Source organism: Carassius auratus, chromosome 22 (assembly GCF_003368295.1).
Source record: "Carassius auratus strain Wakin chromosome 22, ASM336829v1, whole genome shotgun sequence".
NCBI classification, from domain to species: domain Eukaryota; kingdom Metazoa; phylum Chordata; class Actinopteri; order Cypriniformes; family Cyprinidae; genus Carassius; species Carassius auratus.
This window is the reverse complement of record NC_039264.1, coordinates 2,675,183-2,747,271: the sequence shown is the minus strand read 5'-3', so window position 1 is coordinate 2,747,271 and position 72,089 is coordinate 2,675,183. Positions and strand designations below refer to the sequence as shown.

Below are 72,089 nucleotides of genomic sequence, written 5' to 3'. Positions count from 1 at the left end.
AAGAAATGTCTTGCTTGTTTTCTCAGCTTACAACAAACTTTTTAGTTTTGAGATAATGTACTATTTTTACATTTTGGAATCAGGTTTGAAGGCTGGATGAGATCTCAAAACTATTAACTCTTTGTGACCTATTTCATCATTTTTTTCATTTAAGTTGTTTTATTTTGTTTTATTTTAAAAATAAATAACTTTTATCTTTTATGTATTTGTTTTTCTTTTTATATTTAATTTCTGTTATTCTTTATGTATTTAATGTTTTGTATTCTGGTTGTGCATCTATTTTATTGCTTTGATTGTATCCTCTATGAATGTTATATCTTATATATATATATATAAACAAAAAAAACTCTTATAGGACAGACTGTGCCCAAACATTCTTTACACGCCCTGTTTTAATCCCAAACTAAATCTAGTAGTTTTTCATGTGCTGTTGACTGAAGTGTAATTCAAGACTTTTTCAGAGTTTGTGATCTACTGTACTGTACTGTATCTACTGTAAGTTCAACAGAAACCAGACAATTGTGGTGCATTACAAGGGCAAGAAGCTAAAACATCTCTTGGATGAGCAGCTACCTAAACACAGTTTGTGTTATTTTGAAGTCCATGGGAGATATGCATTTGTTGTTGGCAGACACAGATATTTGTGTTGAGGCTACAGGACTGGTGCAACCCAGCAAACAAAAAACTTCAAAAATACAGATTTACTCTAAGCCATTAAATTTGTAAATGTGATTAAAGGGCAAATAAAATTGAATCCGTTTGCACAGATTCCATTAAAATAAAACATTTTATTAGAGGCAGGCAAGGCTCGTCTGTAAGGGCAAAATATTCATCCAAAACATAGAACTGCATTAGGGCTGTAGCTATCGAATATTTTAGTAATCGAGTATTCTACCAAAAATTCCATCGATTAATCGAGTAATCGGACAAAATGTGTTTTTGCTTAATTAAAGTGCAATATTAATTATGCAAGAGAAAATAAGACTCCTGGGTCTCTTAAAATGAACAAATAAGTTTCCTTTTTTAGATTTTTTTTTTTTTCATTTTAAATGCATAAAATGCAATGCATACATCAAAAATAAACCTTTACAGTTCTGTGTGTGATGTGACGCTAGTTTTACTCAAATCAAATGGTCAAATGCTCATGCAAAAGTGTGTATGTGCCAGGGGAAGAAAGCTGGATCAAATGCCATATAAGTTCAATGCATTCTGTCAGACATTTTTTTTTTGGGGGGGGGGGGGGGGTGTTTAGTGTTGAGACAGTCAGTCTATATAATTTAATTAAACAATATTTGTTTTTTTTCTGTGACCATTTTGTCCTACTTTGTAAAAATAACACAGTTGAGAGAAATAATGTAGCAATGTGGCTTTCTAGAAAGCAGGATCACTACAGGCGGATGGCAGGAGGGTAACTTAAGGCCGGTGACACACTGGCTGCTAGGCGTCTCTGCTGCGTGCCAGAAGCGTGGTGGCTGCTTCGCGTTTTCTGTGTCTTTACACACCAGAAGCGTGCCTGCACGAGCGCTTGGTGCGCTGCTGCGGCTGTAGGTGACATAGAGGGAGGCCGCCAAAAAACCAGGCTCTTGTCTTCTATCAACTTTTTTTTTTTTTTTACAAACCTACTGATAGGACACCGTCAACAGTATTGATGGCAAAATAGAGTATGTTTGACAGGTGCAATATTTGACAATCGATCATTATTAATTTATTTTTTAAATTACATTTATATCTGCATTTATGTCAACCTATAGACTTTCAAATATCCAAATGTCATGAATTAATATGTATTTGTGTACAAAATGACATATAAACATATTTTCCTAGTATATTTTGCCTGGAAACGCTTCCAACATGCACGCGTGTCACGTGAAAAATAGACGTCGGTTCTATTTCTAGCATGCACGGGTTTTCCGCTCGTCTCACGCAGGCAGTCTGCAAGATCTAACCCGTTAACATGGGAGCCGAATTAAAAACAGACACGCCACGCATTGTGTTGCTGGCCTAACGTCTCACGTCAAAAGAAAATCACCAGTCATTGGATGTCTCAATCATACATCAATTTAAATAAACATTAACATACAGTAATAATCATGAAATATTTTGATTGGGACTCGAGTGGACTCGGGCATAAGTCCGATTCCTAATATATTCGAGTCCGAGTCAATACCGAGTCAAAATGCTCACGAGTCCATGACAAGACCGAGACCATTAAAATACGCTCTCGAGACCGAGTCCAAGACCGAGTCCGAGTCTCGAGTACTCAACACTGATAATCCAGACGCCAGAAACAAATGAGTGAACATCACATTAGCATATTGTGCAACAGTTTCTCACTCACTTTATTCAAGCTGCTAAACAGTGTGACTTCAGAGTGTTCACTGTGTTTAGTAAGCTTGATCTGAAATGGGTTTCCATTAACTAGAGCTTACAGCACAGTCCAGAGGAATCACAACATCTGCTGTACATAATGGCACATATAAATACGAGAGAGTGTCGGCACTTAGCACTCGCAGGTATTGAGGGAGGGGAGATTATTGCCATGGCTATGCTACGGTGCTGGAACATGGAGCAAGGAACAAGGAGACCAGCAGTACAAACTAGGGTCTAGGGATGGGCATTTTGGGAAATTTCTCATTTCGATCAACGATAGGTTTCAAAAACGATTAATCGATTAACTGGGGGTGGGGCTTAATGCGGGGGGGGGGGGGGGGTGCATGGCCATAATGTATATAATGAAAAAATCTTACGTCTTTTGAGGCATCAAGTGGGAAGCTAACCAATCAATGATCAGGGCCCCGCCCAACGTGCTGCCATAACCAATAAAAAATAATAATTTCGATCATCATTTACGTGATCGATCATCGCTGTCGCGGTCGAGTACTCGAGTACTCGATCACTGTTGCACATCCCTAGTACAAACCACGGAATTTATCTTTACACAAGGAAATTACACGTAGCTCAGGGTGTAGTTTTTAACAGGCTGGCGCCGATACAGGATGGCTGCCTCCGTGACGAGCTCTGCATATGTTTTTGTGTTTTTGTTAGTTTGTCTTGTCTTTAGTTATATTCCTGCCATCAGTTTCACCAGGGAAGAACTGCTGAACATTCGGCAGAACGCACCACAAGATGTTTTTCCGGATTTCAATTATTCAGATGTTTTACTGAACTTTATTATCGGAGGAGCGGCGGCTCTGATCAAGCGCTTCAGGACGCGCAGACGGGGGAAGCGAGCGGGAGCGCTCGTCAGACTCAGGAAGCGAGGATTTCGAACGCCGTTGCCTAGCATCCATCTGGCAAATCTCCGCTCTCTACCCAACAAAACGGACGAACTCCTTCTGCTTTCTCGGACAAATAAGGATTTCACACACTCTGCTGCTCTGTGTTTCACGGAAACCTGGCTGAATGACAACATACCGGACAGCGCGCTCCATCTGCCGGACTTTCAGCTGTTTAGAGCGGATCGCGAATCAGAATCTACTGGGAAATCGCGCGGTGGCGGGACATGCTTTTACATCAATGAACGGTGGTGTACAGATGTAACTGTGTTAAAGAAGACGTGCTGCTCAAATCTCGAAACACTCTTCATTAACTGCAAGCCGTTCTATTCGCCACGGGAGTTTCATTCGTTCATTCTGGTCAGTGTTTACATCCCTCCGCAAGCGCATGTGAGCTCAGCTTTACAGAAACTCACTGATCAGATCACAGAGACAACAACACCCGGACTCTGTTTTAATCATTCTCGGGGACTAATAAAGCCAATCTGTCCCGTGAACTGCCAAAATACAGACAGCATGTTACTTGTCCCACAAGAGACAGTAATATATTGGATCACTGTTACACCACAATAAAGGATGCATTTCACTCTGTTCCACAAGCAGCTTTGGGACGTTCTGATCACCTTCTGGTTCATCTTATAACGTCCTACAGGCAGAAACTAAAATCATCTAAACCTGTATCAAGGACTGTAAAAAGATGGACTAATGAAGCAGAGCAGGATTTACAATCTTGTTTTGACCTCACTGATTGGAGTGTTTTTGAAGCTGCTGCCACCGATCTGGATGAACTCACAGAGACCGTAACATCATATATCAGTTTCTGTGAGGATATGTGTATTCCTACAAAGACTCAACTAATTTACAATAATGACAAACCGTGGTTCACTGCAAAACTCAGACAGCTCCGTCAGGCCAAAGAAGATGCTTACGTGAAGGGGGACAATGTCTTGTATAAACAGGCTAAATACACATTGGAAAAGGAGATCAAAGTGGCAAAGAGGAATTATTCTGAAAAAATAAGGACTCAGTTCACTTCCAACGACTCCGCATCAGTGTGGAAAAGTCTAAAGAAGATCACCAATTACAAGACACCACCCCCCAGCACTGTAGAGAATCAACGACTGGCAGACGATCTGAACGAGTTTTACTGCAGGTTTGAAAGAACACCCATCACCTGCCCTGAACGCCTCCCCACAAAACCATTCACACCCTTCACAACTCCTGCAACCAGCCCTGAATGCCTCTCCAAACTACCGTTCACACCATTAACAGCTCCTGCAACCCATCCTGAACACCTCTCCAATCAAGCTCTCTCACCATTCACACCTCCTGCATCCCCCCTCTCAGGTGGGGCACCTGCAATTCAGATCAGCGAGGATGCGGTGCGCCAGGTCTTCCAGAAGCAGAAAAGGAAAAAAGCACCAGGCCCAGATTGTGTTACACCAGCCTGTCTGAAATCCTGTGCTGACCAGCTGGCCCCCATCTTCACACAGATCTTCAACAGATCGCTGGAGCTGTGCGAAGTCCCTTCATGCCTCAAACGTTCCACCATCATTCCCATCCCTAAGAAACACAAAATTACAGGACTAAATGACTACAGGCCTGTGGCTCTAACGTCTGTACTCATGAAGTCATTTGAAAAACTGGTGCTGGCCCACCTGAAGGACATCACTGGGCCCTTGCTGGATCCTCTTCAGTTTGCCTACAGAGCAAACAGGTCTGTGGACGATGCAGTAAACATTGGACTCCATTATGTTCTGCAACACCTAGACAGACCGGGGACTTATGTGAGGATCCTGTTTGTGGACTTCAGCTCGGCCTTCAACACGATCATCCCAAACCTCCTCCTGCCCAAACTAAATCAGCTCTCCGTGCCCACCTCCGTCTGTCAGTGGATCAACAGCTTCCTGACAGACAGGCAGCAGCTAGTGAGGCTGGGAAAATACACATCCAGCACCCGTACAATCAGCACCGGAGCTCCCCAGGGCTGCGTTCTCTCCCCACTGCTCTTCTCCCTGTACACCAACGATTGCACATCTAAGGACCCCTCTGTCAAGCTCCTGAAGTTTGCAGACGACACCACACTCATCGGCCTCATTCAGGACGGTGACGAGTCTGCTTACAGACAGGAGGTAAAAGAGCTGGCTGTCTGGTGCAGTCTCAACAACCTGGAGCTTAACACGCTCAAAACAGTGGAGATGATCGTGGACTTCAGGAGAAACCCCCCTGCACTCCCCCCACTCACCATCATGAACAGCACTGTGACTGCAGTGGAGTCATTCAGGTTCCTGGGAACCACTATCTCTATCTCTCAGGACCTGAAGTGGGACATTCACATTGACTCCATTGTGAAAAAGGCCCAGCAAAGGTTGTACTTCCTCCGCCAGCTGAGGAAGTTTAACCTGCCACAGGAGCTGCTGAAACAGTTCTACTCCACCATCATTGAATCCATCCTCTGCACTTCAGTAACTGTCTGGTTCAGCTCAGCTTCTAAATCTGACCTCAGAAGACTACAGAGAGTAGTCCGGACTGCTGAGCGAATCATCGGTTCAACTCTCCCATCTATTCAAGAACTGTACTTATCCAGAGTGAGAAAAAGGGCTGTCAAAATCACTCTGGACCCCTCACATCCAGCACACTCCCTCTTTGAACTGTTGCCATCTGGTCGATGCTACAGAGCACTGAGCACTAGAACGACCAGACACAGGACCAGTTTCTTCCCTCAGGCAATCCATCTTATGAACAGCTGATAATAACGGCGAACAGACTACACTTTATATTTATATACACACACACTTTATTTATCTAACACACATACTTAGTATACACTTAAATTTTGCACACAATATATATGTACATACATAACTTCATTTTGTAATATACCTGCCTACAATTGTCATTTGTATATTGTCATTCACTATCTACTTATTTGTATTTTTATTCTTTTATTATGTGTTTTATGTTCTGTCGCTGTCATTCTGTTGTACTGCGGAGCTTCTGTCACGAAAACAAATTCCTCGTATGTGTAAACATACCTGGCAATAAAGCTCATTCTGATTCTGATTCTGATTCTGACATAAACAATACTGGACAACACATGACAGGAGGAGGTGATGACGAGACACACCTGGGAGCATGGAAACCACATAGGAAACACCTGGGACAAATTAACTAAATACACGGGAGACAGAAACTGGGTCACAGAGCACAATACATGGGAAAGAGTCTGACATAACGCCCCCCTCTGGAAGGAATATCCTCAAGGCATATAACATCAAATGGAGAAGGGGGGGTGGTCACATTGGAGGTCCTTCAGGACAGGCATAGGACAGGACTGGGCCTCCAGAGTGGTACCAGTTCGGGGCGCCATTGTGGGTAAGGAGACTCGGGAGGCCATGGCAGATCAGGAGACTCGGGATGCCATGGTGGATCAGGAGACCCGGGAGGCCATGGCAGAGCTGGAGAATTGGGAGGCCATGGCAGAGTAGGTAGTTTAGGAGGCCATGGCAAAGCAGCATCCAAGCCCCGCTGCCCCCACCTCGGCCTCTATGGCTGGATACCTAATCCCCCCCCCCAAGTTCTTGGGGGAATTTACGGGTCTGAACTTGGGGCCTGGAATCCTCCCTAGACTCAGCAGGGATCAGGAGCCCTTCCTGGGCTGGACTGGGGATCGGGAGCCCTCCATTGCTATGCTGGGGAATGGGAGCCCTTCCTGGGCTAAGCTGAGGTTCGGGGATGCGCTTATGTGGTGCTGTTACTGGAGGATGTTCTGGAGGAGCAGCTACAGCAAAATGCTTTCAAGGCGCTGGCACTGGATTGAATTTTGGGAATGGAGCCAACATAGGAGCCAACTCTAGAGCCAACACTGGGGCAAGCTATGGGGCTGGAGCCAGCACTGGGGCAAGCACTGGGGCTGGAGCCGACCCTTGAGGGCACCCTAGAAGGCGCTTACGAGGAGCAGGCACAGGGGCCACAGGACTGCTTAACAGGCTTGCAATAGTTATGTCCGTTCGTCTTGCCATATTAACGGCCGGTGAACTGGATTGAGCCACGGATGGCAGTGGGCCTAGGTGAGCCACAGATGGCAGCGGGCCTAGGTGAGCCATGGATGGCAGCATGCTTGAATGAGCCGCAGAAGGCCGACATGACTGACCAGTCGGCGGAGGGGTTCCGAATCCGGATTGGAGACCGCACAGGATGACTGTCTCCTTCCAGTCGAGGTTGGTGGTGTCTGGGAGCTCCCTGGGATGATGGAATGTCTTCCCAATCCCGAACAGCATTGCGAGGGTTTCCTCCTCGAGGGAGCTTTTGACAGGAAGTGGCACAAACGCCCTCACAAAGATGATGGGGTTTGGGCTTGCCTCATTCCTCCATTTTAACACAGCAGAATGAGCAGAAAAAAACTAAAACTTCTAAAAAAATTGAAAATAAACATTTTAAATATTTTAAAATTCGGTGGTATGTTTTTTCAATATCCAGATGCCCAGAAAAAATCGTGGTCATGAGCCAGAGCTGAGATTCCTAATCTCAGTGAGGTTCTCTCCTGGTTAAATAAAGGCAAATAATAATAGATAGAGTACAGTCAGTCTGTAACAAGCAGGAATGACAATCTGGCTTGACATATTCCATTCAGAGTTATTTGAATTGTCAGGACACCAAATACAGTACACATCAACACTCCATTCTCCATGCAAAAGGCAGTTTTTTGCTCCTGTGCCACCTCTGGAGAAACAACAGAACAAAAACATTCATGCAGAGTAAAGTCATCTTTCTGAGCAGCAATAAGGTTATCACGTATCACATGTAGAGCTGAAACAACGAATCGATTTTTATCGATTAAAATCAATTATTAAAATAGTTGTCAACTAATTTACTCATCGATTCGTTGTTAAATAACTTGTATTTGCCGTAAGCGGCTCATTTCGTGCATATTTCAAATCTGCGCTGATCAAAGTGTGGCAGTCATGAGCCACCGGAGGTTTTACTCAGCCAGTACAGCAGGAGAAGTAGCGAATAGCCAATAGCTGGCCTCGTTTTATGTCACGTGCTTCCCGAACAGCGTCTCTGCAGCATTCAGCGTGATGTCGGAGTACTTTACTTTGAGCCTTCAAAAAAGAAGAGTAACCTGTAAACTCTGCACTACTAAACTGTTTAAGGGGACGTTCACATATTGCGTCTTTTGTGCGCTCAAGTTCATTATTTCCAACACCGCACCGAGTTAAAAACATTTCAACTTTTCAGAATGCCGCAAGCGCAGCGCGGGTCATGTGACAAGAACTAACCAATCAGCTTCATCCTTTCCCGTAACAACGTTAAAAGCTTAGCCAAGATGAAAGGAACAGCTGATCATAGTTGTAACTTATATGGATTTCCATTTTGAAATAAATTTAGTAGCAGAGCTACTGCAAGCGATTTTTTGAGCTGCAAATCCATTTATCCTTTGCTGAAATTTCCGCGTCTTCATGGAGAGAGCATGTCATGGTTGCTTAGCCTCAGGGGCGCTTCTGCCCCGAGCTCTTTGGAAAGAAGGAGAAAGTGGTGCGCCTAGAGTCTCCAACTCGTTTTTAGGCGCGATTTGTGACTTTTAAGACTTTTATTTGTGCAGATTCTCCAGTACAATGTTGTTTGCAAATGTTTAGTCGTAAAAGCTGATAACATTGCTTTTTAACAGTTAACATTTAAAGCTTTACAAACATGTTCTGTGATCAGTTTGTCGTTTACCAGTTCATAATTCAGACATGCAGCCTAATTATGACTGAATAAGAGAGGAAAATGTTTAAAGATATTTGAAATGCACTGAAATGTGAATTTGTATTCACTGCTCTTTTTCACACAGCAGGTTTTTTGTGTGTGTCCAATTTTTTTTCTGGACAACCTTCTGATGGATTTTACTTTAAATTGTGAGTTCCATTCAGGTTTCATGCCATTGGCACTTTTTTTCGAAGGATTGTTTACAATTTCACAGCATAAGCTATAAAGCTGTTTCCCAGTAAATAATAACATACTGCACTGCAATTTTATTCTGTTTTATCCTTATTCTTCGTGAAAATATGTTCTGAAAGATTCTTTAATAAGCTTTGTTCAGGATAAACTACTTTAGGAGCTCTAAGGACTGCCATGGTGAAAACATTATTTGAAATCTCCTTGTGAAATTTGCTAGAGTATGGGTCAGTGTTCTGATTGCAGAAGAGTTCGACAAAGGATTACTAACACAATAGTAATTACGTGTATAAGTACGTGAACCGATTAATCGATTAATCGTAAAAATAATCGACAGATTAATCGATTATCAAAATAATCGTTAGTTGCAGCCCTAATCAGATGCAATTTCAAATTGGGTTAATTTGAAATTAAAGATTTTCTTTCAGTTTTATCATTATCAACCATTAAAATATTGTTCACAAATATAGGGGTCATGAAAGTTGAAAGTAAATCATCTGCATCAGCAAATTTACTAGTTTGAGCATGCGTACCGGCACAAACAGAAAAAACTTCAGGGAACTTTTCTGAAACTTTATCCATTGATGAAGACAAGTCAGGTTTATCTCAAACCTCCAACAAAGGCATAACTCTCCCACCAGCTATGTCATTGCCAAGAATGAAGTTCATGCTTCACACAAATAAATCGTCTTGCATCCCAACCTTCACAACACCAGTGAACAAGTCTGATTTCAAATAAATCTGATGCAGATAAACTTTTACCATACCCATTTCAATACTTCGGACCAACACATGACTACCGCAGAAAGTTTGCTCAGGAAAAGTTCTAGTTTCTCTAGCTCTAGTTTTTGTAGTGTTACTTTTTAAGCTGACTGACTGGACTTTTGAAGTAGACAAAACAGGCAAAACTTTCTCAGTAACTTTTGTTAATTGAGGGAAACCACGATGTGCTCAGGGATACAACTCTTAAATTCCTCCAAAAGGATTAATTTGCGCAATGCCTAGAAATCTGAAACTTTATTCAATGTGCACCACTTGTTGAACAATATACATTTTCTCTTCACTTTGAAGTCTTGCAAAATGTAGTTTCAGGCTTACATCAAACCTCTGCCGCAGCAGCTCCACTCAAGCATCGTGAGATGAACTCTCACCCAATGCCAACACACCTTGTTCCCCTAAATACTGCATAACAGCATTCTTAATATCTTCTAAGAACTGAAATTTGGAAATGCTCAGCAACCCTCAACAAATCACCATTTCTGCATGAATCTAATTGTTCTAATTGATGCACAAACAAAACTTTCCAAGTCAAAGTCAGTTATACCAATTACTTTTTACACATTTACTAAATAGCCTTGAACTTAGCATTCAAACTAAACACTGTTAAAAATCGCTGTAAAAGAACGGCCAAATTTCGACAGTAACATACAGTTTTTCATCAAAACAGTGCATTCTGGCTAATATTCATCATTTTCGAGAAGGTAGCCTGCTGCTATATATCGTAAATTAACAATGTTCAAAGTCGACACTCAGCGGCTGTGTTTCAAATTACACCCTACACCCTCATTCACTATTCCTTACATGAGTTTACTTATATAGTCCACCTGACAGAGACAATGAAAACTAATGAGTGAATTCAGACACTGATCAACAGCTGCTGTTAATGAGCAAAATCACTGAAGAAAACAAAACAAGACAAACACATGAAATACAACTGACTTCAGCCACAGCCTTAGATGAAATCAACTGAAGATTTAAACAATCAACAAACAGCTTTACCAACTTCACTCATTACTAACCAGACTGACTTTATTTCTATCAGATCAGAGATCTCTAAAAGATCTTATTGAGAATTACAGAGATTTAGATGATAATGTTACTGTTTAGTCACCATTATGTAGATCAGTGTTTGCTTTAGTTGGGCTCCTGACTAGGGCTGGGATAAACTATTATTTTTTAAACGATTAATCTAGCGATTATTTTTTCGATGCATCGATTCATCTAATGATTTTTTTTTTTAGACCGATTCGATTTCGATTATCTCCCCATTAATTGACTACTAACATTTATACATGTTGATTTACATATCTGAATGAAAAAAACATGAATTCCTTAACATTGCAATATATGTTTATTGCTCTAAAAATTAAAAATAAAAGACTGACTAAAAATGCATTACTTTGCACTTGTATAGAGATGACATTCAATAAAACCTTGAAGCCTTGAAAACACATAGCTTACTAAAACAAGCTTACTGAACACATAGGGCCTAGCTTACTGAAAAAAGTTTTTCTTTCAGATGAAAATAACAACAACTTGATGTCTAGCATTCAATAAAAAAGTTCACCCGAAATACTTGTTTAGAGCAATTGAAAGAATACAGTAACCAATGTAAACTTGAGGGCTTTAAGCTAATACAGAGAGTGCTTTTACAAAAAATAAATAAATACAAATTAACAGTGGTAGCCAGCAGCCTGTCATGGAGAGAAAAAAAATCTCTGAATGCTCCACGTGAAACTTTGGTGTTCCTCCCTTTTCTATTGTGTCTAATGATTTTGGTTAATATGCACGAGGGAGAGAGAGAGAGAGCAAGACAGCGCTTGTGTAGTTTGAAGACTGTGAGTGCGTGAGCGCGCGTGAAACTTTGGTGTTTTGCCCTTTTTCTATCGTGTTTAATGATTTTGATTAATATGCACAAGGGAGAGAGAGAGCAAGAAGCGCTCATGTTGTTTGAAGACTGTGAGTGCGCACGTAGCCGGGGCTCTCTCTCGTACGCGCCCTGTCATACTATTCTATATCACTCACCGATCAAATAAGGCTTTGACAGCCGCCAAAAAAAAGATCAATGCAGAAAAACCCCTGGATTGGTTATATAACGTTGGACAGAATGTTGATCCGGCCATCGCGTATATTCAGCGCACATAAGGTAAATGTTTTGCAAATGTATTTAGAGAAATAAAAACAGGTCGACGAATCTATGCGCATATTTTGCGTCGACGTAATTTTTTCCGTCGACATTGTCCCAGCCCTACTCCTGACCCTTGACTTTTGTACTTTTGACTTTAAATTCTGTTTCATTGCTGTATTTGTATCTTTATGGTACAATAAATCTGTATCTTTATCTTTATCTGTCACTGCAATAATAATATTGATAGTTAAGTGATTATGGCTGTTTCTGTCAGGCTTTATCTACTAGACTGACTTAAAGTGTTGCTGTAGTAATCAAATATTAATTTGGTTGAAATATGCGAGTGAATTACAAAATTTTTTATTTCTTCAATTTTATAAGATTGAACAGTAATGTGATAACCAGAACATATGGACTTAACGACAGCTTGAGTTTTAAATATTTTGGGCAGCGTTATCCACAACACTCAAAGAGAGACATCAACAATCAGCATATGAATCTCAACAATGATGACAATCAAAAGGTTCATGATGCAATGTATGCTGGGTACCAGCACAGGATAAAACTCATCCATGACTCCAAGCATGCATTGCGGCATGAATAAATTATGCCCCTGAATTGTTCACTTATTTTTTTGAATTCTTATGTGCTTATAATTTTGCTTATGTCTTAAATTTTAGTAGCATGTTTTGTGAAGTTCAGAACTTATCTGTTTATTTATTTGTGGATTGTCACCATTGCTGTGATTCATACGCTGATTCTTTATGTTTTTTTCTAAATTTCAGTAAAGTTTTTTTTTAATGAGTTACATTTTCTTAACAGTCTTTCATAACTTAAGGCTCGGTAGTGTTCATTATTTTGATGTAGTATCAATAAGAGAAGGGACACAGGATTGAATCAGAAATAATAGAGTGTTTGTTTTTGTCAAGCTATAAACAATAATACCAGATTTATTTCTTCTGTTTACTTTTTTTTATTTGCTATAACAAGTTCCAAAGATGCATTGTTACAGCATGTAAAAAAAAAAACTTAGTTGTTGAAAAGTCACTTCAAGAGCCCAATTAAAGTAAACACTGATCTCCATCATGGTAGTGAAAAAAAAACACCTAAATCTATTTAACTCTCAATAAGATTTTCTGTAGACATCTGACAGAAATAAAGTCAGTCTGGTTAGTAATGTGAATCTGGTGAAGCTGTTTTAGGAGTTGTTTAATCAGATCTTGAGAGATTTGATGAATACAAGGCTGTGGCTGAAGTCATTTGTAGTTCTTGTGTTTCTCTTTTCTTTAGTGATTCTGTTTTTAAATAGCAGGTGTTCATCAGTAATGCTCAATCATCAATTAATAACAGAATTATCTCATTAACTTCGCTGATTCAGTGTTACTCAAACACACTGTGGTGTGTACACATTATAAGTGTTCATTTAAAAATTTTGTTGTGGGGTTTAAAGGGTTAAAGATTTAAGATGAAGAAAAAACAGCATGAAACATAATTTAACAGTAATAAACTGTAATTAATTTACAGGAAACAAACTCTCTGCTGCCAGTAAATAACTGTTTTTCTACAGTTTGTTTGCGTAAATTAATGGTTGCCAGCAACAACAAAAAAAAACGTGTTTTTCTACAGTTTGTTGCTGTTAAGTCAAGGAAAAACAGTAATATACAGTAAAATGTAAATGTGAGATTTACCAAATGAAAAAAAAAGTTAATTTAACTAAAATATTTGTGAACATCCATTAAAAAAAAAGCATGCAAAGTCATACACTGATAATGAGAGTAAATACTGAACTCAACTATATTAATGTGTGTTTGCACAAGAGAGATATGTTAGTTTAATGTAGTTTTGTTGTTCACCATTGTGCTGGAGAGTAGAGCCTGTGCTTCACCCAATGATGAGCCACAAATTCTGATCTTTTGTTGCTTTATATAAAGACAGTAAATTTGGATTCTCCTGATACAGTGGTGATCTATTTGTTAAGTATTTCAGCACATACGTGTGAGCTGCAGTAATTTGAGTGTAAGTTAAAGTGTTTGCAGTTTTATATTAAGAAATATTCCTTCTCAGTGGACTCAAATGAAAGAAGTTCATAGTACTAACATCGTAGGAATGCTAGTTTTTAAATTCGAACTGTTTGAGGCAGTGGGAGTGGAGTTAATTTCCATGGTACAGTTTACGGTAAAATACTGTAAAAAAAAAAATTAAGACTGGTAAATTAATGATTGAGAGCTGTAAATTAACAGTACTTTACTGGCACCCCAGCTGCCAGTAAATTACTGTTATTTAACGGCACAATTTTTTTACAGTGTACTCTGTTCAGGGTTGTAGTTACTAGGTGTGGAACAGATAAAAGATTAAAGTGTAGTGTTCCTGTAGCTCAAGTGATAGAGCATTGCATTAGCAAGTGCAAGGTTGGGGGTTTGAATCCCAGGGGACTTATGATAGGAGTCATGTTATTTCATGTCAGACATGGTATTTCAATTTCATTACAATTTACTCGAGTTGTGTAGAAATGTAAAAATAATTATAAAATGAAAAAGAATATGAAATTAAGTACAAAAAAACTGAAATAAAGTTGACAGTAACTTACAGTTCATGCTAACTTTAATGTTTAAATCTCCAATCGATTGTTATTGTTGAGTGTCTTAATATTTGTGCTGTGAAACAATGACCTGGACCAGTATTGCCACCTTGTGGACATACTAATTAGTGCAAAAACAGTAAAAACTCTTCCCCTGGTCGAGATGATTGGTCGGCCACCGATTGAATAGTAGGGTTGTCACAGGTGAGAAAATGTTCCCACTGGTTAATCGGTGTATGACAAATTTGTTTGATTTTAAATAGTGCTGTGCGCATTTTACATTCACTTTTTAAATATGGCTTTTGTAGTAGGCTATGTAGTAGCAACTTTACATGGCCGCTCAATATAATGTTATCCTAGAGAAATTTGTGTTATTCAAGTATCTGTGTGGAGTATGAAAGCTCAACAGCAGCTCTCACTGCAGGACAGACGGAGGTTACGGTGCAGTCACTTGCTCCTAAAATACTCCGTCATTTTCGGTCATTCAGATATGTGTAATACATCTTTTGAATTTGCGAAGACACTTCATTTATTTGTGTCCACTCACAATAACGACGAAACGTTGTGCTTCTTTAAAATAATGAATACAAACAGGATGTGCTTTCAGACGTCTCAGTCTCTGTGAACTTGAGCGCAAAACTCCAAAACTCTGTGTATATTTGCCTTAAAGACATGAAAAATATCTATATCCATAGAAAGTGAAATGTCTACTTTTACATAATACAATTCAAATAGAAAAAAAATATTCTCACATGATGTAATTACTATGAAACATGTATACAGATGCATCACTACTGAGGAGAAGACGAGTCTCTTAAGCTGAGTCTCATCTCTTAAACTAAAAACAAAGCAAGCAAGCTTTTGGCAAGCTTTTTCCCCCTTGTATTTTGTTGTCCACTACAGTGCTTATTAGGCTATAAGGGCAATTAAAGGTTCATTATATAATTTATATGGTTTATTAATAAACATAGTCTACTAATGCTAAAATGAATGCATGCTACTTGTCCAGAAATATCTTTAGTTGAGGACAGTCCTAAATAGGACTTTTATTAAAAAAAAAATAAATAAATAAAAAAAATACACCATACTAAATGCCTAATATAAAATAAGTTAAGTTTAAATAGGAAGCCAAAACTAAAAATAAATGAGAAACCAAATAAATAGGAAATGTAGAATGTTTATTAGCAAAAGGAATATGATTGCTCGGAGACACACCTATGGAATTATATTCTGGACTTTATTCAAAAGGAATTGCAAATTGTATTTCCAATTGCGTTTTCAATTTGTGGACGCATAAAATTTGACATAATCCAAATGCAAATCGCACATTGCCGTTTGCATTTTCGTTTAAGCGAATTAACAGTGTCTGCCAAATTAAAAATGGAAATGCAAAGTCCGTTTGCAATTGTGTTTCCCATATCTTACAGTCGACGGTAATAAAAGAGGCAATTGATATAATATTTAGTTTCATTTGTAATGACTGTATATATACACCTTTCCCTGAACAAAGTACATTTCTGCTGCTATTATTATGTTTAAATGAAAAATGAAAGGAGGCAGTGGTATTTCATATCCTTTTTTGTTTTATTGTAAATATACAGTGAGGAAAATTGCAGTAGTCAAGGCGAGCTGACTGAAGTTATCAAGTATGCTGCTGTTTGCTGCTGCGTCCTCGCAGACATCACACTCCCGAGTCGAATGCACAAAGTCTGAACTACCAAGGATGCAAGTCCGAAATCAGTGCACTTTGTATTGAGAAATGCGCGCAGACCTACGTCACCAGTCTATTTGCCTAATCTTCCCGGTGTTACAGTTTAACTGGTTACCGTGTTATCTGGTGACCAACTTCCTGGTTCAGGTCTCTGCTGCAGATGTGCTGTAACGACGGCAGCAGACTCAGCGATTCTGAAAGCACAAACTGACGCGATATTAAGTGTTTAATAAACGCAGACTTGCTCATTGCATGATTCAGATATTCTTGTAAAGATTACAAGTTATTAGTATGATCGCCTGTTTCGCAGCTGAAGTAAGTAGGATAAACAAAAAAATAAAGTACGTTTGTTGGCACGGGTTTCGAACATACATTAAAAGATGGCATGCCACACCACAAGACAAGAGTCACTGACCACCAAGCTACTGAGCTACACAGAATCAGCTTCAGATCTGTGGAATCAAGACAGGACTCTCGGCAGCATATCGTGCAACTGCTGACTCAAGGATGTGACCGTGTTAACTTGTGACCTATGTTTACCTATTATGAAAATAAACCATAGCAGACACTGACTACATTTTATGGTTCATGATGTTAAAGAACATTTCATAACGTCTCAGACAACTGTACATTTGTGGCTACTGTCATTTAATTATAAACACTATCATTAACTCATATTTACCCTAGTAAAAACATAGTACATTTTACTATGATCGAAGATACAAAAATTCTTCCAGAACAGACGTGTATATGTGCGTTCCCAGAAGAGATGAGAAATGGATTTGTGTTCAGCACCACAAAAAGAACATAAAGTGTCAATATCAGGAAACATCTTTAAGTAAAAGCTTCACAGGATAGAAAAGATGAAGTAATTTTTAAGACACATCCTTAACATTATTGGTTATTTAGTATTTAGATGACAAAGTCCACACTAATTAATTTATTATTATTTATTACCTTCGACTGTGAGTGACTTCACTTCCCAATGCAAACACGCCCAGTAAAATGGCCCCACCCCTGTCACTTGATTGACAAGTTTCCGTGTAGACATTGGAAATTCAAATGCAAAAGGAATTGCGATTCCGTTTGAGTTTTGGCAGTTTACATGCACAGTGCAGAGAGAGTGAAAAGGCAAATGTGGTAATTAATATTGCTATTTAAATATGACAGGCTCACAGCTCGTAAGATATGGGAAACACAATTGCAAATGGACTTTGCATTTCCTTTTTAAATTTGGCAGACACTGTGCGTTCGCTTACACGAAAATGCAAACGGTAATGTGCGATTTGTCTTTGCGTTTGGTTTATGTCCCATTTTATGCGTCCACAAATTGAAAACGCAATTGCAAATACAATGTGCAATTCCTTTTGAATAATATCCGGAATATCATTCCATACACAGCATGACCTACACCTTGATGTAAAATAAAACAAATAAATCACACAAAGATTAAATAACATAAAAATCAGCAAACACTGTGGAACCAGATAAATAGGAATTGAAAAAAACTTCCAAAATCACCTTAGATAAAAGGCTGAAGTCAACAGGCTTTTCAAAATCTAAAATATTTATAAAACAGACGCTTTTGCATTTTATTTCAAGTGATATAAATGGTGCAGCGGCTTCATTAACTATCATAGCAAAGCTACTGAATAGCCGTTTTAAAACATTAAGAAGTTTTTGCATTTCTGTATGTGGAGTGTCATTATGGAACAGAATGTACATGGAGGAAGAACGGATTTGATTAGATGTTCATACAGATTATTTAGTCAATGTTTTTATTTATGTTTTGTTTTGTATACATGCAAATATGTAGTAAATTGTATAGAATGTATTGAGACTTTAATGACTAGGGGATTTGGGGGATTTCGGGTTTAAAACACCAGAAAAGAGTGGACAAAAAGTAAGAACTTGAAGCATTGGTTCTGTTGGTGGAAACCATATTCAGTGATATGCTGATGTCTCCAACTCTAGAAATTTTTACTGTTTTTTATTATATGGATATACTTGTAATGCATCTGCTGTGATTCTTTTCTGTGTCTGCAGTGGATGTTTTACATTGTATGGCATTTTTTTCCAAGATTGCATGTCAGAGTATATAAATAACTTTGTCACCTATACTGGGTTTGGATTTTTCCCCAATACATGGTAACAGAACAGAAGCAAATGTAGCCATAAAACACATTTCAGACTCACCGTCCAGACGGCAGAAACACAAACTGAACAAAATGGTCCAAAACATCTTCAACGGTGTTAGTCCACAAATCATATTGAAATGAACTCTTCAAAACAGTTTCAGTAATAAAATGACAGATGAGCTGATGTGAAGCTGCTCTGCAGTAAAATGAAGTGAAACTCCACCTACATCTAAAATAACTGCTCATCTTTAAGTGCTAATGAAAGTGACCATATAGCAGTTTTTTCACACTCTGAACATGTCACTTTTAGCTCAAGAAGGCGTCCACTTCCTGTACATCGATGGTTTTGTTTTTAAGAGAAACAAACTGACCCATAATATTTGAAATGTGTCTTAAAGAAGTGTTTGATCTTCTCTTGAGATCCTGAGAGTGTTTGGCTCTGCTCTCTCTTGTAAATTTCTTCAGCTCGTTTGTTCTTGATTTCTTATCAAATGTCCCAATTGTTTCTCTGATGGCTTTATGGAGCAGAAACAGATCACCTGCTAGAACTGTGTGTAGAAAAGTGTTTTTTGATATGGTCATGTGATTAATATCCAGCAGCTACGGATTACGAAGTACTGTCTACTTAGTTCAAACACTGCTTTAGTCCTTACAACTGTTATTAGAGTATGTGAGACAGCTTAGAGGAAGTCTTTTAGTTGTCATGGTTTTATCATCAGGTCAGACTGTGGCCTGATAATATCTAAAGTTCAAAAGTTCGAATGTAATTCTACATGTGGAGACAACACCAAATTGGACACAGCCAAATGTTGAGGTGATGCACCATATTAAAACCTCACAAATAGCTCAGGCAGAGGAGCCAGACTGGAAACACACCATATACAGGTACATATCAATACAAGAAAGAGCGATCAAAATCAGCAAGCAAAATCAACATGAAGTCGCATCAGCTCTCACAGGTTTCGAGGAAGGGGAGAATATCTCTGATGATATTATGATACTTGTTCCAAACCAAATTAGAGACCACATGCAGTCCACCGCAGGATAATCAGACTCAATTCAGATTCAGTTCAGACTAGCTTTTTTACAATATGCAATAATGATGATTTTGAAAGTCTCCAATTAAATATGAAAGATAAAATTGTAAAAAAAAAAAAAAAAAAAAAAAAAAAGGTAAAGCATCTAATTCTAACTAAGCTAGCATTAGCAATGCAATATTCGGTAATCATCAGTATTTTCTTCTAAGCGTCAATGAGAGAATACAATGCTGTTTGTTCTCAAATCATCTTCTAGAGTGGAAATCAGCCACCTAAAATAAACATAATATAAAAGTATGTGAAAATACAAGACCATTAAAAATAAATGAAGATTAATAAATAATAAACTAAATAGTTTTTTGTGAGAAATTCTAACATGAATCATGTACCTGATGTGTGAATTTGTGCTTGATCTTGTTCAGCTCTTCTGGATCTGATGTCATAAACTAGAATAATGACAGTAGCCACGCCCACCAGAACAGAGAGGACCAATCGGATCACAGCTTCAGTAGAACCACAACAGTGTTCAGAGTCTGAGGAATAAAAACATCAAACTGAGATCAGCTCAGTCAATAAATGTTAATATCAGCACCGACATCAACTAATATCAGCTCTGCTGTACCTGAACATGTGTGACAGAGTTGAGTGATGTCCAGATGTGTGGTCTGGTTTGTGATGGGATTGTTGATCACACAGCTGTAGCTGTTTTTCTCCTGATATTCCACCTCCAGAGGTAGAGAGAGACTGATGCTGAGATCAGACACACTGATGCTGGACAATAAACTGTTTCCTTTGTACCAGGAGAGAGTCACATGACCCACATTCACCACTGAACACAACAATGAACAATTCTGCTGTGATGATGAAGAACATTGTGAAGAGTTACTGCTGATGACAGGAACAGGCAGACGAGCTGAAAACATGAGAGAATAAAAATAAATGAGGATGAATGAAGATGTTCAAGCAGATGAACAGAAAACATTGAGAGAAACCAACACTGATGAAGTAGAAACAATTAAATCATTAATATCATCAAATTATAGAATGGAAACTAAAGATGCAAGATGGTGTATGTATTAAAAAAAAATTTTTGCACAAACCGGTGAACTCACCATAGACAGTGAGAAAGTAATTAATCCTTATATAGAATATCTGTAGTTCATAACGTCCAGCATGTTGAGTTGTGATGTTTGTGATGGTCAGAGATAAAGTTTGATTGTCCACCTTCAGTCTGTCTCTGAATCTCCCACCAAGAACATCATCATATAAAGTAAAGCTGTTAGTCTGTTTATTGATTTCAGCTATTAAAGTGTTTTTATCAAAAAATTTCCACTGTAACAGATCATCATCGGCCATTTTAATAAAATTGGTGTTTAGAGTGACTGAATCTCCTTCCATCGCTGACAATGCTAAATGTGCTCCTCTTAAATCAAGTCCAGCTGAAGGACAAAGAAACAGAGTTAATATCAGTAAGAGTTTTTAGGATGGTTTACTAAATTATCGTTTTACATAAGTAACATCATAAAACAATGGAAAAAAACATGAAAAAAACAGGTGAAACTAAAGTGAACTCACAAAGGACAGTGATTTTGAAACTCTTTCTCAGACTGTTGGTCTGTAGTTCATAACGTCCAGAGAGTGCACTGATGGTGTTTGTGATGGTCAGAGATCCAGTTTGATTGTCTAGCTTCAGTCTGGATCCGAATCTCACATCAAGATCATCATAAAATTCAGTGATTCCTTCAGCCTGTTTACTGATTTCAGCAATTAAAGTGTTAAAAAACCTCCACTGAATCAGATCACCATCCATTATTTCAGTAAGACCAGAGTTTAGAGTGACTGAAGTTCTCTCCCGCACAAACTTCACTTCGTCACCAAACACACCTGAAGAACAGAGGTTTAGCTTTCAAATCATTTGATGAAGCTTCACTAAAATACTTGTATTCATTTAAATGTGAAAAACATTCAGCAGCAGCACAAAGACAAAAGCCATAAATGCTCTTTTAAAACTCACCAGACAGATGCCACGAACAGAGCAAAACTAATTTGAGAAGCATTTTCTTCATCGGTTCACCAAAGAACAGTGATGCTTAAAATGTGTGAAAACACTCATATTTATCTGGTTATATTTATCTGATTGTGACCCAGTCACAGTTTCCGCTCACACGTCCGTCTCCTTTCACATCATGAGAATTAACAAGCTTTTGCTGATCTTTCATTTCTAAATGAATTACGGCCCTGTATGAAAACTAATAGCAGAAGAGCGAAACAGAGCAATCACAACTGCATGAAGAATACCATGAGATCAATGTTTCGAAGATAAAATGTTGAATATTAAATGAAGTGATTGTTCGAACACACATTGTGAAACAGAAAAAAATCATGTCCAAAAAGTAACTCTTTGTAACTTTGTTGATCTGTGCAATTAATTATCACATTTGCTTTTTGGGGAAAACAGTCTAGAAGGGGTACATCTGGCATCAATAAAACATAATGTTTGTCACGCTGTACAACAATGATTATTATTTTTCGTATTATCGTAAAGTAAGTGGTAGGTGTAGAGGTTAATAAGTGAGTATGCTGGCCATGCAAGAACTGGGATGTTTTCAGCTTTCAGGAATTGTTTACAGATCCTTGCAACATGAGGTCGTGCATTATCTTCCTGCAACATGAGGTGATTGTGTGGATGAATGGCACAACGATGGGACTCAGGATATCTCCACAGTATCGTTCTGCATTCAAAAGGCCATCAATAAAACCCCTCTGTGTTCATTTTCCATAACATATGCCTGCCCATACCATAACCCCACTACCACAATGGCCCACTCGATCCACAACATTGACATCAGCTAACCACTCACCAACACGATGCCATACTGTCTGCCATGTACAGTGAAAACCGGGATTCATCTGTGAAGAGAAGACCTCTCCAAAGTGCCAGATGCCATCGAATGTGAGCATTGCCCACTCCAGTTGGTTACGATGACAAACTGCAGTCAGGTCGAGACCCCATGAAGACGTCGAGCATGAAGATGAGCTTCCCTGAGATGGTTTCTGACAGTTTGTTTTATTATGCAAACCGATTGTTGCAGCAGCTGTCCGGGTGGCTGGTCTCGGACAATCTTGGAGGTGAAGATGCTCGATGTGGATGTCCTGGACTGGTTCGGTTACACGTGGACTGTGGTTGTGTGTCTGGTTCTCTTGTGCAAAATTCTCTGAAATGCCTTTGGAGATTGCTTATGGTAGAGAATTTAACATTCAATTCACAGGCAACAGCTCTGGTGGATATTACTGCAGTCAGCATGCCAATTGCTCCGCGCTCCTTGATTCCACAGTAGGCAGGATTGTGACATAGAGCAAATACAAACAATATTATTTCTAAAATGTAACTCTTGTTTGTTAAACTGTTGCATAAAATCAATATCACATTTGCAATCATGCTGATGTGTGATATCGTTTAATCCCGTAATATGAGGCAACTATAAAAAGATATTAAAGGTCATACAGAATTTATACTCATATCTTGACTTTAGTGGTCATTTTAACTTTCATTGCATAAGCTACATCATGCAGTGATAACATGAACTATCAATGCGCACGCAAGGAGTTTATCATACTAGGATTGACACACACATTTCTGTACAGATTCTGTGCAAAATAAATATTGCAGGCTATGTTTTTGGAGTGTATCCATACTGTTTGCATCTATCTCTCTCTCTTTAATTTTTTGTATTGCATATTTTGCTACTTTGGCAAAATATTTTTATTATTATTATTATTATTCTAGTTGAAACATTCGTTTTTTTTTTCTCTTTTATTCTAGAGAAACAGAAGTGTAGAGGCCTGGATCAGTGTTTCCTAAAATCCTCATATTTTATCTGTATGTGATGCATATAACAGTAACAAGGCTGAGTGCCAGCTGATGGATGAACCTTCAAGAGGAGAAGCTTTTACAGACTTTCATGATGCACTTTCACTGATATCAACATTGTCAGACATGTCAAAACAATTATGTACCTTAACACGATTTTGAGTGATAATACTTTGGCATTAATACAGAGTAAACTGCTGTGAATGTGTTTCTCTTTTCTGACTGCTGTTTGACTGCTTGTGCAAAGTTGCGAGAATGCTATGGTGGATCTTGATACATAGTCGTTTATTTTTACTCTCTTATGTTGTTTTCTATCTTTTTTCTTTCAGCTCGTCTGCCTCTTTCTGCCATCAGCCATAAATCTTCACAATGCTATTCATCATCAAATGAAAATGACGACCTTGTATGACGGTTAAGGCTAGAAGCCATGCAGCAAAAACTACTGGGCATGCACATCAATATTGCATAATATTTCTCATACTACACAATGATATTACTATTTTTGCATTTTTGTAAGGGGTAGGTGTAGACATTAATAAAACACAATTTAAAATTTAATTTACTGCTAGCTTCCGGTTTTTGATGCATCCCTGTAGAAGTTCATCAATCTGTGAAGACTTCCGGTTCAGAGAAATAATTATTCAGTATAAAAAAAAACATGTTTTTGTGGTTTTGCTGAAGAAAAGAAAAAAACGTGAAGCTGTTCAAAAATAAAAAATGTAATATTTTTTTACAGATAACAAGATAGGGTGTTGGCGTTTTCCTACCTATTTTTCCTACTTGGCAGCTAATTAGGCTGTTTTTATGAAGAGTTTTAATGAAAGTTAATTTTGCCAGCGAAGTGCCCCTTTATTTGGTAATTTCATCATAAAATGCTATTTAGCCTAAATATAAAAATTGTCATTAGAACGTACATTGCAATCAATTAAATATAAAGGTATTTTGTTCTTAAACAGCACTGATTGGTTGTTTGGTGACCCCCTGTGGTGAATTAATCGCCCGTCAGTCACTACTTCCTCTGATCGCGTGGGCTGCTCTAGCACGTCATGTTTCAGTCACGTAGATTACTGTACCTGTAAATAATGTTTCGCTGAGAGTTCAGCCGGATGTGAAACGGCAGAAATGTTGTTGATATGTCACGAGGAGACTAAAATATTCAGATATGCGGATATAAGCGAGAAAAGAAACCGAAAATCTTTGAACACCCGTAGCCTACCTACAGAGGTGTAGCCTGGACGGTCGGACGGGGAAATCAGAAACCGAGACACGATGGAGCAATCTACGAAATCCGGATCATATTTATACTTACAACTGTACAGAGATACGAAGAACACTTTCAGAATTCTTTTGCTTTTACTACTCTTCAGTGGTAAGAGCTTTACAGCCTATCTGTTTTAACAATTTCGGTTTCACCTTGCTAAAAAAGTATATATAGCTATATATATATATATATATATATATATATATATATATATATATATATATATATATAAACCTACATGATTATTAATTTATAATTTCGTATAGCCTATTTCAAATTAATATTAAATATGACTTGTGTATTTTTGACCCACTATGACTTGGATAGCCTACATTTTATACGTTATTGTAGTATTGCATTGCAGAAATAATGCTTGTATCCACCTTGCAATGTTTAATTGTTCACTCTCGATCGAATCGGTTCGGACCGATATCACTCAATGACTGTAAAATTGTTTTAGAGCTCCATGGATTCAGTCTAGACAGGTGGCTTTAACCTTGGACGAGGGCTACTTTTTTAGGAATATTTAGAAATGCTCGTTTGTAAAATGACGTCACAAATTTTTGACTTTATTTTGCTGTTCTTGGTTGAAATAATCTTTGTTTGCTTATCAGTAGTTTTGGAACTGAGATTTTAAGAAATGCGATGGGAAAATGGTCATATTTTGCATTCATAACGGTCTTTAAAAGTTCTTCATTTGTTGAAGGTGGCAGAAACCTAGGCCTATATCTAAACTAAAGAACTTGTATGTTTTGTTTTGTTTTCTGTTTAATCGGATCAAGGGCATTTTGTTGCCCTGAAACTGCTGGAATGTCTCCAGTTGCTTTCAGTTTCGATTTACTCGACTCGACAGCAGCTGACTCCGTGCACGCGCAATTAAAACCAACAAAAGATCGATAAAAGATGTAGGTCTGTGACAAGTCTGGGTTAGTCTATCGCCATACACTTAGCAAGGTTTTTTATAATAAATAAAAATAAAACAAGTAGATAGAATAGAAAAGGAGAACGCTAGTGTTAGAGGGTCATTTTTTATATATAGGCCCATATAAATAAAAAGAAGAGAAGATAGAATAGGAAAAAAAAAATCACTGTGTGATGAAGCATATAAGAATATAATACCTTTATAATTCAAGTAATGAATAAAATAAATACCCCTGCTGTGTGTTTTTTTTTTTTCTTCAGAATTTAGATCTTTTCAGAAGTCACTTGCTTCATTTCTTATATATTCAGTCGTTTCTTTGGAATGATTCAATGAATCTATGTGTGTAGTAGAGCGCACATTCCCAGAGACATGTATAACAACACCTTCAGGGCCGCTGCTGGCTAAATGTGTGCCCTAAGCAGGATTGCATTGTTGTTTCCCCCTTCCTCAAATATAATGATGGGGAAAAAAAAACTACTATAGGGGTGAAAAAAGGACTTTAATCAAATAAAAAACTAATTATTTTTACTAACAATTGTAGCTCTCGACATTTACATGTGGCTATAACCTTATTATGACTCTAATTTATTTTATAGTCTCAAGCATTCAGAAATCATGCAAAAGGAAATTAAGCAGTTTTACTATGATAAAACCATGGTTTATTTTTCTAAGGGTTGTGATATGCATGTTTTTTTGTTGTTTTTTTTTTGAAGAAATTATAAAGCCTGTGTCATCTATAGCAAAAAGGTGGCCAAAAATGAAAGATTTAGTGAATATTTGAATGAAATGTTTGGTCAGTATCCTAACACAAGGATTTGATCGTCCTGTAAGTGTAACATCAGCAATTACATGGCATTTGTAATAACATGTAGGCTACATAAATAGTTTATTTTGTATTTGCCTACATTATATATTTTAACAGTGTTATTATTAACTAATCATTATTGCATCATTATTTTTTTATATATATAATGCATTTTAAGTCATTTTAAAGGCTATTGATGGCTTAGGTCTGTTTTTATAGCAACAACAACAACAAAAATATTACAGTATATTAATACTTTGTAAATTATTATTTGAAGTAACAAAAGCATGGTTAATTTGCAGTTACCATTGCTACAAGAACAATGATTTGTGGTGTTATTGTTAAAACAATGGGTATTCTCGTAAGGGAACCTGAAAAAAAAAAACAAAAAAACTTTCACAGCAATTTTCCTGAAAGTGATAAACGGGCCTCGTTTTTACCTAAATGATTTATACTTTATACTGAATTTATGAATGAAAGTGTGCATTATATCTGAATATGTCAGAGTTCTGAGCGGGATCGCGAATCATTTGAGTCAGTTCGGGAGTTCAAAGCGAGTTCGCGAATAATTTGAGTCAGTTTGGCGATCGCAAATCATTTGAATCAGTTCGGGAGTTCGGACCGAGTTCGAATCATTTGAGTCAGTTTGGGGATCGCGAATCATTTGAGTCAGTTCGAGAGTTCGGAGCGGGATCGCGAATCATGAGTCAGTTCGGGAGTTCAAAGTGAGTTCGCGAATCATTTGAGTCAGTTTGGCAATCGCAAATCATTTGAATCAGTTCGGGAGTTTGGAGCGGGTTCAAATCATTTGAGTCAGTTTGGGGATCGTGAATCATTTGAATCAGTTCGGGAGTTCGTAGCGGGATCGCGAATTATTTGAGTCAGTTATGGGGATCGTGAATCATTTGAGTCAGTTTGGGAGTTCGGAGCGGGATCGCGAATCATTTGAGTCAGTTCGGGAGTTCGGAGCGGGTTCGCGAATCATTTTAGTCAGTTTGGGGATCGCGAATCATTTGAATCAGTTCGGGAGTCGTAGCAGGATCGCGAATCATTTGAGTCAGTTATGGGGATCGTAAATCATTTAAGTCAGTTTGGGAGTTCGGAGCGGGATAGCTAATCATTTGAGTCAGATCGGGAGTTCGGAGCGGGATCGCGAATCATTTGAGTCAGTTATGGGGATAGCGAATCATTTGAATCAATTCGAGAGTTCGAAGCAGGTTCGCGAATCATTTGAATCATTTCGGGAGTTCGGAGCGGGATCACGAGTCATTTGAATCAGTTCGGGAGTTCGTAGTGGGTTCGCCAATCATTTGAGTTAGTTTGCGAGTTCAAAGCGGGTTCGCGAATCATTTGAGTCAGTTTGGGGATCGCAAATCATTTGAATCAATTCGGGAGTTTGGCTTTCTTTTAAGCCACCCCGGTGGATCCGCCCCTGTTTGGAAGGCAAATATTGACAATGATTTTTAGAACAAAAGCTTATACCATTGACTGAAAACAGGATTTAGCCCACAGTTTCAGTCTTTCTTTGTCTGTTCTTACATCTGTATTTGGTTTGCTTTTATCCTGCTTCGTTCTGAGTACTCCTAAGTGTTTTGTTTTTGCTTAATAAAATGCCTGCCTGAAGATTTGATCTGATACTTGTTTTAGTGAGCCAACACCTGACACATAGTGAATGATTTCAGAACTGTTTTTGTTTGTTCCCCAGATGCATTTGGTGCCGAGACAGATAAAGTCAAAGAAGTTTCAGTGAAAGAGGGAGAAAATGTTGCTCTGCGTACTGGTGAGACTGAAATACAGAAAGGTGATAAAATACAGTGGATGTTTGGAGAGGAGCGCACGCTTTTAGCTGAAATCCATATGAAGAACAAAATCTTCGAAACGTATAACACTGATGATAGGAGATTTGATGACAGTCTGGAGCTGGACAAATATACTGGATCTCTCATTATCAGAGACACCAAATCCACACACTCCGGAGTTTATCATTTGAAGATCACCAAGAAAGGCGCAACAGTATACAAGAGATTCAAGGTCAATATCAACGGAGGTGGTGGTGAGTTATCATTTTAAACATTGTCATGTTAATAAGACATTAGACATGTTTTTGTAGTACCAACAAATTGTCCCAGTTTTACTTGATAGACTGTTTGAGTTTTCCAGATGTACCATTTTCTACCATTTTCTGTAAAATGTTAACTAAAATAAACATTTATAATGCTTTTGAACAGGAATAAAGAAGAGAAGACTCTATGTTGAAATGATTTAGACTCCTATCAAATACTATAGTATGGATGATTCTTAAATAAATCATATCCATCTTTTCAGTAAAATGTGGAACTACTACCAAAATTTTACTGCGGTTGAATTGCACCCTTTCTGATTAAGTACACAGCTTTTCTGCTGAGGACACAGAATAAACAAAACACGTTAGTGAAAACAAAACTCTTTGATCAACGAATTTAATGACATCATATCAGGGGTGTCACAATATACCAGTACTGACGATAATCGTGATATTTAAATACGAAGTTAGGAATGTCGCAATATATCGTGATTACCAGTGTTCGGGGTAATGCTTTACAAGTAACGCGATTTATGTAACCAGATTACTTTTTACAAGTAACTAGTAAAATAATGCATTACTTTTCAATTTACAAAAAAATATCTGAGTTACTATTTTAAAAAAAGTAATGCAACTTACTTTGTATTGCCATTTATTGACTGACATGTCTCCTGTCCCCATATCGGGAGAAATCGGAAGTACAGAGGCACGGTGTCAACACTAAATGGGAATGTGCATTATTTCATCCCACTCGCAAAAAAACTGATTTAGTATTTATCAAAATGAATTAAATCAGTGAAATGCAAACTTAGAATATTACGCAAAACTGCAATAATTAAACATGTTAAATAACACAAATGTATCTAATATAATTTTATTAACTAATGTATTTGCTGCTGACTTTTGATGATTTAGTCATTTAGTTTTGAATTTATTTTAGATTTTAGTCAACCATACTAATAAGCAAAATGTAACGTGTAAGTAATGGAAAAGTAATGTAATGCATTACTTTACATAAAAAAGTAACGAAGTAGTTCCTTTTTTGGGAGTAACGCAATATTGTAATGCATTACTAAGAAAGTAACCTTCCACATCACTGGTTATACATATAACCATCTCATTCCAACCATATGGTTATAACCATATTGCATAAAATGTAAAGTACCCAGTATTAAACTCTCATGTGTAATTAGTTTTTTCATACTTGATGCCAGAGGGCAACCTTGCTCAGAAAGTTAGCAAGTAAGACTCATAAATGTAAGAAAACCAATTACTTTTTTAGGAATTTCCTTGAATGTGAAGGCACCAGAATATCGCTGCAGCTGAATATAAATAAATGTTTGACTGATTCTGAAGAGTGTTAATGCAGGGTTCTAACAGTATATGCTTTTTGTTTAAAATTTGTTCTGCATGTAATCAGTTAATTTACTGGACAAACAATGTCATCTCTGAATTAGTTTCAGGACCTGAATGGTTCATGCAATAGAAAAATCAATCATTATCTAATCTTGGGCCATGTTTATTATTACAAATGTCTCAGCTAAGCCAAAGTCCATTTAAGACAAGTGCTGTCTCTGAAGTCCCTCTTGGGCATCATAAATGTAGCTCCCATTTTTTGATCTTTACAATTGAACTTAAATTTCATATTTGAATATACTAATGAAATCTGACATCAACATCAATCTCGTAAAACTTGTTCCTTGCATTCAAAATCTTGTTTTTCAGGTAAGACCAACCAATACCCTTACTATTACTATTGGGGTTGCACTTTCTCCCATTTACAAATAATAGGAGTGCACCATCTATCTTCACATAAAGTCTTTGGTTAAACTATTAAAGTATTTATGAGGCCAGGTGCAAACGTAGAATCTAGAGCTGTAATGCTTTGACATCCATAAATTATGGCCCAATCTATCCATTACATTTCCTCCTGTGTAAAACTCCTGTAAAGTACTTCTGATAAAATGGCCAAATACTCTGCTTCAAACAGCAGACAGGTACGTGTTAAGCCAGCTTCAGACTACACATATTGTTTGTTCGGCCAATTTACTGAGTTCTTTGCTAGATTTAGCAACTTCCTCAACCCTTTAGAGACTTTTTTCAGTTGCTTAGTGACAAATCTGTCGGCTGATGTGAAGTATGATACACTATAGAAGATAAAATGATCAATTCTTGCATCCTGATTGATGTTCACCAATCTTCACTACGTCCTTCACAGTACATCAAACAGATCATGCCAAAATCTGTATGCAGCATGTGTCACACTGTTACAAGCTTTTGATTTTTATGGTTTTAGATTTTCTTTAAGTTTGATAAAGTTAATTACACATTTTAGACTACTCTTATCGTATTTTTTCAGAACAAGCACCTCCCAAGAAAATCGGACAGAAATCTCTTCAAATTCGTGATATTGTAAAAACTTGTAAGTAAATATTATGATATACATAAATCCATGAACATGTTACTTCATTAAAAGGCTACAGGAAAACGTATGAATCAGCAATGTTTTGCTACACTTTAAAATATTTATTACTGTAATCTGTGTACTGTTTCTCTTTTTCTTTTTAGTTTTTTCCTTCATGTTTGCAGGACTGATTGGACTCATAATCATTACATGTTGTTTCTGGTATTCAAGACTTCACTAAAAATGTAATTTTCCATTTATCTTGAGAATAATTAGTCGTTGAAAGAAAGTGTAAAATACAAAATCTCAGAAAAGTTTATTCTGAGAAAGTATTGTTAATCATTTGTCCACAGATACAATTTGGTTTGATATTGTGTTTTCTAATCAAGTGAAATTTTAATTTGTTTTAGGTGTCCAAGTATGTTTTAACGCCACTATCTTCAACCAATCAAATCACAGCCTTGGAAAAAGTTAACACAATCTGAAGGTTTACTGAAATATAAAAACATAATAGAATCGTCCATCTGTCCAACTTTTTCAAACTGTAATACTAGATTTGACAAACCAGAAAGAGTTTGTCTCATTGCAGTTTGGCTTTTAGACTTGAGAGGTAAACAAGAAAATCTTATGAACATTGTGATACATTTTGTGTTTCAGTTAATAAGGATATATCACAAAGAATGCAATAAGTCCTGTATTTTAAATTTACTTGAATCGAATGTCAAATATGTTATAGTTAAAAGTTTTTGATGTTATGTCTTGTTAGTACCAATACAATCCAGCTCAGAAGTTCTTTTAAAATCATTTTTATTTATTATTATTGTATTATTTTCTCCTGTTTCTATGAATAAAAAATAATCTTGGTGATATGAAATGATCTTTGTGTTTCATTACATTCATCATATACTGTCCAAAGAAAAAGTCTACATAAACAAACAAATAAACAAACAAATATTTGGTCATCATTTACTCCCACTTGTGTCAGTCCAAACCAGTAGGTTTCTTTTTTCTTTGGACATAAAAGATTATTGATTAATATTCCATAGTGGAAACTATGCAGGAGTTTTCTTTTACAGTGTGTCTCTTTACACAAATCATATCACATCAAAGGTTATTTTTTTTTCAATAAAAATGAAGGAAATAATTAGGGGTGTAACGGTTCACAAAATTCACGGTTCGGTTCAATACGATACACTGGTGTCACGGTTCGGTACGTTTTAGATACATCAAAAAGAAAAAATTGGCAGATAAATGTCCTTGATTTTTAAAAAATTGTATTTATTAAAACTAACAATGTTATTTATTTATTTTTTTGTTTGTTTGTTTTTTACATTGAACTGATGGAGCTATTCTATGGTGTTTTCTTAGCAGCATACTGTATAAAACAAAAACAGCTCCTTATTTAAAAAAAAAAAATGAAAATGTTATATTGTTGTAGTAGTTATGAACAAATACAAAGATGTAACTTTTTATATGGAACTCTATAACTGTAAGGAGGATTTAGGCCGTGTAGATTCCATAAGCGGGTCTTCATTAAATGGTCTGCTGAAAAAATCCAAATGGTAATCACAACTCGTAGTCAGGTCACAGGCTTTTGTGAAAATACAGGCAAAACAGTCCAATGGCAAACAAATCCAAAACAGTAATCCAAAAACATGAGTCAAAAAGGCAAAAGCAATGGTCGTAACAATCAGCAAAGGAGACATGAAAAACGCTTAGTAAGGCAGAGAACTGGCAATACTTTGCAATGTGGCATAGCAAACACATGGCTTAAATACAGGGTGACAGGAAATGACAAGACAGGAACTGATGTGGCAGGAACAGGAAGTGGCAGAGTTCAGAATTCAGGTGAAGGCTCCCTCTAGGGGACGGGAGCCTGATCAAACGTTACAATAACTCTTTATATTGAGTGTGTTTTTACTCAATTGGTTCTCTATAGGGCTTATGTTTTTTGGAACAAAGCAGGAATTATGGTCTGGCTGAAATGGGCTCATGAAGGAATATTGTAACGGGGCTCAATGACATTAAGCATGTTCTTAAAACCTGCATTTTCCACCACAGAGTACTGCGCTCGCTCACTCAGTACACGCTGAAGGCTTGTTGCAAACTGGCCAACGCATTTAACAGACCAGAAATAGAAGATCCTCCAATAACCAACCGGTCTGGTGTTTGGGTGCACTTTGGATTCCCTGTAAACTATAATGGTGATGATAGAATGACCCCTAGGTAAGGTAATGTATTAGCTAAGATAAAGGACTTAGCTGCCCATGTATCTCACAGGATTGATACTGGTCGGCCAAGTGAGTCAGCTAAAAGAGACCCAGAGCCAGTTAACAGGAAGCGTTGGTAGCCAGCATGCTAGAGCTATGGAAATGAGTGTTCAGAGACAGAACCAGCATGAGAAATAGCTGCACTGTTGCATTTTTCAGGTGGAAATCAGGTGACCTGGATCTAAGCAGTAAAAACAGACACGCTTGCGGTTTAAGCGAGTCAGCACAGACTTATCTTGCTCCGATTTCTCAGAGAGATGAACAGATGACATTACCCTCTCAGTTTGCTCATTCATGAAATTCTGGTGTCTAAACTAATGTGTAGAAGAAAATACTGACCTGTGTGTAAGTGAAAACTCATTCGCTAAAACTGCAGCTTCAGAAAGTGAACTTATCTTTTCTCATTCAGGTGCACTACATTGTTCTCAGCGATACAGTTTTTAAACTTCAAGCAATAGGAGTTCTTTGCAGTTGTTGAAGACTATTAACCCTAAAAGCTAAATAGTATACCAGTGGTTTTCAACCTGTGGTATTGCAGGTGGGCCGCCAATTACTATTAAAAGAAATATTATTGTTAATATAAGTAAAAATGTCTAAGTCATAACATAACTATTAAACTGTTACTATGCTTCCACTGTTCGAGCTCGCTGATTGGTTTAAGAATAAACCACCAGTTTATCTTAGATATTTTTGCTGCATATGCTATAGAACAACAAATTCAAACATGCATAAATGGCTGTTGTGAAAGCTTGCTCCGCTGACTGCCTACCCGCTGCCGAGCTCTGCCTGGATCTTGATTTCCTGTTTTGCTGAGTGTCGCCAGCCAGAGTTATTTTCTGTTCATTTCCAGTCCATTCTAGGGCTGTGCGATTAATAGAAATTGTCATAAAATCACGATTTGAGCGTGCGCGATTTCTAAATCGCTTTATAGCACGATTTTCCGCGGCCCTGACCTCAAACGAAATCTGCGTGCGGACAGAGAGATTCACGCTCGTGCATTATTTTAATGTGCTTTTGCGTTATATTTATGCGCTCTTGCTGCTGACCGCATACACATACTGTATACACACTGCAAACATCTGAGGCAGGGGATTTTTTTTTTTTTTTGCCATAAGCCTATACATTTTGTTACATCTTTAATATAGTGATAATTTTGACTTATGTCTGTTCTAGAGACGTTACAATTTTTTGATAAAGCTCTAATTGGTTTTCTTTTGGGAATATGTTTCAAATTAATCCTGAATGCATTTATGACTGTAAAAGCATATCGGTGTGTGTCACAATCGCAAAATTGATCAAAGAAATCGCGATAGTTATTTATTTTTTTTGTTCATATCGCACAGCCCTAGTTCATTCAATAAAAACAGTTAATAATCTAGCTTCTGAGTACTTAGTTATTAACCAAACAATAGCGGGAACAGTTAATTTTTTTGAAGTGGGCCGCGCAAACATATGTGTTGTTGTTGTGTGGGCCGCGAGCTGAAAAAGGTTGGGAACCACTGCACTATACTTTTCAAACAGGGTTCTCTTTTTGTCAGGAGAATCAGGCTGGATTCAGTTGCGGATTTACAATGTGCTTTATTTAAGCAGATGAGACAGAGCAGATGAGTAACGTTCCACAGTTTAGCTTGTAGGGTCAAGGAATGCCAGCACCCGAGTAAGAGAATGAGAGGTCGAAGCAGATGAGACAGAGCAGATGAGTAACGTTCATCAGTTTAGCTCGTTCGACAGCCGAGACCAGAGGAATGAGAGCTGGAAGATTCTAGGAGCACTGGAGCCTGAAGACAACACATGACAAGGTGAGTTCACAGACCAGTTAGTAGATCGGAGCTATTGGTACGAGTAACAACAGTCTGACAATGAACAGAGAAACACAGGGAATTATAAAGGGAAGAAATTAGAAGAAATGGAGATCAGGTGGCAAACAATTAAGGTAACAACGGAGAAACACGGAGGGTGGGGGGAAACTCAAATTAAACAGACAGACGCGGGGAGCTGTCAAACCATCCAAACACACAACACATATTCACAACCCAAAAAGGCAGGTGATTAGCCCCGAACCCAACAGTCACCTGGCGCCTCCAGGAAGGGGCCTACCTCGATGCCGATGGAAGTCCTCAATGAACGAGCAGTCCAGAATGTCCCGGGATGGCATCCAGCCCCTCTCCTCTGAACCATAACCCTCCCAGTCCACAAGATAGTGAAACCCCTTGCCGCGGCGCCGCTCATCGAGTAATCTTTTAACCGTTTAGGTAGGAGATCCATCCACAAGATGAGGGGGTGGGCGGTGGGGCAACTACAAACAGGATTAAGGGGGGAAGAGAACACCAGCTTGACCCTAGAAAAATGAAACACTGGATGAACCTGACCAAGAGTAGGAGGAAGCTTGAGCCAGACTAACCACCTTGGTGATGCCGAATGGCCCAATGAATCTGGGTGCCAGCTTACGAGAAGGCCCCCAGAGAGGCAGATCCTTGGAAGAAAGCCAAACCTGCTGACCACACACATAGGCAGGAGGAGAGGACCGCCGACGATCGGCTGCAGTCTTGGTTCAGTCAGAGGTTTGGACCGAAATCCTCCTGACTTTCTCCCAAATGCGACGGCAGCGCTGGACGAAAGCCAGGGCGGATGGAACCACTGTGTCTGGTTCTTGTGACAGGAACAGAGGTGGGTTATAACCGACGGCACACTCAAAAGGAGATATATCTGACGTGGCCACAGGAAGGGTGTTATGAACGTATTCTGCCCAGGAGAGCTGCTGGCACCAGGAACTCAGATTGTTGGATGTTAGACAGCAGAGCATTCTTCCTAGATCCTAGTTGGCCCGCTCACACTTTCCATTGGTCTGGGGATGAAAACCTGAAGACAGACTCGCAGAGGCCCCAATCTGTCTACAAAATTCCCTCCAGTACCGTGAGACAAACTGGGGACCCCTATCTGAAACCACATCCACCGGCAACCCATGGAGATGGAAGACGTGATCCACTACCAGTTGGGCGGTCTCCCAGGTGGAGGGCAGCTTGGGCAGGGGGATGAAATTAACTGCTTTGGAAAAGCGATCCACCACCGTGAGAATCACAGTGTTACCCTTCGACAGTGGAAGCCCAGAGGAAAAAATCAAGGGCGATGTGTGACCAAGGGCAGGAAGGGATAGGGAGAGGATTAAGTAGACCATCAGGAGGGCGATTGACAGGCTTACATTGGGCACATGTGGGGCAGGCCAACACAAACGGTCTAACATCTGCAGCCATAGCAGGCCACCAGAAGCGTTGTCGGATGGCAGACAACATTCTCTGAATACTTGGATGGCAGACTAACCTGGATGCGTGACCCCACTCATGGACCTCAGAGCACAGCGCAGCTGGCACCAGTAACCTGCCCGCCGGGCACTCTCCAAGCACCTGCACCCCTCGACCGGCCTCCTCTACCTGTTGCTCGATACCCCACGAAAGAGCCTCGGCCACAAACTCCCTTCCTCGGGCCTCGAACAGGCGAGAGAGGGCATCGTATTTGGTGTTCTTAGATCCCGGCAGGTACAAGAGGGTAAAGTTGAATCTGGCAAAGAAGAGCGCTCAGCCTCTTGGCTGAACGGATGTATTCCAGGTTCTTGTGATCTGTCCAGACCAAGAGGGGCTGCACCGACCCCTCCAACCAGTGACGCCACTCATCCAAGGCCAATCGTGCCGCCATTAGCTCTCTATTGCCAAAGTCGTATTTACGTTCTGCAGGGCTGAGACGACGAGAGAAGAACGCACACAGGTGGACCTTCCCGTCACAGAGGGAACACTGATATAGAACTGCGCCAACCCCAACGTCCGAAGCATCAACCTCGACAATGAACTGGGCCTCAGGATCTGGTACCAACAGAACAGGTGCAGAGACAAAACGGAACTTTAAAATGTCAAAGGCTACCTGCTCCTCCCGGTTCCATCTGAAGGACACCTTAATGGAGGTTAAGGCTGTGAGCAGTGCAGCAATCTGACCAAAATTCCTGATTTATTGCCGGTAGAAGTTGGCAAAACCCAGGAAACGCTGCAGAGCCTTACGGGAATCAGGGACTGGTCACTGGGCGACAGCTTCTATCTTAGCGGGATGAGGCTTGATCCCTCCCGTAAAAATAATGTGGCCAAGGAATGTAACAGACTCAGCGTGGAATTCACAATTTTCTGCCTTGACAACTTGTTTTCTAGCAACCGCTGGAGAACCCGTCTGGCATGCTGGGTGTGTAATTGGAGAGAGGGGGAGAAAATCAAGATATCATCCAAATACACAAAGACAAATTGATTAATTATGTCACCCAACACGCTGTTGACGAGTCCCTGGAAAACGGCTGGAGCATTGGTAAGACCAAACGGAAGAACCAAGTACTCGTAGTGTCCCAAAGGGGTGTTAAACACGTCTTCCACTCAACCCCCATCCCAAATGCGCACCAAGTGATAGGCATTGTGCACGTCTTACTTGTTGAAGACCCGAGCTCCCTGCAACAATTCAAAAGCAGAAGACATTAAAGGTAGAGGGTACCTGTTCTTTATTGTAATGTCATTCAAACCTCTGTAATCAATGCAGGGGTGCAGGGAGCCGTCCTTCTTCTGCAGATGAGTAACGTTCCTCAGTTTAGCTCATAGGGTCTAGGAATGCTGGCACCCGAGTGAGAGAATGAGAGGTTGAAGCAGATGAGACAGAGCAGATGAGTAACGTTCACCAGTTTAGCTCATTCAACAGCAGAGACCAGAGGAATGAGAGCTGGAAGCTTCTAGGAGCACTGCGTTCGTGAGAAAACAGGACACTGAAGCCTGAAGACACGACACGACAAGGTGAGTACACAGACCAGATAATAGATCAGAGCTATTGGTACGAGTAACAACAGTCTGACAATGGACAGAGAAACACAGGGAATTATAAAGGGAAGGAATGAGAAGAAATGGAGATCAGGTGGCAAACAATTAAGGTAACAACGGAGAAACAAGGAGGGCAGGGGGAAACTCAAATCAAACAGACAGACACATATTCACAATCCCAAAATGCAGGTGATTAGCCCCGAGACCCGACACTTTTCTCATGCCAATTCAACAAAGGTTTGTTTGGGTGTTTTTCAAAAATCTTTTATAAATAAAGTTAGTATTCCAAATGTAATAAATCAATGAGGCTTTAAGGTCTGAATGATAATGGATTTTATTGATATACATATGGAAAACGGTTAATAGTATAGTAAAGTGAGATCTTAGAGAAAGAGGCTATAATCAATAAAACTGTTCGAAGTGGATTAAAAAAAATATGTCTCACCCTGCAAATGGCAAAGAGAGATAGGTTTTCATCTGCTTTCATGTGTTCAGCCAGTAGAGGAGCATCACTGTCTTATCAAATATGAGAGATTCAATTGTACATATAAAAAAGCATGTTATATTAAGTGTGAGCAAAGCAATCTTGGTAATTTTCAGTATTTTTCAATATTTTGAGCATTAATGTGAGAATGTGTTGCTGTTTGTTCTCAAATCATCTTCTAATGGGGAAATGAGCTGTCAATCAATACCAGCAGATTAATATAAAAAGTCATTTAAGATTAATAAATGATTAAAATGGTAATATTACAAATTACATCATGATCTAGGTTTCTTATTTGTGAAAACGTGCTCGATCTTGTTCAGCTCTTCCAGATCTGATGTCATAAGCCAGAAGAACAACAGCAGCCACAGCAGCCACGCCCACCAGAGCAGTTACGACCAATCGGAACACAGCTTTAGTAGAACCACAACAGTGTTCAGAGTCTGAGGAATAAAAACATCAAACTGAGTTCACCTCAGTGAATAACCGCTAATATCAGCACCAACATCAACTAATATCAGCTCTGCTGTACCTGGACATGGTTGACAGAGTTGAGTGATGTCCAGATGTGTGGTCTGGTTTGTGATGGGATTGTTGATCACACAGCTGTAGCTGTTTTTATCCTGATATTCCACCTCCAGAGGTAGAGAGAGACTGATGCTGAGATCAGACACACTGATGCTGGACAATAAAATGTTTCCTTTGTACCAGGAGAGAGTCACATGACCCACATTCACCATTGAGCACAGAAATGAACATTTGGTCTTTGACGATACTGATGATGAAGAACAGTCTCTGCTAATGACAGGTACAGGTGGACTAGCTTGAAAACATCAGAGAATAAAGATAAATGAGGGTAATAATAAAGACAATAAGGAATAAACAACAACAATTTCTGCAATTTCACAAATGCTTTACTCATTAAAAGAAATAATAAAGCTGTAACAAATTTGACTCACCATAGACTGTAAGACTGAATTTCCAGTATTTGGCCTCGCTGTAGGTCTGCAGTTCATAAAGTCCAGAGTGTGCAATTCTGATGTCTGCGATGGTCAGAGATCCAGTTTTTTTGTCCAGCTTCAGTCTGTCTCTGAATCTCCCATCATTATAATCAAATATAGTAATGTGGTCAGCCTTTACATTGATATGAGCTATTAAAGAGTTGATGAACACCCACTGAAACACATCTTCCTCTAATCCAGTAATATCAGAGTTTAGAGTGACTGAATCCCCCTCCAACACTGACACTGACTTCACTGCATCTGTAACACCTGAAGAACAAACAGAAACAACATGGGGTGTGGATTAATAATCTCAATGCTGTGGGATTAAAACATAAAATAGGTGTATTTAATCCAGAGATTTAACCCACCATAGACTTTAAGAGTGAACATTATCATCATACGTGGGGTATGTAGTTCATATTCTCCAGCATGTTGAGTTCTGGTGTCTGTGATGGTCAGAGATCCAGTTTGATTGTCCAGCTTCAGTCTGTTTCTGAATCTCCCATCAAGAACATCATCATACACAGAGAATGTGTCAAGCCACACATCCGCTAATATGGTGTTTTTATTTCCAAATATCCAAAGAAACAAGTGATCTTTTTGTTTTCCGGTAAGACCAGCGTTTAGAGTGACTGAACCTCCCTCCATCACTGACACTGGCATCAGTGTATCTGCAACGCCTGGAAAACAAACACAAAACAGATTATGATCTTTAAATAACTCTATTATGATTTACTGAAATAGTTTGCTATTTTTAATTTTATTACTTATTTGTTTGCATTTTTGTTTTCATTTATACAGAATGGTATGAAGAGTAGAAATGAAGTGAAATGGGAGAAAGACAGAAAGGAAGACAAGCACAACTGCTCAGTGTGGCAGACCGAGGATATCGACTCTAATAAAAAATCAAACGGGTGAAACACATATTCACCACCATTGACAGTGAGAATGAAACTCGTGACCACACTGTTGATCTGAAGTTTATAACGTCCAGAATGTTTCATTTTGATGTCTGTGATGTTCAGAGATCCAGTTTCATGATCCAGCTTCAGTCTGTTGCTGAATTTCCCTTCGTTATCATATACAGTGTAGACGTTAGCCACTTTGCTGATGAAAGCTATTAAAGCATCTTCAAACAACCACTGAATGGGATCATCATCTTCTCTTATTTGAGTAAGACCAGAGTTCAGAGTGACTGAATCTCCCTCCGTCACTGACACTGACTTCATTTCATCACCAAACACTTGAAGAACAAACACAAACAGGGTTTTAGTAAACAAAAGCTTACATTCGAAACAAATAATATCATAAAACAGCAGAAGCAAAATGGCGTGTGGATGAATACTTGTATCTTTGTGACGATTAAACAATAAAACATTTGAAACAATTATATAACTCACCATAGACAGTGAGAAAGAAAACCTTCTTCATACAGTTGATGTGTAGTTGATAACGTCCAGCATCTTTAGTTGTGATGTTCATGATGGTCAGAGATCCAGTTTGATCGTCCAGCTTCAGTCTGTTTCTGAATCTCCCATCAAGAACATCTTCATATACAGAGATGCTGTCGGCCCGTTTATTGATTTCTGCTAGTAAAGTGTTTTCATGATAACACACCCACAGAATCAGACTATCATCCGTTATTTTAGTAAGACCAGAGTTTAGAATGAATGAATCTCCCTCCATCACGGACACTGGTGTCAGAATATCACCCAACTCACCTGGAGAGTTTATCACAGATTAAAGCTTTAAAATCACTAGATCTTGATTTAATGAAGCGTTACTAAAGTACTTTTAATAATTAACCAGAACTGAAGCCGTAAAAACACATTTCAAACTCACCATCCAGACGCCAGAAACACAAACAGAACAAGACTAATCTGAGAAACATGTTCTTCATCGGTTCTCTGAAAAACCCACAACAGTGATGCTTAAAATGTCTGAAAACACTTACAACTAAGCTTTGATATGTATCTGGATGTTACCCCAGTCAGTGTTTCCGCTCACATGTCCATCTCCTTTATCGTCATGAAAATCAACGAGCTTTTGCTGATCTTACATTTTCACATTAATTCTGGGCCTGATTGAAGATTAATAGCAGAAGAGTGGCTAAGTTACACAAGGACACCCTAGCTCAGCCAAAAGCATGTTTGCACGTGTTCAGTGTTTATAAAGCTTACAAACGGTTTATCAAACTAGCGCTAAGACTACAGTGGTTCCCACTTTGGCAATCCAAAATTAACAGCTACAACACATTTTCAGTGTCCAACTTGAACAAAGTATTTCAGAGTCAGAGTATATCTTTGCACTGACTTGACACTGACCTGTTTCCAGAAAAATGCTGGAAATTATGCTAATATGGAAATAATGTGTAACTGGCACATGTTGCGTATCCCAAATGCATGTTAAACTCACAGCAGAGATGGAGTTCACTGGATTCACTGTGAACTGATACGAAGATGTTAACTTCCTGTTGCATAAAAGCAATATCACATTTGCAATCATGCTGATATTCGAGAAAACAGCACTGTTCGCTTGCATGATATTCCTTATCAAATGATATAAATACAAAAGTTTTATATATGTTTAAATATAAAAGATCATATTTAATATGACAAAGTCATTTCAGGGTGATTTAAATGCCACTGATAATAGGTTAAATCACGCAGTGAAAGCATGCACATGCACGAGGTTATCGTACTAGAAGGGAAAAACCGCTTCACCCACAAACTATTAACACATACTAACATACAACAGAAGCTGTTTATCTACCTAACAGATCAAACCACGTTACTGTACAGATAAAAGAGAGGAAAACCACTGCAAAGTCCATTTGACTCAAAAACCAGTGAATCACATTTATAATGTTTTCTTGTGTTGTACAATGAGTGTAAATGAATGAAAACATTAAGTAAACTGTAAATGTAATTGTTCATTTTGAAAAAATCACATTTGATTACCTGAGACATTTGACGGATGCACTGCTGAAAGGAGAAACATTCACAGACTGAGATGATGTTCAGTTATTAGCATTCTGTGGTATATTAAACTGGCATCACATCACAAAAGAATCACGTATAGTATGCATCAAACGTCACACCACATTAGCTGTGAAAAAATCTGATCACAACAGGTTTAACAAGCAATCAAGCGTTTTTGAAATCATCTTTTAGAGTGGAAATTAACATTGATACCAGGAGGTGAATATATAAAGCCATTATAAATAAATGGAGATTCAATTATTTAAATGTCAATCACTGAAATCACACTATCATATGTGCTTAATATTATTCAGTCCTGGATCTGATGTCACAAACAAGGACAGTAGCCACGCCCACCCGAGCAAAGAGGACCAATCGGATCACAGCTTCACCAAATCTGAGGAATAAAAACATCAAACTGAGATCAGCTCAGTCAGTAGACGTTAATATCAGCACCAACATCAACTAATATCAGCTCTGCTGTACCTGAACATGTGTGACAGAGTTTGCTGATGTCCAGATGTGTGGTCTGGTTTCTGATGGGATTGTTGATCACACAGCTGTAGCTGTTTTTCTCCTGATATTCCACCTCCAGAGGTAGAGAGAGACTGATGCTGAGATCAGACACACTGATACTGGACAATAAACTGTTTCCTTTGTACCAGGAGAGAGTCACATGACTCACATTCACCACTGAACACACCAATGAACAATTTGATGAGGAAGATGATGACGAAGAACATTGTGAAGAGTTTCTGCTGATGACAGGAACAGGCAGACGAGCTGAAAACATGAGAGAATAAAGAGAAATACGGATGAATGAAGATGTTCAAGCAGAGCATTTCACAACATCTGATATACGGTAGAAAGTTAAACAAATTTAGGTGGAATAATTGTAAAGAAAAAAAAAGAATAAAACAACAACTAAATATGATGTGTTTCTATTATCAGCAATAATTAATAGAACACAAGAAAATGATCATTAACTCACTGTAGACATTGAGATGAAAAGAAGGCCTGCTCCAAGTGTTGTACTCTAGTTCATATTCTCCAGTGTGTTGAGTTGTGATGTTTGTGATGGTCAGAGATCCAGTTTGATCGTCCAGCTTCAGTCTGTCTCTGAATCTCCCATCAAGAACATCATCATACACAGAGAATCTGCTCTCTGGTATATTGATTTCAGCTATTAAATTGTCTTTATTTATAAACCACCACTGAATCCAGTCATCATTCAGATAAGTACGACCACTGTGTAGAGTGACCGAATCTCCCTCCATCGCTGGCTTCTTTGTATCGGTCTCAACAAATCTTTCTGTAGTGCACAGAGTTTGTCACAGTATATAGTTATACAATAATTAAAGCCTTCACTGAAATACGTTTAATCATGTAAGCACATGTGAGGATAAATGAACAGTGAGTAACAGTATTTCTTTTTCATGCATTTACTGAGACTCAGTGAGGCATCGCCATATAAAATAAAACGGATGAAGTGGAAGTGAAAAGTGAATGTGAAACATTGATGAATCTGACTGTTATTTTATGTGTGTGATATTCATGAACTGAGAAACCAAAATTCCCTTGTGGTCATTGTTATAAAGAAGGAAAACTTTCTTGTTAGTGTAAAAAGTCTTTGCATTGCCCGAAATGTGTATTAGTAGCACAAATAAGTTTAATTGTGACTCACCGTAGACAGAAACATCGAAATCGAATTGTATTTAATCTCTAAATCGCTGCTGTTGGTGACGGTCACTTCATAAAGTCCAGAGTCTAATATTCTGCTTTTGGTGATGGTCAGAAATCCAGTCTGGTGATCCAGTTTCAGTCTGTCTCTGAATCTCATATCAGGATTATCAAGTATACTTTTGGTCACTCTGTTGATTATAGCTATGGTAGACCTGTCATTTCCAAACGTCCACACTATGTCATCGTCTGTCTGTATTTCAGTGAGACCAGAGTTAAGAGTGATCAACTCTCCCTCGTTCACTGAGATGCTCACTTTAAAACCAAACACACCTGTGGGACACAACGGAAGCAAGCCGGTATGTGTCTTAATAATTGTATGTTTGTGATTTGGAATAAAAGTTGATTTGAGCTCCACACAACATCATACACAGAAAACATATACTTCAGATGAGAACATTTAGAGACGATTTCATTTCAGGAAGGTTGCATCAGTGATAGATGATGATTATTTTCAATATTGGTCTCTGTGCTTTCTGCTGATTTGAAGTGCATGTAAAACACTGGACTGCTCTCAGCTCCATGACAGTATATGTCCTCTCTGACCAAAAGTTTCATCACATTTCTGCTCTAAAAATACAGGTCCGAGTGTCTAAACTAGGGCTTCACTAGATGGGAATTAGCCAACACTGAAGAATTAGTCATCATATTTCAGAAAAACACAGCTGAATAGCTACTAAATATCTGTGTCGTTTTTAAAAGCATGTCACATAACTTGAGTTTTTTGTGAATACTAAATTGATGTGACTAATCTAAGTAGTCATGTAGCAAAAGAGAAACAACTCTTTTTTTTTTACTCACCAATCAGATGCCACAAAAACAACAAAAGTAACTTGAGAAACATTTTCTTCATTGGTTCACTGAAAAGCCCACAATGGCAACCTTTGAAATGTTTAAAACACTGAGATATTTAGTGTGATATTTATCTTGTTGTGTGCGAATCCACCCCTAACCTCAAGCACAGTTTACGCTCATTCGTCCATCCTCTTTTATATAGGGAAAATCAATAGGGTTTTGCTGATGCTTCATTTCAAAACCAGGGAAAGGCAAAGTTCAGAAAATCAGCAAACAGTCTGACAGATGCAAGGCACAACACACAAGCAGTGAACGAAGTTGAAGTCAAGCAAATAACAAAAGCAAAAAAGACCTCTAACACTAGCTTGCTCTGTACCTTTTCTATTCTATCCGTTTTGTTTTTATTTATTATATAATAAAAAATAACTTGCTAACGTGTACTGTGTTTAAGCTAACTGAGACTTGTTATAGCACTTGTATATAATTTCTCTTTTTTGCTGATTTTGATTGCTTTCATTCTTGATCTAAAAGAAAGGCATTTGGGTGAATCTCACAATAGCAATCAAGAACATGTCTAAGTCATAATTCATGTGTTTCTTTGGGGCGTCCCTCAGGGTTATGGTTTAGGACCACTGTCGTTATTTTTCTACGAAAGATGTATTTGGGTCAAGACCATATCTAAGTCTTTTTTTATCTATAATAATTTGAAGTGACGTGACATACAGCCAAGTATGGTGACCCATACTCACAATTTGTGCTCTGCATTTAACCCATCCAAAGTGCAAACACACACACACACACACACACACACACACACACACACAGTGAACACACACCCAGAGCAGTGGGTAGCCATAAGATAAAAAATAATATTGCTGTTAATCTATTCTCAAAGTTGGGTTGGGAGCTGGGTCTATACTAAGCAAGCTATGATGACTTTCACCTTGATATTTTATATAACCGACTGGCTGAGGCCAGCCTAAAAAGATGCTCAGGACAGTTGACGGGCCACTGCTGCGCATCGTCACGAAAGCTTATCTTTTTCACGTGTTGTTAAGCCCTCCCGCTGTCGATTTAAACATTAAAGCATCCAAACACAAGACGCGGAAAAGCTGAACGGAGTAGCTGGTTACTGGTGTTCGGTGCGCACGAGAGAGAGAGAGAGAGAGAGAGAGAGAGAGAGAGAGCCGCGTATCACGGACAGCGACACTGAACCGAGCTCTCTTCTGCGAAATTCTCCTTGAAGTCCCTCTTGCACCTGAACGAACAAATACAAATCGCATTTTGAACAAACAAAAAGATGTGAAAGAGCCCAATTCGGTACTCGCGGTGTTCTGGTGTTCAGGAATCACGCAGAGAAAGGCGTCTCGAGACGCAAAAGTTTTCAAGTGTTTTGATTAAGACACTTGAACATCGAATTTGCTTATTTTTGCTCTAGTTTCGACAAATACACACAAAATATGTCAAAATATCCACCTTGGAAATTATGCTCGAAAAAACTGTCAATTATTTCTTAAGTGAAAGTAAACAGTTGAGGAAAAAATTGGATGTGTATTATATTGGATGCGTTCATCGTCTCTTAAAGTGACAGCGCCTAATTTAGCTACTGGCTGCTGTAATGTTAATCCAAGAAAATTAAAATGAAAATCACTCACTGCCCTTGACTACTTTGTAGATTAAACAGTCAAACCAAAAATTAGCACAATAGCACCTTCACCGGGTCCCCGCTGACCCCAGCTATGGCTCTGCTCATGCCTGTTTCGCACATACTCCATCTGCAGTGTGTATGCAGTCCGTGTGCGTTATGTATGTGGTGCAGAAGCAGCACGGACTCGATGTGCTTTCACACAGGACGCGTTTACAGTCTGCTACTTGGTACGTAAACGATCGCTGCACTGCTGCAGACGCAATGCTCCTGGAATGCAACTGGAATCCATTAACATGGATGCTTTTGTGAGATCCACTCATTCATGTTGGGAATTTTTTTCATGCATGGCTGCTGTTGGTCTGTCGGTGGGCATGACATACGTGGTCCCAACCCCAATAGCCAGTCATACAGTCCGGGAGTCCAGTTCGGGAGTTCGTAGCGGGTTCGCAAATAATTTGAGTCAGTTTGGGAGTTCAAAGCCGGTTCGCGAACCATTTGAGTCAGATTGGGGATCGCAAATCATTTGAATCAGTTCGGGAGTTCGGCTTTCTTTTAGGCAACCCCGGTAGATCCGCCCCTGTTTGGAAGGCAAATATTGACAATGATTTGTAGAACAAAAGCTCATACCATTGACTGAAAACAGGTTTTAGCCCACAGTTTCAGTCTTTCTTTGTCTGTTCTTACATCTGTATTTGGTTTGTTTTTATCCTGCTTCGTTCTGAGTACTCCTGAGTGTTTTGTTTTTGCTTAATAAAATGCCTGCCTGAAGATTTGATCTGATACTTGTTTTAGTGAGCCAACACCTGACACATAGTGAATGATTTCAGAACTGTTTTTGTTTGTTCCCCAGATGCATTTGGTGCCGAGACAGATAAAGTCAAAGTAGTTTCAGTGAAAGAGGGAGAAAATGTTGCTCTGCGTACTGGTGAGACTGAAATACAGAAAGGTGATAAAATACAGTGGATGTTTGGAGAGGAGCGCACGCTTTTAGCTGAAATCCATATGCAGAACAAAATCCGAGATACCAAGAAATTGTCCCAGTTTTACTTGATAGACTGTTTTTATTTGCTATTCCAGACCGAGTTTTCCAGATGTACCATTTTCTACTGTAAAATGTTAACTAAAATAAACATTTAAAATGCTTTTGAACAGGAATAAAGAAGAGAAGTCTCTGTGTTGAAATGATTTAGACTCCTATCAAATACTATAGTATGGATAATTCTTAAATAAATCATATCCATCTTTTCAGTAAAATGTGGAACTACTACCAAATTTTACTGCGGTTGAATTGCACCCTTTCTGATTAAGTACACAGCTTTTCTGCTGAGGACACAGAATAAACAAAACACGTTAGTGAAAACAAAACTCTTTGATCAACGATTTTAATGACATCATATCAGGGGTGTCACAATATACCAGTACTGACGATAATCGTGATATTTAAATACAAAGTTAGGAGTGTCGCAATATATTGTGATAACCAGTGTTCGGGGTAACACTTTACAAGTAACGCTACTTATGTAACCAGATTACTTTTTTAAAGTAACTAGTAAAATAATGCTCTACGTTTCAATTTACAAGTAAATATCTGAGTTACTATTTCAAAAAAGTTTTTTTGTATTGCCATTTATTGACTGACAATTCTCCTGTCCCCATATCGGGAGAAATCGGATGTACAGAGGCGCTGTGTGCGCTTTGTCAACATGATATAGTTCTACACTAAATGTGAATGTGCATTAATTCATCCCACACGCAAAAAAACTGATTTAGTATTTATCAAAATGAATTAAATCAGTGAAATGCAAACTCAGAATATTACACAAACCTGCAATAATTAAACATGTTAAATAACACAAATGTATCTAATATAATTTGATTAACTAATGTATTTGCTGCTGACCTTTGATGATCCAGTTCAACCATACTAATAAGCAAAAAGTAACGTGTAAGTAACGCAAAAGTAATGTAACGCATTACTTTACATAAAAAGTAACATAGTAGTTCCTTTTTTAGGGAGTAATGCAATATTGTAATGCATTACTTTGAAAGTAACTTTCCCCAACACTGGTGATAAACATAATGCATTCAATGAAAAGTACCCAGTATTAAACTCTCATGTGTAATTCGTTTTTTCATACTTGATCCCAGAGGGCACCCTTGCGCAGAAAGTTAGCAAGCGAGACTCATAAAAATAAGAAAACAAATTACTTTTCAGGAATTCCTTGTAATGCGAAGGCATCAGAATATTGCTGCAGTTGAATACAAGGAAATGTTTGACTGATTCCGAAGAGTATTAATGCAGGGTTGTAACAGTATATGCTTTTTGTTTCAATTTTGTTCTGCATGTAATCAATTAATTTACTGGACAAACAATGTCATCTCTGAATTAGTTTCGGGACCTTAATGGTTCATGCAATAGAAAATCAATCATTATCTAATCTTGGGCCATGTTTATTATTACAAATGTCTCAGCTAAGCCAAAGTCCATTTAAGACAAGCGCTGTCTCTGAAGTGCCTCTTGGGCATCATAAAAGCAGCTCCTATCTTTTTGATCTTTTTGATTGAACTCTTAAATTTCATATTTGAAAATACTAATGAAATCTGACATCAACATCAATCTCGTAAAACTTGTTCCTTGCATTCAAAATCTTGTTTTTCATGTTAGACCAACCAATAAACTTACTATTACTATTGGGGTTGCACTTTCTCCCATTCACAAATAATAGGAGTGCACCATTTATCTTCATATAAAGTCTTTGGATAAACTATAAAAATATTTATGAGGCCAGGTGCAAACGTAGAATCTAGAGCTGTAAAGCTTTGACATCCATAAATTATGGCCTAATCTATCCATTACATTTCCTCCTGTGTAAAACTCCTGTAAAGTACTTCTGATAAAATGGACAAATACTCTGCTTCAAACAGCAGACAGGTACATGTTAAGCCAGCTTCAGACTACACATATTGTTTGTTCGGCCAATTTAGTGAGTTTTTTTTTTTTTGCTAGATTTAGCAACTTCCCCAACCCTTTAGAGACTTTTTTCAGTTGCTTAGTGACAAATCTGTCGGCTGATGTGAAGTATGATACACTATAGAAGATAAAATGATCAATTCTTGCATCCTGATTGATGTTCACCAATGTTCACTACGTCCTTCATACTGTACATCAAACAGATTGTGATCAAATCTGTATGCAGCATGTGTCACACTGTTACAAGCTTTTGATTTTTATGGTAAAAGTTAATTACACATTTTAGACTTCTCTTATTGTAATATTTCAGAACAAGCACCTCCCAAGAAAATCGGACAGAAATCTCTTCAAATTCGTGATATTGTAAAAACTTGTAAGTAAATATTATGATATACATAAATCCATGAACATGTTACTTCATTTAAAGGCAACAGGAAAACATATGAATCAGCAATGCTTTGCTACACTTTAAAGTATTTATTACTGTAATCTGTGTACTGTTTCTCTTTTTCTTTTTAGTTTTTTCCTTCATGTTTGCAGGACTGATTGGACTCATAATCATTACATGCTGTTTCTGGTATTCAAGACTTCACTAAAAATGTAATTTTCCATTTACCTTGAGAATAATTAGTTGTTGAAAGAAAGTGTAAAATACAAAATCTCAGAAAAGTTTATTCTGAGAAAGTATTGTTAATCATTTGTCCACAGATACAATTTGGTTTGATATTGTGTTTTCTAATCAAGTGAAATTTTAATTTGTTTTAGGTGTCCAAGTATGTTTTAACGCCACTATCTTCAACCAATCAAATCACAGCTTCGGTAAAAAAGTTAACACAATCTGAAGGTTTACTGAAATATAAAAACATAAGAGAATCGTCCATCTGAGCAAACTTTTTCAAACTGTAATACTAGATTTGACAAAACAGGAACAGTTTGTCTCATTGCCGTTTGGCTTTTAGACTTGAGAGGTAAACAAAAAATCTTGTTATGAACGTTGTGATAGATTTTGTTTCAGTTAATAAGGATATATCACATAAAAAGTCCTGTTTTTTTTTTTTACTTGAATCAAATGTCAAATATGTTATAGTTAAAAGTTTTTGATGTTATGTCTTGTAAGTACCATTACAATCCAGCTCAGAAGTTCTTGTAAAATCATTTTTTATTTATTATTATTGTATTATTTCCGCCTGTTTCTATGAATAAAAAATAATCTTGGTGATATGACATGATCTTTGTGTTTCATTACAGTCATCATAACCTGTCCAAAGAAAAAGGTTAAAGGGATAGGTCTAAATAAACAAATACATAAACAAACAAATATTTGGTCATCATTTACTCCCCCTTGTGTCAGTCCAAACCAGTAGGTTTGTTTTTTCTTTGGACATAAAAGATTATCGATTAATATGTCGCAGTGGAAACTATGCAGGAGTTTTCTTTTACAGAGTGTCTCTTTACACAAATCATATCACATCAAAGGTTTTTTTGTTGTTTTTTTCGATTAAAATGAAGGAAATAATCTAATAATTTTAAATAAAATATGGGGTATGGTTGAAGTTGATTTTACCAATGTTACATTTTATTTAAAACCTGTTGGATATTGACTATATCCCAGGGATGGCGAACGTCGGTCCTGTATAGTTTTGCTTCAACCCTAATCCAACACCCCCCTGAATAAGTTATCCAAGGCCTGAAGGGTTACTAGAAAGCTAGAGGCAGGTGAATTTTAATTAGGTTTGGAGCTGAAATCTGCAAGGCTGCGGCTCTTCAGGACCAGAGTTGACCACCCCTAGGTAAGGTAATGTATTAGCTAAGATAAAGGACTTAGCTGCCCCTGTATCTCACAGGATTGATACTGGTCGGCCAAGTGAGTCAGCTAAAAGAGACCCAGAGCCAGTTAACAGGAAGCGTTGGTAGCCAACATCCTAGAGCTATGGAAATGAGTGTTCAGAGACAGAACCAGCATGAGAAATAGCTGTACTGTTGCATTTTTCAGGTGGAAATCAGGTGACCTGGATCTAAGCAGTAAAAACAGACACACTTGCAGTTTAAGCGAGTCAGCACAGACTTATCTTGCTCCGATTTCTCAGAGAGATGAACAGATGACATTACCCTCTCTGTCTGCTCATTCATGAAATTATGGTGTCTAAACTAATGTGTAGAAGAACTGTTCATTTTCAGTCCATTCTAGGGCTGTGCGATTAATAGGAATCGTCATAAAATCACGATTTGAGCATGCGCGATTTCTAAATCGCTTTATAGCACGATTTTCCGCGGCCCTGACCTCAAAGGAAATCTGCGTGCGGACAGAGAGATTCACGCTCATGCATTATTTTAATGTGCTTTTGCGTTATATTTATGCGCTCTCACTGCTGACCGCATACACATACTGTATACACACTGCAAACATCTGAGGCAGGGGATTTTTTTTTGTTGCCATAAGTCTACACATTTTGTTACATCTTTTCTACAGTGATAATTTTGACTTATGTCTGTTCTAGAGGCGTTACAATTTTTTGATAAAGCTCTAATTGGTTTTCTTTTGGGAATATGTTTCAAATTAATCCTGAATGCATTTATGACTGTAAAAGCATATTGGTTGTTTGTCACAATCGCAAAATTGATCAAAGAAATCGCGATAGTTATTTATTTATTTTTTTTGTCCATATCGCACAGCCCTAGTTCATTCAATAAAAACAGTTAACAATCTAGCTTCTGAGTACTTAATTATTAACCAAACAATAGTGGGGTCAGTAAATTTTTTTGAAGTGTGCCGCGCAAACATATGTGTGTGGTTGTGTGGGTCGCGAGCTGAAAAAGGTTGGGAACCACTGCACTATTACTTTTCAAACAGGGTTCTCTTTTTGTCAGGAGAAACAGGCTGGATTCAGTTGCAGATTTACACTGTGCTTTATTTAAGCAGATGAGACAGAGCAGATGAGTAACATTCCACAGTTTAGCTTGTAGGGTCAAGGAATGCCAGCACCCGAGTAAGAGAATGAGAGGTCAAAGCAGATGAGACAGAGCAGATGAATAATGTTCATCAGTTTAGCTCGTTCGACAGCCGAGACCGGAGGAATGAGAGCTGGAAGATTCTAGGAGCACTGCGTTCGTGAGAACAGGACACTGGGGCCTGAAGACAAGACATGACAAGGTGAGTACACAGACCAGTTAGTAGATCGGAGCTATTGGTATGAGTAACAACAGTCTGACAATGAACAGAAAAACACAAGGAATTATAAAGGGTTAGAAATTAGAAGAAATGGAGATCAGGTGGCAAACAATTAAGGTAACAACAGAGAAACACGGAGGGTGGGGGGAAACTCAAATTAAACAGACAGACACGGTGAGCTGTCAAACCATCCAAACACACAACACATATTCACAACCCCAAAAGGCAAGTGATTAGCCCCGAACCCGACAGTCACCTGGTGCCTCCAGGAAGGGGCCTACCTCGATGCCGATGGAAGTCCTCAATCAACGAGCAGTCCAGAATGTCACCGGACGGCACCCAGGCCCTCTCCTCTGAACCATAACCCTCCCAGTCCACAAGATAGTGAAACCCCCTGCCGCGGCGCCGCTCATCGAGTAATCTCTTAACCGTATAGGTAGGCGATCCATCCACAACATGAGGGGGTTTGGGGTGGGGCAACTACAAGCAGGATTAAGGGGGGAAGAGAACACCAGCTTGACCCTAGAAACATGAAACACCGGATGAACCTGACCAAGAGTAGGAGGAAGCTTGAGCCTGATCGCCACCGGACTAACCACCTTGGTGATCCCAATGAATCTCGGTGCCAGCTTACGAGAAGGCACCCAGAGAGGCAGATCCTTGGTAGAAAGCCAAACCTGCTGACCACACACATAGGCAGGAGGAGAGGACCGCCGACGATCGGCTGCAGTCTTGGTTCGGTCAGAGGTTTGGACCGAAATTCTCCTGACTTTCTCCCAAGTGCGACGGCAGCGCTGGACGAAAGCCAGGGTGAATGGAACCACTGTGTCTGGTTCCTGTGACAGGAACAGAGGTGGGTTATAACCAACGGCACACTCAAAAGGAGATATAGCTGATGTGGCCACAGGAAGGGTGTTATGAGCGTATTCTGCCCAGGAGAGCTGCTGGCACCAGGAACTCAGATTGTTGGATGTTAGACAGCAGAGCATTCTTCCTAGATCCTAGCTGGCCCGCTCACACTGCCCATTGGTCTGGGGATGAAAACCTGAAGACAGACTCGCAGAGGCCCCAATCTGCCTACAAAATTCCCTCCAGTATCGGGAGACGAACTGGGGACCCCTATCTGAAACCACATCCACCGGCAACCCATGTAGAACGGATGACGTGATCCACCACCAGTTGGGCGATCTCCCAGGCGGAGGGCAGCTTGGGCAGGGGGATGAAATTAACTGCTTTGGAAAAGCGATCCACCACCGTGAGAATCACAGTGTTACCCTTCGACAGTGGAAGCCCAGAGGAAAAAATCAAGGGCGATGTGTGACCAAGGGCGGGAAGGGATAGGGAGAGCATTAAATAGACCATCAGGAGGGCGATTGACAGGCTTACATTGGGCACATGTGGGGCAGGCCAACACAAACGGTCTAACATCTGCGGCCATAGCAGGCCACCAGAAGCGTTGTCGGATGGCAGACAACATTCTCTGAATACTTGGATGGCAGACTAACCTGGATGCGTGACCCCACTCAAAGACCTCAATGCACAGCGCTGCCGGCACCGGCAACCTGCCCACCGGGCACTCTCCTGGCACCTGCACCCCTCGACCGGCCTCCTCTACCTGTTGCTCGATACCCCACGAAAGAGCCCCGACCACCACCCCCTCAGGAAGGATGGCCTCGGCCACAAACTCCCTCCCTCGGGCCTCGAACAGGCGAGAGAGGGCATCGTATTTGGTGTTCTTAGATCCCGGCCGGTACCAGAGGGGGAAGTTGAAGCGGCAAAAGAAGAGCGCCCAGCCTCTTGGCCGAACGGATGTATTCCAGGTTCTTGTGATCCGTCCAGACCAAGAGGGGCTGCACCGACCCCTCCAACCAGTGACGCCACTCACCCAAGGCCAATCGTACCGCCATTAGCTCTCTATTGCCGATTTCGTAGTTATGTTCTGCAGGGCTGAGATGACGAGAGAAGAACGCAAACGGGTGGACCTTCCTGTCACAGAGGGAATGCTGATATAGAACTGCGCCAACCCCAACATCCGAAGCATCAACCTCGACAATGAACTGGGCCTCAGGATCTGGTACCAACAGAACAGGTGCAGAGACAAAACGGGACTTTAAAATGTCAAAGGCTACCTGCGCCTCCCGGTTCCATCTGAAGGACACCTTAGTGGAGGTTAAGGCTGTGACCGGTGCAGCAATCTGACCAAAATTCCTGATGTATTGATGGTAGAAGTTGGCAAAACCCAGGAAACGCTGCAGAGCCTTATGGGAATCAGGGACCGGTCACTGGGCGACATCTTCTATCTTAGCGGGATCAGGCTTGATCCCTCCTGTAAAAATAACGTGGATAAATAGAATGTAAAAGACTCAGCATGGAATTCGCAATATTCTGCCTTGAAGACTTGTTTTCTAGCAACCGGTGGAGAACCCGTCTGACATGCTGAATGTGTAATTGGAGAGAGGGGGCGAAAATCAAGATAGCATCCAAATACACAAAGACAAATTGATTAATTATGTCACCCAACATGCTGTTGACGAGTCCCTGGAAAAAGGCTGGAGCATTGGTGAGACCAAACGGAAGAACCAAGTACTCGTAGTGTCCCAAAGGGGTGTTAAACACAGTCTTCCACTCATCCCCCTCCTGAATGCGCACCAAGTTGTAGGCGTTGTGCACATCTAACTTGTTGAAGACCCGAGCTCCCTGCAACAATTCAAAAGCAGAAGACATTAAAGGTAGGGGGTACCTGTTCTTTATTGTAATGTCATTCAAACCTCTGTAATCAATACAGGGGTGCAGGGAGCCGTCCTTCTTCTGCAGATGAGTAACGTTCCACAGTTTAGCTCGTAGGGTCGAGGAATGCCGGCACCCGAGTGAGAGAATGAGAGGTCGAAGCAGATGAGACAGAGCAGATGAGTAACGTTCATCAGTTTAGCTCATTTGACAGCAGAGACCGGGCACTGCGTTCGTGAGAACAGGACACTGAAGCCTGAAGACAAGACACGACAAGGTGAGTACACAGACCAGCTAGTAGATCAGAGCTATTGGTACGAGTTACAACAGTCTGACAATGGACAGAGAAACACAGGGAATTATTAAGGGAAGAAATGAGAAGAAATGGAGATCAGGTGGCAAACAATTAAGGTAACAACGGAGAAACAAGGAGGGCAGGGGGAAACTCAAATCAAACAGACAGACGCGGTGAGCTATCCAAACACACAACACATATTCAAAATGCAAGTGATTAGCCCCGAGACCCGACACTTTTCTCATGCCAATTCAACAAAGGTTTGTTTGGGTGTTTTTCAAAAATCTTTTATAAATAAAGTTAGTATTCCAAATGTAATAAATCAATGAGGCTTTAAGGTCTGAATGATAATGGATTTTATTGATATACATATGGAAAACGTTATAGTAAAGTGAGATCTTAGAGAAAGAGGCTATAATCAATAAAACAGTTCGAAGTGGATTTAAAAAAATACGTCTCACCCTGCAAATGGCAAAGAGAGATATGTTTTCATGTGCTTTCATGTGTTCAGCCAGTAGAGGAGCATCACTGTCTTATCAAATATGAGAGATTCAATTGTACATATAAAAAAGCATGTTATATTAAGTGTGAGCAAAGCAATCTTGGTAATTTTCAATATTTATCAATATTTTGAACGTTAATGTGAGAATGTGTTGCTGTTTGTTCTCAAATCATCTTCTAATGGGGAAATGAGCTGTCAATCAATACCAGCAGATTAATATAAAAAGTCATTTAAGATTAATAAATGATTAAAATGGTAATATTAGAAATTACATCATGATCTAGGTTTCTTATGTGAGAAAATGTGCTCGATCTTGTTCAGCTCTTCTGGATCTGATGTCATAAACCAGAAGAACAATAGCAGCCACAGCAGCCACGCCCACCAGAGCAGTTACGACCAATCGGAACACAGCTTCAGTAGAACCACAACAGTGTTCAGAGTCTGAGGAATAAAAACATCAAACTGCTCAGTCAATAAACGTTAATATCAGAACCAACATCAACTAATATCAGCTCTGCTGTACCTGAACATGGTTGACAGAGTTTGCTGATGACCAGATTTGTGGTCTGGTTTGTGATGGGATTGTTGATCACACAGCTGTAGCTGTTTTTCTCCTGATATTCCACCTCCAGAGGTAGAGAGAGACTGATGCTGAGATCAGACACACTGATGCTGGACAATAAACTGTTTCCTTTGTACCAGGAGAGAGTCACATGACCCACATTCACCATTGAGCACAGAAATGAACATTTGGTCTTTGACGATACTGATGATGAAGAACAGTCTCTGCTAATGACAGGTACAGGTGGACTAGCTTGAAAACATCAGAGAATAAAGATAAATAAGGGTAATATTAAAGACAATAAGGAATAAACAACAACAATTTCTGCAATTTCACAAATGCTTTACTCATTAAAATAAATAATAAAGCTGTAACAAATTAAACTCACCATAGACTGTAAGACTGAATTTCCAGTATTTGACCTCTCTGTAGGTCTGCAGTTCATAAAGTCCAGAGTGTGCAATTCTGATGTCTGTGATGGTCAGAGATCCAGTTTTTTTGTCCAGCTTCAGTCTGTCTCTGAATCTCCCATCATTATAATCAAATATAGTAATGTGGTCAGCCTTTACATTGATATGAGCTATTAAAGAGTTGATGAACACCCACTGAATCACATCTTCCTCTAATCCAGTAATATCAGAGTTTAGAGTGACTGAATCCCCCTCCAACACTGACACTGACTTCACTGCATCTGTAACACCTGAAGAACAAACAGAAACAACATGGGGTGTGGATTAATAATCTCAATGCTGTGGGATTAAAACATAAAATAGGTGTATCTAATCCAGAGATTTAACCCACCATAGACTTTAAGAGTGAAAATCATCATCATACGTGTGGCATGTAGTTCATAAAGTCCAGCATGTACAATTAAGGTAACAACAGAGAAACACGGAGGGTGGGGGGAAACTCAAATTAAACAGACAGACACGGTGAGCTGTCAAACCATCCAAACACACAACACATATTCACAACCCCAAAAGGCAGGTGATTAGCCCCGAACCCGACAGTCACCTGGCGCCTCCAGGAAGGGGCCTACCTCGATGCCGATGGAAGTCCTCAATCAACGAGCAGTCCAGAATGTCACGGGACGGCACCCAGGCCCTCTCCTCTGAACCATAACCCTCCCAGTCCACAAGATAGTGAAACCCCCTGCCGCGGCGCCGCTCATCGAGTAATCTCTTAACCGTATAGGTAGGAGATCCATCCACAAGATGAGGGGGTGGGGGGTGGGTCAACTACAAGCAGGATTAAGGGGGGAAGAGAACACCAGCTTGACCCTAGAAACATGAAACACCGGATGAACCTGACCAAGAGTAGGAGGAAGCTTGAGCCTGATCGCCACCGGACTAACCACCTTGGTGATGCCGAATGGCCCAATGAATCTGGGTGCCAGCTTACGAGAAGGCACCCAGAGAGGCAGATCCTTGGTAGAAAGCCAAACCTGCTGACCACACACATAGGCAGGAGGAGAGGACCGCCGACGATCGGCTGCAGTCTTGGTTCGGTCAGAGGTTTGGACCGAAATTCTCCTGACTTTCTCCCAAGTGCGACGGCAGCGCTGGACGAAAGCCAGGGTGGATGGAACCACTGTGTCTGGTTCCTGTGACAGGAACAGAGGTGGGTTATAACCAATGGCACACTCAAAAGGAGATATAGCTGACGTGGCCACAGGAAGGGTGTTTTGAGTGTATTCTGCCCAGGAGAGCTGCTGGCACCAGGAATTCAGATTGTTGGATGTTAGACAGCAGAGCATTCTTCCTAGATCCTAGCTGGCCCGCTCACACTGCCCATTGGTCTGGGGATGAAAACCTGAAGACAGACTCGCAGAGGCCCCAATCTGCCTACAAAATTCCCTCCAGTACCGGGAGACGAACTGGGGACCCCTATCTGAAACCACATCCACCGGCAACCCATGGAGACGGAAGACGTGATCCACCACCAGTTGGGCGATCTCCCAGGCGGAGGGCAGCTTGGGCAGGGGGATGAAATTAACTGCTTTGGAAAAGCGATCCACCACCGTGAGAATCACAGTGTTACCCTTCGACAGTGGAAGCCCAGAGGAAAAAATCAAGGGCGATGTGTGACCAAGGGCGGGAAGGGATAGGGAGAGCATTAAATAGACCATCAGGAGGGCGATTGACAGGCTTACATTGGGCACATGTGGGGCAGGCCAACACAAACGGTCTAACATCTGCGGCCATAGCAGGCCACCAGAAGCGTTGTCGGATGGCAGACAACATTCTCTGAATACTTGGATGGCAGACTAACCTGGATGCGTGACCCCACTCAAAGACCTCAATGCACAGCGCTGCCGGCACCGGCAACCTGCCCACCGGGCACTCTCCTGGCACCTGCACCCCTCGACCGGCCTCCTCTACCTGTTGCTCGATACCCCACGAAAGAGCCCCGACCACCACCCCCTCAGGAAGGATGGCCTCGGCCACAAACTCCCTCCCTCGGGCCTCGAACAGGTGAGAGAGGGCATCGTATTTGGTGTTCTTAGATCCCGGCCGGTACCAGAGGGGGAAATTGAATCTGGCAAAGAAGAGCGCCCAGCCTCTTGGCCGAACGGATGTATTCCAGGTTCTTGTGATCCGTCCAGACCAAGAGGGGCTGCACCGACCCCTCCAACCAGTGACGCCACTCACCCAAGGCCAATCGTACCGCCATTAGCTCTCTATTGCCGATGTCGTAGTTATGTTCTGCAGGGCTGAGACAACGAGAGAAGAACGCAAACGGGTGGACCTTCCCGTCACAGAGGGAATGCTGATATAGAACTGCGCCAACCCCAACATCCGAAGCATCAACCTCGACAATGAACTGGGCCTCAGGATCTAGTACCAACAGAACAGGTGCAGAGACAAAACGGGACTTTAAAATGTCAACGGCTACCTGCTCCTCCCGGTTCCATCTGAAGGACACCTTAGTGGAGGTTAAGGCTGTGACCGGTGCAGCAATCTGACCAAAATTCCTGATGTATTGATGGTAGAAGTTGGCAAAACCCAGGAAACGCTGCAGAGCCTTATGGGAATCAGGGACCGGTCACTGGGCGACATCTTCTATCTTAGCGGGATCAGGCTTGATCCCTCCTGTAAAAATAACGTGGATAAAAGGAATGTAAAAGACTCAGCATGGAATTCGCAATATTCTGCCTTGAAGACTTGTTTTCTAGCAACCAGTGGAGAACCCGTCTGACATGCTGAATGTGTAATTGGAGAGAGGGGGAGAAAATCAAGATATCATCCAAATACACAAAGACAAATTGATTAATTATGTCACCCAACATGCTGTTGACGAGTCCCTGGAAAACGGCTGGAGCATTGGTAAGACCAAACGGAAGAACCAAGTACTCGTAGTGTCCCAAAGGGGTGTTAAACACAGTCTTCCACTCATCCCCCTCCTGAATGCGCACCAAGTTGTAGGCGTTGTGCACATCTAACTTGTTGAAGACCCGAGCTCCCTGCAACAATTCAAAAGCAGAAGACATTAAAGGTATGGGGTACCTGTTCTTTATTGTAATGTCATTCAAACCTCTGTAATCAATACAGGGGCGCAGGGAGCCGTCCTTCTTCTGCAGATGAATAACGTTCCACAGTTTAGCTCGTAGGGTCGAGGAATGCCGGCACCCGAGTGAGAGAATGAGAGGTCGAAGCAGATGAGACAGAGCAGATGAGTAACGTTCATCAGTTTAGCTCATTTGACAGCAGAGACCGGGCACTGCGTTCGTGAGAACAGGACACTGAAGCCTGAAGACAAGACACGACAAGGTGAGTACACAGACCAGCTAGTAGATCAGAGCTATTGGTACGAGTTACAACAGTCTGACAATGGACATAGAAACAGAACGAATTATTAAGGGAAGAAATGAGAAGAAATGGAGATCAGGTGGCAAACAATTAAGGTAACAACGGAGAAACAAGGAGGGCAGGGGGAAACTCAAATCAAACAGACAGACGCGGTGAGCTATCCAAACACACAACACATATTCAAAATGCAAGTGATTAGCCCCGAGACCCGACACTTTTCTCATGTCAATTCAACAAAGTTTTTCAAAAATCTTTCATAAATGAAGTTAGTATTCCAAATGTAATAAATCAATGAGGCTTTAAGGTCTGAATGATAATGGATTTTATTGATATACATATGGAAAACGTTATAGTAAAGTGAGATCTTAGAGAAAGAGGCTATAATCAATAAAACAGTTCGAAGTGGATTTAAAAAAATACGTCTCACCCTGCAAATGGCAAAGAGAGATATGTTTTCATGTGCTTTCATGTGTTCAGCCAGTAGAGGAGCATCACTGTCTTATCAAATATGAGAGATTCAATTGTACATATAAAAAAGAATGTTATATTAAGTGTGAGCAAAGCAATCTTGGTAATTTTCAATATTTATCAATATTTTGAGCGTTAATGTGAGAATGTGTTGCTGTTTGTTCTCAAATCATCTTCTAATGGGGAAATGAGCTGTCAATCAATACCAGCAGATTAATATAAAAAGTCATTTAAGATTAATAAATGATTAAAATGGTAATATTAGAAATTACATCATGATCTAGGTTTCTTATGTGAGAAAACATGCTCGATCTTGTTCAGCTCTTCCAGATCTGATGTCATAAACCAGAAGAACAACAGCAGCCACAGCAGCCACGCCCACCAGAGCAGTTACGACCAATCGGAACACAGCTTCAGTAGACCCACAACAGTGTTCAGAGTCTGAGGAATAAAAACATCAAACTGCTCAGTCAATAAACGTTAATATCAGCACCAACATCAACTAATATCAGCTCTGCTGTACCTGAACATGGTTGACAGAGTTTGCTGATGTCCAGATGTGTGGTCTGGTTTGTGATGGGATTGTTGATCACACAGCTGTAGCTGTTTTTCTCCTGATATTCCACCTCCAGAGGTAGAGAGAGACTGATGCTGAGATCAGACACACTGATGCTGGACAATAAACTGTTTCCTTTGTACCAGGAGAGAGTCACATGACCCACATTCACCATTGAGCACAGAAATGAACATTTGGTCTTTGATGATACTGATGATGAAGAACAGTCTCTGCTAATGACAGGTACAGGTGGACTAGCTTGAAAACATCAGAGAATAAAGATAAATAAGGGTAATATTAAAGACAATAAGGAATAAACAACAACAATTTCTGCAATTTCACAAATGCTGTACTCATTAAAATAAATAATAAAGCTGTAACAAATTAAACTCACCATACACTGTAAGACTGAATTTCCAGTATTTGACCTCTCTGTAGGTCTGCAGTTCATAAAGCCCAGAGTGTGCATTTCTGATGTCTGTGATGGTCAGAGATCCAGTTTTTTTGTCCAGCTTCAGTCTGTCTCTGAATCTCCCATCATTATAATCAAATATAGTAATGTGGTCAGCCTTTACATTGATATGAGCTATTAAAGAGTTGATGAACACCCATTGAATCACATCTTCCTCTAATCCAGTAATATCAGAGTTTAGAGTGACTGAATCCCCCTCCAACACTGACACTGACTTCACTGCATCTGTAACACCTGAAGAACAAACAGAAACAACATGGGGTGTGGATTAATAATCTCAATGCTGTGGGATTAAAACATAAAATAGGTGTATTTAATCCAGAGATTTAACCCACCATAGACTTTAAGAGTGAAAATCATCATCATACGTGTGGCATGTAGTTCATAACGTCCAGCATGTTCAGTTCTGGTGTTTGTGATGGTCAGAGATCCAGTTTGATCGTCCAGCTTCAGTCTGTTTCTGAATCTCCCATCAAGAACATCATCATACACAGAGAATCTGTCAGGCAATACATCAGCTATTATGGTGTTTTTATTTCCAAATGTCCACTGAATCAGATCATCAGTCTGTATTTCAGTAAGACCAGCGTTTAGAGTGACTGAACCTCCCTCCATCACTGACACTGACATCCGTGCATTTGCAATGCCTGGAAAACAAACACAAAACAGATTATGATCTTTAAATAACTCTATTGTGATTTACTGAAATAGTTTGCTATTTTTAATTCATTATTTTATTATTTTTTATTTCATTAGATTTAATTTTTTGCATTTTTGTTTTCATTTATACAGAATGGTATAAAGAGTAGAAATGAAGTGAAATGGGAGAAAGACAGAAAGGAAGACAAGCACAACTGCTCAGTGTGGCAGACCGAGGATATCGACTCTAATAAAAAATCAAACGGGTAAAACACATATTCACCACCATTGACAGTGAGAATGAAACTCTTGACCACACTGTTGATCTGAAGTTTATAACGTCCAGAATGTTTCATTTTGATGTCCGTGATGGTCAGAGATCCAGTTTCATGATCCAGCTTCAGTCTGTTGCTGAATTTCCCTTCGTTATTAGTGTAGACTTTAGTCACTTCGCTGATTAAAGCTATTATAACATCTTTAAACAACCACTGAATCAGACCATCATCTTCTCTTATTTGAGTAAGACCAGAGTTCAGAGTGACTGAATCTCCCTCCGTCACTGACACTGACTTCATTTCATCACCAAACACTTGAAGAACAAACACAAACAGGGTTTTAGTAAACAAAAGCTTACATTCGAAACAAATAATATCATAAAACAGCAGAAGCAAAATGGCGTGTGGATGAATACTTGTATCTTTGTGACGATTAAACAATAAAACATTTGAAACAATTATATAACTCACCATAGACAGTGAGAAAGAAAACCTTCTTCATACAGTTGATGTGTAGTTGATAACGTCCAGCATCTTTAGTTGTGATGTTCATGATGGTCAGAGATCCAGTTTGATCGTCCAGCTTCAGTCTGTTTCTGAATCTCCCATCAAGAACATCTTCATATACAGAGATGCTGTCGGCCCGTTTATTGATTTCTGCTAGTAAAGTGTTTTCATGATAACACACCCACAGAATCAGACTATCATCCGTTATTTTAGTAAGACCAGAGTTTAGAATGAATGAATCTCCCTCCATCACGGACACTGGTGTCAGAATATCACCCAACTCACCTGGAGAGTTTATCACAGATTAAAGCTTTAAAATCACTAGATCTTGATTTAATGAAGCGTTACTAAAGTACTTTTAATAATTAACCAGAACTGAAGCCGTAAAAACACATTTCAAACTCACCATCCAGACGCCAGAAACACAAACAGAACAAGACTAATCTGAGAAACATGTTCTTCATCGGTTCTCTGAAAAACCCACAACAGTGATGCTTAAAATGTCTGAAAACACTTACAACTAAGCTTTGATATGTATCTGGATGTTACCCCAGTCAGTGTTTCGCTCACATGTCCATCTCCTTTATCGTCATGAAAATCAACGAGCTTTTGCTGATCTTACATTTTCACATTAATTCTGGGCCTGATTGAAGATTAATAGCAGAAGAGTGGCTGAGTTACACAAGGACACCCTAGCTCAGCCAAAAGCATGTTTGCATGTGTTCAGTGTTTATAAAGCTTACAAACGGTTTATCAAACTAGCGCTAAGACTACAGTGGTTCCCACTTTGGCGGTCCAAAATTAAGAGCTCCAACACATTTTCAGTGTCCAACTTGAACAAAGTATTTCAGAGTCAGAGTATATCTTTGCACTGACTTGACACTGACCTGTTTCCAGAAAAATGCTGGAAATTATGCTAATATGGAAATAATGTGTAACTGGCACATGTTGCGTATCCCAAATGCATGTTAAACTCACAGCAGAGATGGAGTTCACTGGATTCACTGTGAACTGATACGAAGATGTTAACTTCCTGTTGCATGAAATCAATATCACATTTGCAATCATGCTGATATTCTAGAAAACAGCACTGTCGCTCGCATGATATTCATTATCAAATGATATAAATACAAAAGTTTTATATATGTTTAAATATAAAAGATCATATTTAATATGACAAAGTCATTTCAGGGTGATTTAAATGGCACTGATAATAGGTTAAATCACGCAGTGAAAGCATGCACATGCACGAGGTTATCGTACTAGAAGGGAAAAACCGCTTCACCCACAAACTATTAACACATACTAACATACAACAGAAGCTTTTTATCTACCTAACAGATCAAACCACGTTACTGTACAGATAAAAGAGAGGAAAACCACTGCAAAGTCCATTTGACTCAAAAACCAGTGAATCACATTTATAATGTTTTCTTGTGTTGTACAATGAGTGTAAATGAATGAAAACATTAAGTAAACTGTAAATGTAATTGTTCATTTTGAAAAAATCACATTTGATTACCTGAGACTTTTGCCTTGACGGATGCACTGCTGAAAGGAGAAACATTCACAGACTGAGATGATGTTCAGTTATTAGCATTCTGTGGTATATTAAACTGGCATCACATCACAAAAGAATCACACATAGTATGCATCAAACGTCACACCACATTAGCTGTGAAAAAATCTGATCACAACAGGTTTAACAAGCCATCAAGCGTTTTTGAAATCATCTTTTAGAGTGGAAATGAACATTGATACCAGGAGGTGAATATATAAAGCCATTATAAATAAATGGAGATTCAATTATTTACATGTCAATCACTGAAATCACATTATCATATGTGCTTAATATTATTCAGTCCTGGATCTGATGTCACGAACAAGGACAGTAGCCACGCCCACCCGAGCAAAGAGGACCAATCGGATCACAGCTTCACCAAATCTGAGGAATAAAAACATCAAACTGAGATCAGCTCTGTCAATAAATATTAATATCAGCACCAACATCAACTAATATCAGCTCTGCTGTACCTGAACATGGTTGACAGAGTTTGCTGATGTCCAGATGTGTGGTCTGGTTTGTGATGGGATTGTTGATCACACAGCTGTAGCTGTTTTTCTCCTGATATTCCACCTCCAGAGGTAGAGAGAGACTGATGCTGAAATCAGACACACTGATGCTGGACAATAAACTGTTTCCTTTGTACCAGGAGAGAGTCACATGACTCACATTCACCACTGAACACACCAGTGAACAATATGATGAAGATGAAGATGATGAAGATGATGAACATTGTGAAGTGTTTCTGCTGATGACAGGAACAGGTAGATGAGCTGGAAACATGAGAGAATAAAGAGAAATGAGGATGAATGAAGATGTTCAAGCAGAGCATTTCACAACATCTGATATACGGTAGAACGTTAAACAAATTTAGGTGGAATAATTGTAAAGAAAAAAGAATAAAACAACAACTAAATATGATGTGTTTCTATTATCAGCAATAATTAATAGAACACAAGAAAATGATCATTAACTCACTGTAGACATTGAGATGAAAAGAAGGCCTGCTCCAAGTGTTGTACTCTAGTTCATATTCTCCAGTGTGTTGAGTTGTGATGTTTGTGATGGTCAGAGATCCAGTTTGATCGTCCAGCTTCAGTCTGTTTCTGAATCTCCCATCAAGAACATCATCATACACAGAGAATCTGCTCTCTGGTATATTGATTTCAGCTATTAAATTGTCTTTATTTATAAACCACCACTGAATCCAGTCATCATTCAGATAAGTACGACCACTGTGTAGAGTGACCGAATCTCCCTCCATCGCTGACTTTTTTGTATCGGTCTCAACAAACCTTTCTGTAGTGCACAGAGTTTGTCACAGTTTATAGTTATACAATAATTAAAGCCTTCAGTGAAATAAGTTTAATCATGTAAGCACATGTGAGGATAAATTAACAGTAAGTAACAGTATTTTATTAGTCACTGACTGAATGCATTTACTGAGACTCAGTTCATATTCATATTCATGAACTGAGAAACCAAAATTTCCTTAAGGTCATGGTTATAAAGAAGTCAAACTTTATTGTTAGTGTAAAAAGTCTTTGCATTGCCCTAAATGTGTATTAGTAGCACAAATAAGTTTAATTGTGACTCACCGTAGACAGAAACATCGAACATCGAATTGTATTTAATCTCTAAATCGCTGCTGTTGGTGACGGTCACTTCATAAAGTCCAGAGTCTAATATTCTGCTTTCGGTGATGGTCAGAGATCCAGTCTGGTGATCCAGCTTCAGTCTGTCTCTGAATCTCATATCAGGATTATCAAGTATACTTTTGGTCACTGTTGATTATAGCTATAGTAGACCTGTCATTTCCAAACGTCCACACTATGTCATCATCTGTCTGTATTTCAGTGAGACCAGAGTTAAGAGTGATCGACTCTCCCTCGTTCACTGAGATGCTCTCTTTAAAACCAAACACAGCTGTGGGACACAACAGAAGCAAGCCGGCATGTGTCTTAATAATTGTATGTTTGTGATTTGGAATAAAAGTTGATTTGAGCTCCACACAACATCATACACAGAAAACATTTACTTCAGATGAGAACATTTAGAGCCGATTTCATTTCAGGGAGGTTGCATCAGTGACAGGAGATGATTGTTTTCAATATTGGTCTCTGTGCTTTCTGCTGATTTGAAGAAGTGCATGTAAAACACTGGACTGCTCTCAGCTCCATTACAGTATATGTCCTCTCTGACCAAAAGTTTCATCACATTACTGCTCTAAAAATACAGGTCCGAGTGTCTAAACTAGGGCTTCACTAGATGGGAATTAGCCAACACTGAAGAATTAGTCATCATATTTCAGAAAAACACAGCTGAATAGCTACTAAATATCTGTGTCGTTTTTAAAAGCATGTCACATAACTTGAGTTTTTTGTGAATACTAAATTGATGTGACTAATCTAACTAGTCATGTGGCAAAAGAGAAACAACTTTTTTTTTTTTTACTCACCAATCGGATGCCACAAAAACAACAAAAGTAATCTGAGAAACATTTTCTTCATTGGTTCACTGAAAAGCCCACAATGGCAACCTTTGAAATGTTTAAAACACTGAGATATTTAGTGTGATATTTATCTTGTTGTGTGCGAATCCACCCCTAACCTCAAGCACAGTTTACGCTCATTCGTCCATCCTCTTTTATATAGGGAAAATCAATAGGGTTTTGCTGATGCTTCATTTCAAAACCAGGGAAAGGCAAAGTTCAGAAAATCAGCAAACAGTCTGACAGATGCAAGGCACAACACACAAGCAGTGAACGAAGTTGAAGTCAAGCAAATAACAAAAGCAAAAAAGACCTCTAACACTAGCTTGCTCTGTACCTTTTCTATTCTATCCATTTTGTTTTTATTTATTATATAATAAAAAATAACTTGCTAATGTGTACTGCGTTTAAGCTAACTGAGACTTGTTATAGCACTTGTATATAATTTCTCTTTTTTTGCTGATTTTGATTGCTTTCATTCTTGATCTAAAAGAAAGGCATTTGGGTGAATCTCACAATAGCAATCAAGAACATGTCTAAGTCATAATTCATGTGTTTCTTTGGGGCGTCCCTCAGGGTTATGGTTTAGGACCACTGTCGTTATTTTTCTGCGAAAGATGTATTTGGGTCAAGACCATATCTAAGTCTTTTTTTATCTATAATAATTTTAAGTGACATGACATACAGCCAAGTATGGTGACCCATACTCACAATTTGTGCTCTGCATTTAACCCATCCAAAGTGCACACACACACACACACACACACACACACACACACACAGTGAACACACACCCAGAGCAGTGGGTAGCCATTTATGCTGCAATGCCAGCGGGGCAGTTGGGGGTTCAGTGCCTTGCTCAAGGGCACCTCAGTCGTGGTATTGCCAGCTCAAGACTCGAACCCACAACCTTAGGGTTAGGAGTCAAACTCTCTGACCATTAGGCCACAACTGTTTATATTAGTGGTGGGCCGTTATCGGCGTTAACGTGCTGCGTTAACACGAGACTCTTATCGGGCGATAAAAAAAAATTATCGCTGTTAATCTATTCTCAAAGTTGGGTTGGGAGCTGGGTCTGTACTAAGCAAGCTATGATGACTTTCAGCTTGATATTTTATATAACCGACTGCTGAGGCCAGCCTAAAAAGATGCTCAGGACAGTTGACGGGCCACTGCTGAGCATCGTCACGAAAGCTTATCTTTCTCACGTGTTGTTAAGCCGCACCGCTTGTCGATTTAAACTTTAAAGCATCCAAAAACTAGACGCGGAAAAGCTGAACAGACTAGCTGTCACTCGCGCGCTGTGTTCGGTGCGGAGAGAGAGAGAGAGAGAGGGAGAGCCGCGTATCACGGACAGCGACACTGAACCGAGCTCTCTTCTGCGAAATTCTCCTCGAAGTCCCTCCAGCACCCGAACGAACAAATACAAATCGCAGTTTGAACAAACAAAAAGATGTGAAAGAGTCCAATTCAGTACTCGCGGTGTTCTGGTGTTCAGGGCTCACGCAGAGAAAGGCGTCTCGAGACGCAAAAAATAAGCGTTTTCAGGTGTTTTGATTAAGACACTTGAACATCGAATTTGCTTATTTTTGCTCTAGTGCGACAAACACATACAAAATATGTCAAAATATCCACCTTGGAAATTATGCTCGAAAAAACTGTCAGTTATTTCTTAAGTGAAAGTAAACAGTTGAGGAAAAAAAAGGGATGTGTATTATATTGGATGCGTTCATCGTTTCTTAAAGTGACGGCGCCTAATTTAGCTACTGGCTGCTGTAATGTTAATCCAAGAAAATTACAATGAAAATCACTCACTGCTCTTGACTACTTTGTAGATTAAACAGTCAAACCAAAAATTAGCACAATAGCACCTTCACCGGGTCCCCGCTGACCCCAGCTATGGCTCTGCTCACGCTTGTTTCGCACATACTCCATCTGCAGTGTGTATGCAGTCCGTGTGCGTTACGTATGTGGTGCAGAAGCAGCACGGACTCGATGTGCTTTCACACAGGACGCGTTTGCAGTTCGCTACTCGGTACATAAACGATCGCTGCACTGCTGCAGACGCAATGCTCCTGGAACGCAACTGGAATCCATTAACATGGGTGCGTAAAAAAATATGCAACGAATACGCACTGCAGACGGAGTATGTGTGAAACAGACGTACGGTTGTTTGCACCTTGTGCAATGTGGAATTTGTTTACAGCTTTCTCAAGCAGTTTGTGATGCATTTTGGAAATAGGAGAAGAGCCCCTTTTCTAATGCACCATCTAGCTTGATAAACCCCTTCTCAAAGACTTACTGTTTCACGAGTTCACCCTTACATCTAATCTGAAGGCAAATAGTAGGCATATTTTGGCGTGCTGTCCTGGGGGAGGGGTCCGGGCCCGGAGCATAGCCTGAACCCAAATAACTCCCCCTATCCCTAATTTGGGATAAATAGATTAGAAGTGAGGAGTTGGGGTGGAGGAGGGTTGCCGAAAAACTGTCGTGGGACAGGAGGTAGGAAGACTGGATATATATACGCTTGCGTGCTATTTAAGATGATTAGCTAAACGAGATGAACCTGTGCCAAATTGGATGATTATCTGATCGTGCTTCTCCCGAACTTTGTTAATAAAACCACATTTGTCAGTTTTATTTGGGTAACACACATATTCTGAATGCCATCGGCAGAATTAGAATGAGCCATTTTAATCTAGATTAATTTCAAGAAGAAAGTGAGATTAATCTAGATTAAAAAAATTAATCTATGCCCACCTTTAGTTTATATCCAATGACACCAAATGTCATGAAATCTAACCATTTTGCTCCTAATTTCCATTAGCACACTGCAAAAAACCTGGAAAGATGCTTTTGTGAGATCCACTCATTCATGTTGGGAATTTTTTTCATGCATGGCTGCTGTTGGTCCGTCGGTGGGCATGACATACGTGGTCCCAACCCCAATAGCCAGTCATACAGTCAACGCTGAAGCCATTGAGAGTGAGTATACAATATGAACAACATGTTTTACGTCTGAATGACCCTGAACCTAGAAAACATATACTGTACATCTTATTATAAAGAATCAGAACATTTCAGTCATTGAGAGAATTATTTTACTAGTAGATCCAGCTCATTTTCCATGCTAACAGGCTTGACGGCGTGCAGTCCTGCCATTTTCTGCACTCAACAACATGTGTCAGCAGCAGTTACATCTCACTAGAGCATTCATTATGAAACAATATCTTTTGTTTCATAATAGTTTTTACTAACAGGATTTTTTTTTTCTAGTTTATTCACGCTTACAGTGACCCATACTGAGTACTGAAGACCCTTCAGAGGAAGTTCTAGAGGAAACTAGAAATCATTACAGTTGAATAAACAGATGATCAATGTTTTGGAGGCATCATCCATAGATTATAAACAGCCAAAACTTTTCAATTGTTGGTCATGCCAAAACATGCCTAAATAAACCAGTATTTTTCAGTAACTGTTCATTTTTTTCCACTTCAATCACTCATGCATAAATGAATTGTATAAACACTGCCTTTTTTAAAATATCTTTATTTGCTTTTACAGAGTCTCAGAAAATTCAAAGCAAGCGCTTGAAATGACACAATATGATGCTTTGATGCATTTCACTACGAAAAAAGAGCTAAGGGTAAGTAAGGCAAAACATCCAAACTAATGTAAAAACAGCTTTATGACATCTACAGTTAAAAAAACAGGCCACGTGTGATCACTCTGTGCTGGAGGGCTCCTGGGGGTCTCTGCTTACTGAGGATGAACAAAGATAAAACACATTCAAACTTGGTTATAATTAATAGTTATTTAGTTCAATACTAAGGGTTATTAGTTTGAATAAACCCTTAACCCAGAGTATTAGCATCAATATTAGTGATCATTGATTTGGCAAACAGGCTTTTGCTAGCATTAAGGTCTCGGTTTTAAAAACATGAATACCTTTTTCTCGTGCTTTCATCCTTGCAAGCAAATTGTTGCTTTTGTTTTTCCTGTAGTTCACGTACGGGTCATCCAGCGCGACTCCCACTCCTTTATACTTGATAAATGCATTATTTTTTTATATAATGCATTTTAAGTCATTTTAAAGGCTATTGATGGCTTAGGTCTGTTTTTATAGCAACAACAACAACAAAAAATATTACAGTATATTAATACTTTGTAAATTAAAAAGTAACAAAACCATGGTTAATTTGCAGTTACCATGGCTACAAGAACAATGATTTGTGGAGTTTTTGTTAAAACCATGGGTAATTTTCGTAAGGGAACCTGAAAAAAAGGATTTTCCTGAAAGTGATAAACGGGCCTCATTTTTACCTAAATGATTTATACTTTATTTTAATATATATTAAAAATGTATAAGGTGTGCATTAGCTGACACATTAATTGAATACATTACAATTG

At 39.3% G+C, this 72,089-nt stretch overlaps 1 protein-coding gene and 5 long non-coding RNA genes across 7 annotated transcripts in view; 1 reads left to right on the top strand and 5 right to left on the bottom strand.

Annotated features, from left to right (window-relative positions):
- The window catches only part of LOC113040744 (uncharacterized), a 26,829-nt gene extending 5,364 nt beyond the window's left edge, over nt 1–21,465 (bottom strand). Inside the window, exons 1-2 of the mRNA XM_026199001.1 lie at nt 21,163–21,465; nt 20,700–21,026 (exon numbers count right to left, since the gene is read on the bottom strand). Of these exons, the coding sequence (XP_026054786.1) occupies nt 20,700–21,026; nt 21,163–21,397 (562 nt within the window). The 5' untranslated portion in view covers nt 21,398–21,465. The remainder of the gene's footprint in view (nt 1–20,699; nt 21,027–21,162) is intronic.
- A 13,133-nt stretch (nt 21,466–34,598) lies between these two features.
- Nucleotides 34,599–39,099, bottom strand: LOC113039390 (uncharacterized). Of its 2 annotated transcripts, none has more exons than XR_003274980.1 (3): nt 39,037–39,099; nt 35,280–38,947; nt 34,599–34,960 (listed from the first exon to the last, which is right to left on the bottom strand). It is a non-coding gene; the product is annotated as an uncharacterized LOC113039390 (long non-coding RNA). The 2 variants fall into 2 exon arrangements; XR_003274979.1 differs by having other exon boundaries at nt 34,599–37,975; nt 38,466–38,947.
- Nucleotides 39,100–43,105: 4,006 nt separating this feature from the next.
- On the bottom strand, nt 43,106–45,143 carry LOC113039384 (uncharacterized). Its single transcript, XR_003274970.1, has 4 exons — nt 45,031–45,143; nt 44,174–44,502; nt 43,481–43,801; nt 43,106–43,272 (listed from the first exon to the last, which is right to left on the bottom strand). It is a non-coding gene; the product is annotated as an uncharacterized LOC113039384 (long non-coding RNA).
- A 4,805-nt stretch (nt 45,144–49,948) lies between these two features.
- Nucleotides 49,949–50,466, top strand: LOC113039387 (uncharacterized). Its single transcript, XR_003274975.1, has 3 exons — nt 49,949–50,016; nt 50,163–50,243; nt 50,409–50,466. It is a non-coding gene; the product is annotated as an uncharacterized LOC113039387 (long non-coding RNA).
- Nucleotides 50,467–57,013: 6,547 nt separating this feature from the next.
- Nucleotides 57,014–61,649, bottom strand: LOC113039391 (uncharacterized). The gene is made up of 5 exons (XR_003274981.1): nt 61,448–61,649; nt 61,135–61,205; nt 57,700–60,647; nt 57,287–57,598; nt 57,014–57,150 (listed from the first exon to the last, which is right to left on the bottom strand). It is a non-coding gene; the product is annotated as an uncharacterized LOC113039391 (long non-coding RNA).
- Nucleotides 61,650–65,014: 3,365 nt separating this feature from the next.
- LOC113039389 (uncharacterized) lies at nt 65,015–65,719 on the bottom strand. The gene is made up of 2 exons (XR_003274978.1): nt 65,659–65,719; nt 65,015–65,569 (listed from the first exon to the last, which is right to left on the bottom strand). It is a non-coding gene; the product is annotated as an uncharacterized LOC113039389 (long non-coding RNA).
- Nucleotides 65,720–72,089: the final 6,370 nt, after the last annotated feature.